At 28.3% G+C, this 62599-nt stretch overlaps 1 protein-coding gene and 2 long non-coding RNA genes across 4 annotated transcripts; all 3 read right to left on the bottom strand.

Annotated features, from left to right (window-relative positions):
* Positions 1-1899: 1899 nt before the first annotated feature.
* On the bottom strand, positions 1900-4686 carry LOC125774338 (uncharacterized; the record flags this gene model as incomplete). Its single annotated transcript, XM_049444597.1, has 2 exons — positions 3010-4686; positions 1900-2055 (listed from the first exon to the last, which is right to left on the bottom strand). Coding segments are annotated over exons 1-2 (1833 nt in total), but the record flags the coding sequence as incomplete, so codon positions are not given.
* Positions 4687-7036: 2350 nt separating this feature from the next.
* Positions 7037-45806, bottom strand: LOC125774340 (uncharacterized). Of its 2 annotated transcripts, none has more exons than XR_007420814.1 (3): positions 45767-45806; positions 14246-14318; positions 7037-7048 (listed from the first exon to the last, which is right to left on the bottom strand). It is a non-coding gene; the product is annotated as an uncharacterized LOC125774340 (long non-coding RNA). The 2 variants fall into 2 exon arrangements; XR_007420815.1 differs by lacking the exon at positions 45767-45806 and adding an exon at positions 22763-22802.
* Positions 30205-38151, bottom strand: LOC125774339 (uncharacterized). The gene is made up of 3 exons (XR_007420813.1): positions 38091-38151; positions 31799-31833; positions 30205-30233 (listed from the first exon to the last, which is right to left on the bottom strand). It is a non-coding gene; the product is annotated as an uncharacterized LOC125774339 (long non-coding RNA).
* Positions 45807-62599: the final 16793 nt, after the last annotated feature.

The raw sequence follows: 62599 nt of genomic DNA, 5'->3' as shown, positions 1-62599 counted from the left end.
CTGCTTTACCGACTTAACCGCGGCCTCCCACAGACCGCCAAAGTGTGGAGCTCGGGGTGGAATAAACTTCCACACTATTTCATTGATCGCGCACCAACCAAAGATCAGTTCTCGTGATTTCTCGTCAGTTTTCAGCTGCTGGTATAAGTGATGCAACTGATTCGCTGCTCCCTTGAAGGCAGTTCCGTTGTCTGAATGCAGCTCCTTGACCCTTCCTCGCCGCGCAACAAATCGTTGTAGGGCTGCGATAAATGCAGCTGTTGTCAGGTCTGTTACCACCTCGATGTGCGCTGCGCGCGTTGAGAAGCAAACGAATATCGCTATATAGACCTTGCGGGGTGTTGCACGTCGAGCTCCGAATTTGACGAAAAAAGGGCCGCAATAATCAACTCCGGAGACCGAAAAAGGACGGGTTGGTGTTACTCGAGCAGCAGGCAAATCAGCTACCACTTGTTCAATAAAAGCTGGATTTCTCTTAAAGCACGTGACGCAACGATGGTAGATTGCTCGAATTAGCTTCCGAGCACCTAGAATCCAAAAACGTTGCCTTAAAGACGCAAGCATCAGTTCTGGTCCAGCGTGTAGGAGTTTTTTATGATACTCTTCAACCAACATGATGGTTAGCTGATGCTTGCTGGAGAGCACGATCGGATGTTTAAACGACGCTGGAACACTAGCATTAAGGAGTCGTCCTCCTACACGGATGAGACCATCGTCGGTGAGTTTTGGATTTACCCATCGTAAACCAGATGACCGGGGAATAGGTCGACCTTTCTGCAACGCATGTAACTCGTCTGAGAACATCTGCTTCTGTTGCAGTGCACACAGTGCAACTTCTGCTTTCTGTAGCTCGTCGGATGTCAACCACGGATTCCAATTCTCAGGGATAACTTTATCAGCAGGCTTATGAGGATGGTGTCGAACTTTGGAGATAAATCGAATACAATAGGCTACAACGCGTTGAAGCCTGGTATACGATGAGTACTTCGACACTAACTCATCACAGAACGTTGTTGCGACAGTAGCCATAAATGTGACTGTAGGGTTTCGCGACTCTTCTTTAGTTGTTGTCCCTTCGTCGATTGAAAATAAGCTAGTAGGCCATGCTTCGGACGTATCAGATAGCCATTTTGGACCAAACCACCACCTTGATGAGTAGATGATATCAGCTGGATCCATACCTCTGGAAATGTCATATGCTGGATTGGCGTCTCCTGCGATGTGACGCCATTGACTGATGTTAGTAGTGTGGAGGATTTGAGATGTGCGATTGGCCACGAACGTCTTCCAGCGAGATGGTGATGAATTCAGCCAATGCAATACAGTGGTAGAATCGCTCCAAAATGTTACCGAAGCAGGAGCAAAACGTAGTGCTGCGATGATCTTCTGGAATAGTTGAACATTTAACAAAGCGGCACATAATTCTAATTTTGCTATGGTGAAATGTGACTTGATGGGAGCCAATTTGGACTTGGCGGTTAGTAGATGCGTAGCAATACCATGGCTAGACTTGATTCTTACGTAACAACATGATCCGTAGGCTCGTTCCGAAGCGTCTCCAAAAATATGCAGTTCGCAATTTTCACTATCGATTCCAAAGATGAAGCGAGGAATATGGAGTTGTTTTAGTAGATGAAGCGTTTGTTGGAATGGTTTCCACGACCCTAACAGTTTCGCCGGTAATTGCTTATCCCAATCAATCGACTTGCCCGTATCTGCATCAATGATATTCCAGGCTTGTTGCATCATTAGCTTAGCCTTGCATACAACAGGTCCAATTAACCCCAGCGGATCGAATATTTGAGCGACTGAAGATAAAAGTTGACGCTTGGTGTTTGCGATGGGCACTGGGTTATTTTTTATGTTGTAGCAGAACGTGTCATTTTGGGGCTTCCATACAAGACCAAGAGTCGTGATAGGATTGTCCTGTAGGAATTCCAGACCCTTTGGCGACGCCAGATCTTCATCCTTAATGTTCTCCAACACCCGTGAGTCGTTCGACGCCCACTTCCTCAAGCTGAACCCATACTGGTTTAGTAAGCGCGTGACATTTTGCTGTAGGAGAGTTGCGGTATGCACATCGCTCGCACCTGACAAGAAATCATCTACATAAAAGTCATTCTTTATGGCATTCGCTTCTAGTGGATGACTTTCCATTACGTCGTTTGCGATTTGGATTAATGCTCGAGTTGCTAGAAAGGGCGCACAAGCAGTACCATAGGTTACAGTCTTTAGGGCATAACCTTTAATTTCTTGCGATGCATCAGGCCGCCACACAATACACTGAAGCGCTTGATCGTCCGAATGTACCTCTATCTGTCGGTACATTTTTTCTATGTCAGCGCAAAGAGCAATGGGATTAGTTCGAAAATGAAGAATGGTTGAGAACAGCTCGTTCTGTACTATCGGTCCCACACGTAGTATGTCGTTTAGCGAATACCCTGACTCCGTTTTACAAGAAGCATCAAAAACAACTCTGACCTTCGTTGTGGTGCTAGATTCTTTCACGACAGGATGATGTGGCAAATAGCAGTGCGGTATTGAGTCATGAAGATCATCGCTTAGTACTTCCATGTGGCCTAAAGTTTCGTACTCCTTCAGAAATTGTTTATACTGCTCATACATCTTCGGGTTTCTTTGCAGTCGACGTTCAATATTAGCAAATCTTTTTAATGCTATCCCCTTTGATGCACCAAGGATAACAGTCGGGTTGTCTATCTTGGGTAATCTTACTACAAATTTGCCTTCAGCATTTCGAACAGTTGTGGTTGAAAATAGTTGTTCACACGGATTATCATCTTGCTGATCAACATTTGATGGTGATACATTGTCTATTTCCCAAAATCTTTGAAGAGTTGCCTCCAATGTTTTAGATCCAATCGCTAGATTACTCGAAAAGGGATGACCTTGGCCTTCTATTGCTACTGATCCGACAACCGTCCATCCAAACTTCGTTTTGATTAAAGAAGGTTTATCTGAACCGATGCAAATTCTTTCTTTCGATTGTACCTTCCAGAATGTGTCACCTCCGATGACAATATCGATAGGACCGGGTGTGTTGAACATTGGATCTGCTAGTACAAGTTCTTCGATTTTCCAATCTCGAATATCAACGTCGATGGTGGGCAAGCAGGAAGTAGGAGAGTCTAGCACTAAAAAGTTGAGCCTTGTTCTGAAGTTTTCAGCGTGCGATGAGATGGTTGCATTAACAGAATGACGTATAAGACTTTCGCTTTTCCCAATGCCTATGATCGATACATTTTCGTTCTGAATCTTGTTGGATAGTCGCTTCGCTAATGCTGTGGACATAAAGTTCGACATCGAACCTGAGTCCAGTAATGCTCTCGCCTTGAAAACATTGCCGTCGTCGTCTATAACACAAACCATCGCCGTCTGCAGCAGCACCGTGAGATTAGTGTTACATGCGGTGGTTGCCACTATCAGGTTATCGGGGGTTGATACTTCTGGCATAGCCTGATGAATGTGGAGCAGGGTATGATGCCGTTGTTGGCACTTATGGCACCTAAACTTCGACTGACAGCCTTTTGCCACATGTCCGGTCCGGAAACAGTTTCGACATAACTTGTGCGATGCGATAAGGCTATCCTTTTGAGATAATGACATTTCCTTAAATTTGATGCATTGATGAAGATAATGCGAATCATCACAGGCATAGCACTTAGTGCTCGATGAAGGCACAACACTAGCATTAGCAAGTCTAGTGATGGGTTTAGTGCCGGCTACCTTGCTGGTACTCGGCCTTTGTACGTCATGCGTGGAGTGGTTCGTTGCAACGAGAATTCTTAATCGCTTCTGAAGAAACTCTTGTAGTTTCTTATATGAGTCCTCTGGTTCATTGCACGAAAATTCTTCCCACGCTAACAGAGTTTTTGCATCTAGTTTGTAGAACAGCAAGTTGCATAACGGTGTGTTCCATAGCGCGATCGGCTCGTCGAGTGCACTTAGACCTTGCGTAAGGCGATGGAATTCGTCTGTTACTCGACGAAGCTCTTCGATGGATTCTCCCTTCATTGGAGGAATAGAAGTTAGAGCCCTAAAATATTCCCGTTTTAGAGCACGCACATTGTCGTATCTGTCCAGGAGAGCCTGCCATGTGGTATCGTAGTTATCGGCAATCAACGTAACTTGCTGGAATCGTTTGGCAACGTCACCTTTCAGCACCGATAACAAATACTGTAGCTTCATAACTGGGGTTAGATCGGGGGATGCATCGATCATTGACATGAATCGATCCTTGAAGCTCAGCCACTCGGTGGTATTCCCGTCGAAGGTTGGTAGATCCAACTTTGGCAAGCGTAGCTTCGACAAGGATGAAACAGACACATCTGCTGCGTTCACTGTTACCGATGTAGTCGATTCTTGTGGAACCTTTGAGGTTAGGAAACCTTTCGCCTTGCAGTACCGCTCAAACAACATATTTCGCTCTTTAAACAAAATCACTAGGGCAGCTTCCTCCTCTTCTAGCGTCTCCAGCTTTAGATTGGCAGCTTCAAAGGAGGTCCACGATGCTTCCAGGTGGGATAATCGAACGTTTACCTGAAGCAAATCATCATCCGTGTACCGGTTTATAAAGTCTTCGAGTGCTTCGATCTGAGAACGTGATCGCATCGTGGCAACTCGTGCTAGCACCTTCTTCGTGTCGGTTTTCCTTCCATCGGTAGCCATCCTTCACAACTTTTCCTTCTTTGCCAAAATCCAGCTAAAAAACGTAGAGTAGGGTTAGCTAGGAGTAGTTACAACGCTTGCACGTGGCGTGATCCGTATGATACGGTGGGATATAACCAATAATCCGATTTGGATAGTCCACAAATCCGGTTCGAAGGACCAAATGTTAATCGATAAACTGTGTGTTCGGATTTTGTGGGGTTTCAACACTTTCGTGAAATCAGAATTTTTGGTTTTACACGTTTGCTTTAATTGTAACTTTCCTCGTGGTACTGTTGTTGATGTTGTAATAATTTGTAACGTGTTTTTTGACTGACAGTTACACACACTGACAGCACGCACTGACAGCACTAAGCTGCCTTCGATCTTGCAGCACAACTGCACATTGGGCAAATATCAGGACTTAGGCGGTAACACCTAACTTATACCAAAATTAACTTTTTCTTAAAAACCTAACTTTTTCTAAAAAACCTAACTTATACCAAAACTAACTTTTTCGAAAAAACCTAACTTATACCAAAACTAACTTTTTCTTAAAAACCTAACTTATACCAAAACTAACTTTTTCGAAAAAACCTAACTTATACCAAAACTAACTTTTTCTAAAAAACCTTACTTTTTCGAAAAAACCTAACTTTTACCAAAACTAACTTTTTCGAAAAAACCTAACTTTTTCATAAAAACCTAACTTATACCAAAACTAACTTTTTCTTAAAAACCTAACTTTTACCAAAACTAACTTTTTCGAAAAAACCTAACTTTTTCATAAAAACCTAACTTATACCAAAACTAACTTTTTCTAAAAAACCTAACTTATACCAAAACTAACTTTTTCTAAAAAACCTAACTTATAAAAAAACTAACTTTTTCGAAAAAACCTAACTTATACCAAAACTCACTTTTTCTAAAAAACCTAACTTATACCAAAACTAACTTTTTCGAAAAAACCTAACTTATACCAAAACTAACTTTTTCGAAAAAACCTAACTTATACCAAAACTAACTTTTTCGAAAAAACCTAACTTATACCAAAACTAACTTTTTCTAAAAAACCTTACTTTTTCGAAAAAACCTAACTTTTACCAAAACTAACTTTTTCGAAAAAACCTAACTTTTTCATAAAAACCTAACTTATACCAAAACTCACTTTTTCTAAAAAACCTAACTTATACCAAAACTAACTTTTTCTAAAAAACCTTACTTATACCAAAACTAACTTTTTCGAAAAAACCTAACTTACACCAAAACTAACTTTTTCGAAAAAACCTAACTTTTACCAAAACTAACTTATTCTAAAAAACCTAACTTTTTCTCAAAAACCTAACTTATACCAAAATTAACTTTTTCTTAAAAACCTAACTTTTTCTAAAAAACCTAACTTATACCAAAACTAACTTTTTCTAAAAAACCTAACTTATACCAAAACTAACTTTTTCGAAAAAACCTAACTTATACCAAAACTAACTTTTTCTTAAAAACCTAACTTATACCAAAACTAACTTTTTCGAAAAAACCTAACTTATACCAAAACTAACTTTTTCTAAAAAACCTTACTTTTTCGAAAAAACCTAACTTTTACCAAAACTAACTTTTTCGAAAAAACCTAACTTTTTCATAAAAACCTAACTTATACCAAAACTAACTTTTTCTTAAAAACCTAACTTTTACCAAAACTAACTTTTTCGAAAAAACCTAACTTTTTCATAAAAACCTAACTTATACCAAAACTAACTTTTTCTTAAAAACTAACTTTTACCAAAACTAACTTTTTCGAAAAAACCTAACTTTTTCATAAAAACCTAACTTATACCAAAACTAACTTTTTCTAAAAAACCTAACTTATAACAAAACTAACTTTTTCTAAAAAACCTAACTTATACCAAAACTAACTTTTTCGAAAAAACCTAACTTATACCAAAACTAACTTTTTCTAAAAAACCTAACTTATACCAAAACTAACTTTTTCATAAAAACCTAACTCATACCAAAACTAACTTTTTCGAAAAAACCTAACTTATACCAAAACTAACTTTTTCTAAAAAACCTAACTTATACCAAAACTAACTTTTTCTAAAAAACCTAACTTATACCAAAACTCACTTTTTCTAAAAAACCTAACTTATACCAAAACTAACTTTTTCGAAAAAACCTAACTTATACCAAAACTAACTTTTTCTTAAAAACCTAACTTATACCAAAACTAACTTATTCTAAAAAACCTAGCTTTTTCTCAAAAACCTAACTTATACCAAAATTAACTTTTTCTTAAAAACCTAACTTTTTCTAAAAAACCTAACTTATACCAAAACTAACTTTTTCGAAAAAACCTAACTTTTACCAAAACTAACTTTTTCTTAAAACCCTAACTTATACCAAAACTAACTTTTTCGAAAAAACCTAACTTATACCAAAACTAACTTTTTCTAAAAAACCTTACTTTTTCGAAAAAACCTAACTTTTACCAAAACTAACTTTTTCGAAAAAACCTAACTTATACCAAAACTAACTTTTTCTAAAAAACCTAACTTTTACCAAAACTAACTTTTTCGAAAAAACCTAACTTTTTCATAAAAACCTAACTTATACCAAAACTAACTTTTTCTAAAAAACCTAACTTATACCAAAACTAACTTTTTCGAAAAAACCTAACTTATACCAAAACTAACTTTTTCTAAAAAACCTAACTTATACCAAAACTAACTTTTTCGAAAAAACCTAACTTATACCAAAACTAACTTTTTCTAAAAAACCTAACTTATACCAAAACTAACTTTTTCGAAAAAACCTAACTTATGCCAAAACTAACTTTTTCGAAAAAACCTAACTTATACCAAAACTAACTTTTTCGAAAAAACCTAACTTATACCAAAACTAACTTTTTCTTAAAAACCTAACTTATACCAAAACTAACTTTTAAGAAAAAACCCAACTTATACCAAAACTAACTTTTTCGAAAAAACCTAACTTATACCAAAACTAACTTTTTCGAAAAAACCTAACTTATACCAAAACTAACTTTTTCTAAAAAACCTTACTTTTACCAAAACTAACTTTTTCGAAAAAACCTAACTTATACCAAAACTAACTTTTTCGAAAAAACCTAACTTATACCAAAACTAACTTTTTCTAAAAAACCTAACTTTTAACAAAACTAACTTTTTCGAAAAAACCTAACTTTTTCATAAAAACCTAACTTATACCAAAACTAACTTTTTCTAAAAAACCTAACTTATACCAAAACTAACTTTTTCGAAAAAACCTAACTTATACCAAAACTAACTTTTTCTAAAAAACCTAACTTATACCAAAACTAACTTTTTCGAAAAAACCTAACTTATACCAAAACTAACTTTTTCTAAAAAACCTAACTTATACCAAAACTAACTTTTTCGAAAAAACCTAACTTATACCAAAACTAACTTTTTCGAAAAAACCTAACTTATACCAAAACTAACTTTTTCGAAAAAACCTAACTTATACCAAAACTAACTTTTTCTTAAAAACCTAACTTATACCAAAACTAACTTTTTCTAAAAAAACCTAACTTATACCAAAACTAACTTTTTCGAAAAAACCAAATTTATACCAAAACTAACTTTTTCGAAAAAACCTAACTTATACCAAAACTAACTTTTTCGAAAAAACCTAACTTATACCAAAACTAACTTTTTCTAAAAAACCTTACTTTTACCAAAACTAACTTTTTCGAAAAAACCTAACTTATACCAAAACTAACTTTTTCGAAAAAACCTAACTTTTTCTAAAAAACCTAACTTTTACCAAAACTAACTTTTTCTATAAAACCTAACTTATACCAAAACTAACTTTTTCGAAAAAACCTAACTTATACCAAAACTAACTTTTTCTTAAAAACCTAACTTATAACAAAACTAACTTTTTCTAAAAAACCTAACTTATACCAAAACTAACTTTTTCTAAAAAACCTAACTTATACCAATACTAACTTTTTCGAAAAAACCTAACTTATACCAAAACTAACTTTTTCGAAAAAACCTAACTTATACCAAAACTAACTTTTTCGAAAAAACCTAATTTATACCAAAACTAACTTTTTCTAAAAAACCTAACTTATACCAAAACTAACTTTTTCTAAAAAACCTAACTTATACCAAAACTCACTTTTTCTAAAAAACCTAACTTATACCAAAACTAACTTTTTCGAAAAAACCTAACTTATACCAAAACTAACTTTTTCGAAAAAACCTAACTTTTACCAAAACTAACTTATTCTAAAAAACCTAGCTTTTTCTCAAAAACCTAACTTATACCAAAATTAACTTTTTCTTAAAAACCTAACTTTTTCTAAAAAACCTAACTTATACCAAAACTAACTTTTTCGAAAAAACCTAACTTATACCAAAACTAACTTTTTCTTAAAAACCTAACTTATACCAAAACTAACTTTTTCGAAAAAACCTAACTTATACCAAAACTAACTTTTTCTAAAAAACCTTACTTTTTCGAAAAAACCTAACTTATACCAAAACTAACTTTTTCTTATAAACCTAACTTATACCAAAACTAACTTTTTCGAAAAAACCTAACTTATACCAAAACTAACTTTTTCTAAAAAACCTTACTTTTTCGAAAAAACCTAACTTATACCAAAACTAACTTTTTCGAAAAAACCTAACTTATACCAAAACTAACTTTTTCTTAAAAACCTAACTTTTACCAAAACTAACTTTTTCGAAAAAACCTAACTTTTTCATAAAAACCTAACTTATACCAAAACTAACTTTTTCTAAAAAACCTAACTTATACCAAAACTAACTTTTTCGAAAAAACCTAACTTATACCAAAACTAACTTTTTCTAAAAAACCTAACTTATACCAAAACTAACTTTGTCGAAAAAACCTAACTTATACCAAAACTAACTTTTTCATAAAAACCTAACTTATACCAAAACTAACTTTTTCGAAAAAACCTAACTTTTTCATAAAAACCTAACTTATACCAAAACTAACTTTTTCGAAAAAACCTAACTTATACCAAAACTAACTTTTTCTTAAAAACCTAACTTATACCAAAACTAACTTTTTCTAAAAAAACCTAACTTATACCAAAACTAACTTTTTCGAAAAAACCTAATTTATACCAAAACTAACTTTTTCGAAAAAACCTAACTTATACCAAAACTAACTTTTTCGAAAAAACCTAACTTATACCAAAACTAACTTTTTCTTAAAAACCTAACTTATACCAAAACTAACTTTTTCGAAAAAACCTAACTTATACCAAAACTAACTTTTTCGAAAAAACTCAACTTTTTCTTAAAATCCTAACTTATACCAAAACTAACTTTTTCTCAAAAACCTAACTTATACCAAAACTAACTTTTTCGAAAAAACCTAACTTTTACCAAAACTAACTTATTCTAAAAAACCTAATATTTTCTCAAAAACCTAACTTATACCAAAATTAACTTTTTCTTAAAAACCTAACTTTTTCTTAAAAACCTTACTTATACCAAAACTAACTTTTTCGAAAAAACCTTACTTTTTCTCAAAAACCTAACTTATACCAAAACTAACTTTTTCGAAAAAACCTAACTTATACCAAAACTAACTTTTTCGAAAAAACCTAACTTATACCAAAACTAACTTTTTCGAAAAAACTCAACTTTTTCTTAAAAACCTAACTTATACCAAAACTAACTTTTTCTCAAAAACCTAACTTATACCAAAACTAACTTTTTCGAAAAAACCTAACTTTTACCAAAACTAACTTATTCTAAAAAACCTAATATTTTCTCAAAAACCTAACTTATACCAAAATTAACTTTTTCTTAAAAACCTAACTTTTTCTTAAAAACCTTACTTATACCAAAACTAACTTTTTCGAAAAAACCTTACTTTTTCGAAAAAACCTAACTTATACCAAAACTAACTTTTTCGAAAAAACCTAACTTATACCAAAACTAACTTTTTCTTAAAAACCTAACTTTTACCAAAACTAACTTTTTCGAAAAAACCTAACTTTTTCATAAAAACCTAACTTATACCAAAACTAACTTTTTCTAAAAAACCTAACTTATACCAAAACTAACTTTTTCGAAAAAACCTAACTTATACCAAAACTAACTTTTTCTAAAAAACCTAACTTATACCAAAACTAACTTTGTCGAAAAAACCTAACTTATACCAAAACTAACTTTTTCATAAAAACCTAACTTATACCAAAACTAACTTTTTCGAAAAAACCTAACTTTTTCATAAAAACCTAACTTATACCAAAACTAACTTTTTCGAAAAAACCTAACTTATACCAAAACTAACTTTTTCTTAAAAACCTAACTTATACCAAAACTAACTTTTTCTAAAAAAACCTAACTTATACCAAAACTAACTTCTTCGAAAAAACCTAATTTATACCAAAACTAACTTTTTCGAAAAAACCTAACTTATACCAAAACTAACTTTTTCGAAAAAACCTAACTTATACCAAAACTAACTTTTTCTTAAAAACCTAACTTATACCAAAACTAACTTTTTCTAAAAAAACCTAACTTATACCAAAACTAACTTTTTCGAGAAAACCTAACTTATACCAAAACTAACTTTTTCGAAAAAACCTAATTTATACCAAAACTAACTTTTTCGAAAAAACCTAACTTATAAAAAAACTAACTTTTTCTCAAAAACCTAACTTATACCAAAACTAACTTTTTCGAAAAAACCTAACTTTTTCTAAAAAACCTAACTTATACCAAAACTAACTTTTTCTAAAAAACCTAACTTTTTCTAAAAAACCTAACTTATACCAAAACTAACTTTTTCGAAAAAACCTAATTTATACCAAAACTAACTTTCTCGAAAAAACCTAACTTATACCAAAACTAACTTTTTCTCAAAAACCTAACTTATACCAAAACTAACTTTTTCGAAAAAACCTAACTTATACCAAAACTAACTTTTTCTTAAAAACCTAACTTATACCAAAACTAACTTTTTCTAAAAAACCTAACTTATACCAAAACTAACTTTTTCGAAAAAACCTAACTTATACCAAAACTAACTTTTTTGAAAAACCTAACTTATACCAAAACTAACTTTTTCGAAAAAACCTAACTTATACCAAAACTAACTTTTTCTTAAAAACCTAACTTATACCAAAACTAACTTTTTCTAAAAAACCTAACTTATACCAAAACTAACTTTTTCTAAAAAACCTTACTTTTTCGAAAAAACCTAACTTTTACCAAAACTAACTTTTTCGAAAAAACCTAACTTTTTCATAAAAACCTAACTTATACCAAAATTAACTTTTTCTTAAAAACCTAACTTATACCAAAACAAACTTTTAAGAAAAAACCCAACTTATACCAAAACTAACTTTTTCGAAAAAACCTAACTTATACCAAAAATAACTTTTTCTAAAAAAACCTAACTTATACCAAAACTAACTTTTTCTCAAAAACCTAACTTATACCAAAACTAACTTTTTCGAAAAAACCTAACTTATACCAAAACTAACTTTTTCTAAAAAACCTAACTTATACCAAAACTAACTTTTTCTTAAAAACCTTACTTTTTCTCAAAAACCTAACTTATACCAAAACTAACTTTTTCGAGAAAACCTAACTTATACCAAAACTAACTTTTTCGAAAAAACCTAATTTATACCAAAACTAACTTTTTCGAAAAAACCTAACTTTTTCGAAAAAACCTAACTTATACCAAAACTAACTTTTTCTTAAAAACCTAACTTATACCAAAACTAACTTTTTCTTAAAAACCTAACTTATACCAAAACTAACTTTTTCGAAAAAACCTAACTTATACCAAAACTAACTTTTTCATAAAAACCTAACTTATACCAAAACTAACTTTTTCGAAAAAACCTAATTTATACCAAAACTAACTTTTTCGAAAAAAACCTAACTTATACCAAAACTAACTTTTTCTTAAAAACCTTACTTTTTCTCAAAAACCTAACTTATACCAAAACTAACTTTTTCGAGAAAACCTAACTTATACCAAAACTAACTTTTTCGAAAAAACCTAATTTATACCAAAACTAACTTTTTCGAAAAAACCTAACTTTTTCGAAAAACCTAACTTATACCAAAACTAACTTTTTCTTAAAAACCTAACTTATACCAAAACTAACTTTTTCTTAAAAACCTAACTTATACCAAAACTAACTTTTTCGAAAAAACCTAACTTATACCAAAACTAACTTTTTCGAAAAAACCTAACTTATACCAAAACTAACTTTTTCTTAAAAACCTAACTTATACCAAAACTAACTTTTTCTAAAAAACCTAACTTATACCAAAACTAACTTTTTCTAAAAAACCTTACTTTTTCGAAAAAACCTAACTTTTACCAAAACTAACTTTTTCGAAAAAACCTAACTTTTTCATAAAAACCTAACTTATACCAAAATTAACTTTTTCTTAAAAACCTAACTTATACCAAAACAAACTTTTAAGAAAAAACCCAACTTATACCAAAACTAACTTTTTCGAAAAAACCTAACTTATACCAAAAATAACTTTTTCTAAAAAAACCTAACTTATACCAAAACTAACTTTTTCTCAAAAACCTAACTTATACCAAAACTAACTTTTTCGAAAAAACCTAACTTATACCAAAACTAACTTTTTCTAAAAAACCTAACTTATACCAAAACTAACTTTTTCGAAAAAACCTAACTTATACCAAAACTAACTTTTTCGAAAAAACCTAACATTTACCAAAACTAACTTTTTCTAAAAAACCTAACTTTTTCGAAAAAAACCTAACTTATACCAAAACTAACTTTTTCTTAAAAACCTAACTTATACCAAAACTAACTTTTTCTTAAAAACCTAACTTATACCAAAACTAACTTTTTCTCAAAAACCTAACTTATACCAAAACTAACTTTTTCGAAAAAACCTAACTTATACCAAAACTAACTTTTTCTAAAAAACCTAACTTATACCAAAACTAACTTTTTCGAAAAAACCTAACTTATACCAAAACTAACTTTTTCGAAAAAACCTAACTTTTACCAAAACTAACTTTTTCTAAAAAACCTAACTTTTTCGAAAAAAACCTAACTTATACCAAAACTAACTTTTTCTTAAAAACCTAACTTATACCAAAACTAACTTTTTCTAAAAAACCTAACTTATACCAAAACTAACTTTTTCGAAAAAACCTAACTTATACCAAAACTAACTTTTTTGAAAAACCTAACTTATACCAAAACTAACTTTTTCGAAAAAACCTAACTTTTTCTAAAAAACCTAACTTTTACCAAAACTAACTTTTTCTAAAAAACCTAACTTATACCAAAACTAACTTTTTCGAAAAAACCTAACTTATACCAAAACTAACTTTTTCGAAAAAACCTAACTTTTACCAAAACTAACTTTTTCTTAAAAACCTAACTTTTTCTAAAAAACCTAACTTATACCAAAACTAACTTTTTCGAAAAAACCTAATTTATACCAAAACTAACTTTTTCGAAAAAACCTAACTTATACCAAAACTAACTTTTTCTTAAAAACCTAACTTATACCAAAACTAACTTTTTCGAAAAAACCTAACTTTTTCTTAAAAATCTAACTTTTTCTTAAAAACCTAACTTATACCAAAACTAACTTTTTCTAAAAAACCTAACTTATACCAAAACTAACTTTTTCTAAAAAACCTAACTTATACCAAAACTAACTTTTTCTAAAAAACCTTACTTTTTCGAAAAAACCTAACTTTTACCAGAACTAACTTTTTCGAAAAAACCTAACTTTTTCATAAAAACCTAACTTATACCAAAATTAACTTTTTCGAAAAAACCAAACTTATACCAAAACTAACTTTTTTTTAAAAACCTAACTTATACCAAAACTAACTTTTTCTCAAAAACCTAACTTATACCAAAACTAACTTTTTCGAAAAAACCTAACTTATACCAAAACTAACTTTTTCTAAAAAACCTAACTTATACCAAAACTAACTTTTTCGAAAAAACCTAACTTATACCAAAACTAACTTTTTCGAAAAATCCTAACTTATACCAAAACTATTTTTTTCGAAAAAACCTAACTTTTACCAAAACTAACTTTTTCTAAAAAACCTTACTTTTTCGAAAAATTCTAACTTTTACCAAAACTAACTTTTTCGAAAAAACCTAACTTATACCAAAACTAACTTTTTCTAAAAAACCTAACTTTTACCAAAACTAACTTTTTCGAAAAAACCTAACTTTTTCATAAAAACCTAACTTATACCAAAACTAACTTTTTCTAAAAAACCTAACTTATACCAAAACTAACTTTTTCGAAAAAACCTAACTTATACCAAAACTAACTTTTTCTAAAAAACCTAACTTATACCAAAACTAACTTTTTCGAAAAAACCTAACTTATACCAAAACTAACTTTTTCTAAAAAACCTAACTTATACCAAAACTAACTTTTTCGAAAAAACCTAACTTATACCAAAACTAACTTTTTCGAAAAAACCTAACTTATACCAAAACTAACTTTTTCGAAAAAACCTAACTTATACCAAAACTAACTTTTTCTTAAAAACCTAACTTATACCAAAACTAACTTTTAAGAAAAAACCCAACTTATACCAAAACTAACTTTTTCGAAAAAACCTAACTTATACCAAAACTAACTTTTTCGAAAAAACCTAACTTATACCAAAACTAACTTTTTCTAAAAAACCTTACTTTTACCAAAACTAACTTTTTCGAAAAAACCTAACTTATACCAAAACTAACTTTGTCGAAAAAACCTAACTTATACCAAAACTAACTTTTTCATAAAAACCTAACTTATACCAAAACTAACTTTTTCGAAAAAACCTAACTTTTTCATAAAAACCTAACTTATACCAAAACTAACTTTTTCGAAAAAACCTAACTTATACCAAAACTAACTTTTTCTTAAAAACCTAACTTATACCAAAACTAACTTTTTCTAAAAAAACCTAACTTATACCAAAACTAACTTTTTCGAAAAAACCTAATTTATACCAAAACTAACTTTTTCGAAAAAACCTAACTTATACCAAAACTAACTTTTTCGAAAAAACCTAACTTATAACAAAACTAACTTTTTCTAAAAAACCTTACTTTTACCAAAACTAACTTTTTCGAAAAAACCTAACTTATACCAAAACTAACTTTTTCGAAAAAACCTAACTTTTTCTAAAAAACCTAACTTTTACCAAAACTAACTTTTTCTAAAAAACCTAACTTATACCAAAACTAACTTTTTCGAAAAAACCTAACTTATACCAAAACTAACTTTTTCTTAAAAACCTAACTTATAACAAAACTAACTTTTTCTAAAAAACCTAACTTATACCAAAACTAACTTTTTCTAAAAAACCTAACTTATACCAATACTAACTTTTTCGAAAAAACCTAACTTATAGCAAAACTAACTTTTTCGAAAAAACCTAACTCATACCAAAACTAACTTTTTCTTAAAAACCTAACTTATACCAAAACTAACTTTTTCTAAAAAACCTAACTTATACCAAAACTAACTTTTTCTAAAAAACCTAACTTATACCAAAACTCACTTTTTCTAAAAAACCTAACTTATACCAAAACTAACTTTTTCGAAAAAACCTAACTTATACCAAAACTAACTTTTTCGAAAAAACCTAACTTTTACCAAAACTAACTTATTCTAAAAAACCTAGCTTTTTCTCAAAAACCTAACTTATACCAAAATTAACTTTTTCTTAAAAACCTAACTTTTTCTAAAAAACCTAACTTATACCAAAACTAACTTTTTCGAAAAAACCTAACTTATACCAAAACTAACTTTTTCTTAAAAACCTAACTTATACCAAAACTAACTTTTTCGAAAAAACCTAACTTATACCAAAACTAACTTTTTCTAAAAAACCTTACTTTTTCGAAAAAACCTAACTTATACCAAAACTAACTTTTTCTTAAAAACCTAACTTATACCAAAACTAACTTTTTCGAAAAAACCTAACTTATACCAAAACTAACTTTTTCTAAAAAACCTTACTTTTTCGAAAAAACCTAACTTATACCAAAACTAACTTTTTCGAAAAAACCTAACTTATACCAAAACTAACTTTTTCTTAAAAACCTAACTTTTACCAAAACTAACTTTTTCGAAAAAACCTAACTTTTTCATAAAAACCTAACTTATACCAAAACTAACTTTTTCTAAAAAACCTAACTTATACCAAAACTAACTTTTTCGAAAAAACCTAACTTATACCAAAACTAACTTTTTCTAAAAAACCTAACTTATACCAAAACTAACTTTGTCGAAAAAACCTAACTTATACCAAAACTAACTTTTTCATAAAAACCTAACTTATACCAAAACTAACTTTTTCGAAAAAACCTAACTTTTTCTTAAAAACCTAACTTATACCAAAACTAACTTTTTCGAAAAAACCTAACTTATACCAAAACTAACTTTTTCTTAAAAACCTAACTTATACCAAAACTAACTTTTTCGAAAAAACCTAACTTATACCAAAACTAACTTTTTCTAAAAAACCTTACTTTTTCGAAAAAACCTAACTTATACCAAAACTAACTTTTTCTTAAAAACCTAACTTATACCAAAACTAACTTTTTCGAAAAAACCTAACTTATACCAAAACTAACTTTTTCTAAAAAACCTTACTTTTTCGAAAAAACCTAACTTATACCAAAACTAACTTTTTCGAAAAAACCTAACTTATACCAAAACTAACTTTTTCTTAAAAACCTAACTTTTACCAAAACTAACTTTTTCGAAAAAACCTAACTTTTTCTTAAAAACCTAACTTATACCAAAACTAACTTTTTCTAAAAAACCTAACTTATACCAAAACTAACTTTGTCGAAAAAACCTAACTTATACCAAAACTAACTTTTTCATAAAAACCTAACTTATACCAAAACTAACTTTTTCGAAAAAACCTAACTTTTTCATAAAAACCTAACTTATACCAAAACTAACTTTTTCGAAAAAACCTAACTTATACCAAAACTAACTTTTTCTTAAAAACCTAACTTATACCAAAACTAACTTTTTCTAAAAAAACCTAACTTATACCAAAACTAACTTTTTCGAAAAAACCTAATTTATACCAAAACTAACTTTTTCGAAAAAACCTAACTTATACCAAAACTAACTTTTTCGAAAAAACCTAACTTATACCAAAACTAACTTTTTCTAAAAAACCTTACTTTTACCAAAACTACCTTTTTCGAAAAAACCTAACTTATACCAAAACTAACTTTTTCAAAAAAACCTAACTTTTTCATAAAAACCTAACTTATACCAAAACTAACTTTTTCTAAAAAACCTAACTTATACCAAAACTAACTTTTTCGAAAAAACCTAACTTATACCAAAACTAACTTTTTCTAAAAAACCTAACTTATACCAAAACTAACTTTGTCGAAAAAACCTAACTTATACCAAAACTAACTTTTTCATAAAAACCTAACTTATACCAAAACTAACTTTTTCGAAAAAACCTAACTTTTTCATAAAAACCTAACTTATACCAAAACTAACTTTTTCGAAAAAACCTAACTTATACCAAAACTAACTTTTTCTTAAAAACCTAACTTATACCAAAACTAACTTTTTCTAAAAAAACCTAACTTATACCAAAACTAACTTTTTCGAAAAAACCTAATTTATACCAAAACTAACTTTTTCGAAAAAACCTAACTTATACCAAAACTAACTTTTTCGAAAAAACCTAACTTATACCAAAACTAACTTTTTCTAAAAAACCTTACTTTTACCAAAACTACCTTTTTCGAAAAAACCTAACTTATACCAAAACTAACTTTTTCAAAAAAACCTAACTTTTTCATAAAAACCTAACTTTTACCAAAACTAACTTTTTCTAAAAAACCTTACTTTTACCAAAACTAACTTTTTCGAAAAAACCTAACTTATACCAAAACTAACTTTTTCGAAAAAACCTAACTTATAACAAAACTAACTTTTTCTAAAAAACCTTACTTTTACCAAAACTAACTTTTTCGAAAAAACCTAACTTATACCAAAACTAACTTTTTCGAAAAAACCTAACTTTTTCTAAAAAACCTAACTTTTACCAAAACTAACTTTTTCTAAAAAACCTAACTTATACCAAAACTAACTTTTTCGAAAAAACCTAACTTATACCAAAACTAACTTTTTCTAAAAAACCTAACTTATACCAAAACTAACTTTTTCGAAAAAACCTAACTTATACCAAAACTAACTTTTTCTAAAAAACCTAACTTATACCAAAACTAACTTTTTCGAAAAAACCTAACTTATACCAAAACTAACTTTTTCGAAAAAACCTAACTTATACCAAAACTAACTTTTTCGAAAAAACCTAACTTATACCAAAACTAACTTTTTCTTAAAAACCTAACTTATACCAAAACTAACTTTTAAGAAAAAACCCAACTTATACCAAAACTAACTTTTTCGAAAAAACCTAACTTATACCAAAACTAACTTTTTCGAAAAAACCTAACTTATACCAAAACTAACTTTTTCTAAAAAACCTTACTTTTACCAAAACTAACTTTTTCGAAAAAACCTAACTTATACCAAAACTAACTTTGTCGAAAAAACCTAACTTATACCAAAACTAACTTTTTCATAAAAACCTAACTTATACCAAAACTAACTTTTTCGAAAAAACCTAACTTTTTCATAAAAACCTAACTTATACCAAAACTAACTTTTTCGAAAAAACCTAACTTATACCAAAACTAACTTTTTCTTAAAAACCTAACTTATACCAAAACTAACTTTTTCTAAAAAAACCTAACTTATACCAAAACTAACTTTTTCGAAAAAACCTAATTTATACCAAAACTAACTTTTTCGAAAAAACCTAACTTATACCAAAACTAACTTTTTCGAAAAAACCTAACTTATAACAAAACTAACTTTTTCTAAAAAACCTTACTTTTACCAAAACTAACTTTTTCGAAAAAACCTAACTTATACCAAAACTAACTTTTTCGAAAAAACCTAACTTTTTCTAAAAAACTTAACTTTTACCAAAACTAACTTTTTCTAAAAAACCTAACTTATACCAAAACTAACTTTTTCGAAAAAACCTAACTTATACCAAAACTAACTTTTTCTTAAAAACCTAACTTATAACAAAACTAACTTTTTCTAAAAAACCTAACTTATACCAAAACTAACTTTTTCAAAAAAACCTAACTTTTTCATAAAAACCTAACTTTTACCAAAACTAACTTTTTCTTAAAAACCTTACTTTTTCTCAAAAACCTAACTTATACCAAAACTAACTTTTTCGAAAAAACCTAACTTATACCAAAACTAACTTTTTCTTAAAAACCTAACTTATACCAAAACTAACTTTTTCGAAAAAACCTAACTTATACCAAAACTAACTTTTTCTAAAAAACCTTACTTTTTCGAAAAAACCTAACTTATACCAAAACTAACTTTTTCTTAAAAACCTAACTTATACCAAAACTAACTTTTTCGAAAAAACCTAACTTATACCAAAACTAACTTTTTCTAAAAAACCTTACTTTTTCGAAAAAACCTAACTTATACCAAAACTAACTTTTTCGAAAAAACCTAACTTATACCAAAACTAACTTTTTCTTAAAAACCTAACTTTTACCAAAACTAACTTTTTCGAAAAAACCTAACTTTTTCATAAAAACCTAACTTATACCAAAACTAACTTTTTCTAAAAAACCTAACTTATACCAAAACTAACTTTTTCGAAAAAACCTAACTTATACCAAAACTAACTTTTTCTAAAAAACCTAACTTATACCAAAACTAACTTTGTCGAAAAAACCTAACTTATACCAAAACTAACTTTTTCATAAAAACCTAACTTATACCAAAACTAACTTTTTCGAAAAAACCTAACTTTTTCATAAAAACCTAACTTATACCAAAACTAACTTTTTCGAAAAAACCTAACTTATACCAAAACTAACTTTTTCTTAAAAACCTAACTTATACCAAAACTAACTTTTTCTAAAAAAACCTAACTTATACCAAAACTAACTTTTTCGAAAAAACCTAACTTATACCAAAACTAACTTTTTCTAAAAAACCTTACTTTTACCAAAACTAACTTTTTCGAAAAAACCTAACTTATACCAAAACTAACTTTTTCGAAAAAACCTAACTTTTTCTAAAAAACCTAACTTTTACCAAAACTAACTTTTTCTAAAAAACCTAACTTATACCAAAACTAACTTTTTCGAAAAAACCTAACTTATACCAAAACTAACTTTTTCTTAAAAACCTAACTTATACCAAAACTAACTTTTTCGAAAAAACCTAACTTATACCAAAACTAACTTTTTCGAAAAAACTTAACTTTTTCTTAAAAACCTAACTTTTACCAAAACTAACTTTTTCGAAAAAACCTAACTTTTACCAAAACTAACTTATTCTAAAAAACCTAATATTTTCTCAAAAACCTAACTTATACCAAAATTAACTTTTTCTTAAAAACCTAACTTTTTCTTAAAAACCTAACTTATACCAAAACTAACTTTTTCTTAAAAACCTTACTTTTTCTCAAAAACCTAACTTATACCAAAACTAACTTTTTCGAGAAAACCTAACTTATACCAAAACTAACTTTTTCGAAAAAACCTAATTTATACCAAAACTAACTTTTTCGAAAAAACCTAACTTATAAAAAAACTAACTTTTTCTAAAAAACCTAACTTATACCAAAACTAACTTTTTCGAAAAAACCTAACTTATACCAAAACTAACTTTTTCTAAAAAACCTAACTTATACCAAAACTAACTTTTTCGAAAAAACCTAACTTATACCAAAACTAACTTTTTCTAAAAAACCTAACTTATACCAAAACTAACTTTTTCGAAAAAACCTAACTTATACCAAAACTAACTTTTTCGAAAAAACCTAACTTATACCAAAACTAACTTTTTCGAAAAAACCTAACTTATACCAAAACTAACTTTTTCTTAAAAACCTAACTTATACCAAAACTAACTTTTAAGAAAAAACCCAACTTATACCAAAACTAACTTTTTCGAAAAAACCTAACTTATACCAAAACTAACTTTTTCGAAAAAACCTAACTTATACCAAAACTAACTTTTTCTAAAAAACCTTACTTTTACCAAAACTAACTTTTTCGAAAAAACCTAACTTATACCAAAACTAACTTTGTCGAAAAAACCTAACTTATACCAAAACTAACTTTTTCATAAAAACCTAACTTATACCAAAACTAACTTTTTCGAAAAAACCTAACTTTTTCATAAAAACCTAACTTATACCAAAACTAACTTTTTCGAAAAAACCTAACTTATACCAAAACTAACTTTTTCTTAAAAACCTAACTTATACCAAAACTAACTTTTTCTAAAAAAACCTAACTTATACCAAAACTAACTTTTTCGAAAAAACCTAATTTATACCAAAACTAACTTTTTCGAAAAAACCTAACTTATACCAAAACTAACTTTTTCGAAAAAACCTAACTTATAACAAAACTAACTTTTTCTAAAAAACCTTACTTTTACCAAAACTAACTTTTTCGAAAAAACCTAACTTATACCAAAACTAACTTTTTCGAAAAAACCTAACTTTTTCTAAAAAACCTAACTTTTACCAAAACTAACTTTTTCTAAAAAACCTAACTTATACCAAAACTAACTTTTTCGAAAAAACCTAACTTATACCAAAACTAACTTTTTCTTAAAAACCTAACTTATAACAAAACTAACTTTTTCTAAAAAACCTAACTTATACCAAAACTAACTTTTTCAAAAAAACCTAACTTTTTCATAAAAACCTAACTTTTACCAAAACTAACTTTTTCTAAAAAACCTTACTTTTACCAAAACTAACTTTTTCGAAAAAACCTAACTTATACCAAAACTAACTTTTTCGAAAAAACCTAACTTATAACAAAACTAACTTTTTCTAAAAAACCTTACTTTTACCAAAACTAACTTTTTCGAAAAAACCTAACTTATACCAAAACTAACTTTTTCGAAAAAACCTAACTTTTTCTAAAAAACCTAACTTTTACCAAAACTAACTTTTTCTAAAAAACCTAACTTATACCAAAACTAACTTTTTCTTAAAAACCTAACTTATACCAAAACTAACTTTTTCTAAAAAACCTAACTTATACCAATACTAACTTTTTCGAAAAAACCTAACTTATACCAAAACTAACTTTTTCGAAAAAACCTAACTCATACCAAAACTAACTTTTTCGAAAAAACCTAACTTATACCAAAACTAACTTTTTCTAAAAAACCTAACTTATACCAAAACTAACTTTTTCTAAAAAACCTAACTTATACCAAAACTCACTTTTTCTAAAAAACCTAACTTATACCAAAACTAACTTTTTCGAAAAAACCTAACTTATACCAAAACTAACTTTTTCGAAAAAACCTAACTTTTACCAAAACTAACTTATTCTAAAAAACCTAGCTTTTTCTCAAAAACCTAACTTATATCAAAATTAACTTTTTCTTAAAAACCTAACTTTTTCTAAAAAACCTAACTTATACCAAAACTAACTTTTTCGAAAAAACCTAACTTATACCAAAACTAACTTTTTCTTAAAAACCTAACTTATACCAAAACTAACTTTTTCGAAAAAACCTAACTTATACCAAAACTAACTTTTTCTAAAAAACCTTACTTTTTCGAAAAAACCTAACTTATACCAAAACTAACTTTTTCTTAAAAACCTAACTTATACCAAAACTAACTTTTTCGAAAAAACCTAACTTATACCAAAACTAACTTTTTCTAAAAAACCTTACTTTTTCGAAAAAACCTAACTTATACCAAAACTAACTTTTTCGAAAAAAACCTAACTTATACCAAAACTAACTTTTTCTTAAAAACCTAACTTTTACCAAAACTAACTTTTTCGAAAAAACCTAACTTTTTCATAAAAACCTAACTTATACCAAAACTAACTTTTTCTAAAAAACCTAACTTATACCAAAACTAACTTTTTCGAAAAAACCTAACTTATACCAAAACTAACTTTTTCTAAAAAACCTAACTTATACCAAAACTAACTTTGTCGAAAAAACCTAACTTATACCAAAACTAACTTTTTCATAAAAACCTAACTTATACCAAAACTAACTTTTTCGAAAAAACCTAACTTTTTCATAAAAACCTAACTTATACCAAAACTAACTTTTTCGAAAAAACCTAACTTATACCAAAACTAACTTTTTCTTAAAAACCTAACTTATACCAAAACTAACTTTTTCTAAAAAAACCTAACTTATACCAAAACTAACTTTTTCGAAAAAACCTAATTTATACCAAAACTAACTTTTTCGAAAAAACCTAACTTATACCAAAACTAACTTTTTCGAAAAAACCTAACTTATACCAAAACTAACTTTTTCTAAAAAACCTTACTTTTACCAAAACTACCTTTTTCGAAAAAACCTAACTTATACCAAAACTAACTTTTTCGAAAAAACCTAACTTTTTCTAAAAAACCTAACTTTTACCAAAACTAACTTTTTCTAAAAAACCTAACTTATACCAAAACTAACTTTTTCGAAAAAACCTAACTTATACCAAAACTAACTTTTTCTTAAAAACCTAACTTATACCAAAACTAACTTTTTCGAAAAAACCTAACTTATACCAAAACTAACTTTTTCGAAAAAACTCAACTTTTTCTTAAAAACCTAACTTTTACCAAAACTAACTTTTTCGAAAAAACCTAACTTTTACCAAAACTAACTTATTCTAAAAAACCTAATATTTTCTCAAAAACCTAACTTATACCAAAATTAACTTTTTCTTAAAAACCTAACTTTTTCTTAAAAACCTAACTTATACCAAAACTAACTTTTTCTTAAAAACCTTACTTTTTCTCAAAAACCTAACTTATACCAAAACTAACTTTTTCGAGAAAACCTAACTTATACCAAAACTAACTTTTTCGAAAAAACCTAATTTATACCAAAACTAACTTTTTCGAAAAAACCTAACTTATAAAAAAACTAACTTTTTCTCAAAAACCTAACTTATACCAAAACTAACTTTTTCGAAAAAACCTAACTTTTTCTAAAAAACCTAACTTATACCAAAACTAACTTTTTCTAAAAAACCTAACTTTTTCTAAAAAACCTAACTTATACCAAAACTAACTTTTTCGAAAAAACCTAATTTATACCAAAACTAACTTTCTCGAAAAAACCTAACTTATACCAAAACTAACTTTTTCTCAAAAACCTAACTTATACCAAAACTAACCTTTTCATAAAAACCTAACTTATACCAAAACTAACTTTTTCGAAAAAACCTAATTTATACCAAAACTAACTTTTTCGAAAAAAACCTAACTTATACCAAAACTAACTTTTTCTTAAAAACCTTACTTTTTCTCAAAAACCTAACTTATACCAAAACTAACTTTTTCTTAAAAACCTAACTTATACCAAAACTAACTTTTTCTCAAAAACCTAACTTATACCAAAACTAACTTTTTCGAAAAAACCTAACTTATACCAAAACTAACTTTTTCTAAAAAACCTAACTTATACCAAAACTAACTTTTTCGAAAAAACCTAACTTATACCAAAACTAACTTTTTCGAAAAAACCTAACTTTTACCAAAACTAACTTTTTCTAAAAAACCTAACTTTTTCGAAAAAAACCTAACTTATACCAAAACTAACTTTTTCTTAAAAACCTAACTTATACCAAAACTAACTTTTTCTAAAAAACCTAACTTATACCAAAACTAACTTTTTCGAAAAAACCTAACTTATACCAAAACTAACTTTTTTGAAAAACCTAACTTATACCAAAACTAACTTTTTCGAAAAAACCTAACTTTTTCTAAAAAACCTAACTTTTACCAAAACTAACTTTTTCTAAAAAACCTAACTTATACCAAAACTAACTTTTCATAAAAACCTAACTTTTACCAAAACTAACTTTTTCGAAAAAACCTAACTTATACCAAAACTAACTTTTTCGAAAAAACCTAACTTATACCAAAACTAACTTTTTCGAAAAAACCTAACTTTTACCAAAACTAACTTTTTCTTAAAAACCTAACTTATACCAAAACTAACTTTTTCTAAAAAACCTTACTTTTTCGAAAAAACCTAACTTTTACCAAAACTAACTTTTTCGAAAAAACCTAACTTTTTCATAAAAACCTAACTTATACCAAAATTAACTTTTTCGAAAAAACCTAACTTATACCAAAACTAACTTTTTCGAAAAAACCTAACTTATACCAAAACTAACTTTTTCGAAAAAACCTAATTTATACCAAAACTAACTTTTTCGAAAAAACCTAACTTATACCAAAACTAACTTTTTTGAAAAACCTAACTTATACCAAAACTAACTTTTTTGAAAAACCTAACTTATACCAAAACTAACTTTTTCGAAAAAACCTAACTTTTACCAAAACTAACTTTTTCTAAAAAACCTAACTTTTTCGAAAAAAACCTAACTTATACCAAAACTAACTTTTTCTTAAAAACCTAACTTATACCAAAACTAACTTTTTCTTAAAAACCTAACTTTTTCTAAAAAACCTAACTTATACCAAAACTAACTTTTTCGAAAAAACCTAATTTATACCAAAACTAACTTTTTCGAAAAAACCTAACTTATACCAAAACTAACTTTTTCTTAAAAACCTAACTTATACCAAAACTAACTTTTTCTCAAAAACCTAACTTATATCAAAACTAACTTTTTCGAAAAAACCTAACTTATACCAAAACTAACTTTTTCTAAAAAACCTAACTTATACCAAAACTAACTTTTTCGAAAAAACCTAACTTATACCAAAACTAACTTTTTCTAAAAAACCTAACTTTTACCAAAACTAACTTTTTCTAAAAAACCTAACTTTTTCGAAAAAAACCTAACTTATACCAAAACTAACTTTTTCTTAAAAACCTAACTTTTTCTAAAAAACCTAACTTATACCAAAACTAACTTTTTCGAAAAAACCTAACTTATACCAAAACTAACTTTTTCATAAAAACCTAACTTATACCAAAACTAACTTTTTCTAAAAAACCTTACTTTTTCGAAAAAACCTAACTTTTACCAAAACTAACTTTTTCGAAAAAACCTAACTTTTTCATAAAAACCTAACTTATAGTAAAACTAACTTTTTCGAAAAAACCTAACTTATACCAAAACTAACTTTTTCTTAAAAACCTAACTTATACCAAAACCAACTTTTTCTAAAAAAACCTAACTTATACCAAAACTAACTTTTTCTCAAAAACCTAACTTCTACCAAAACTAACTTTTTCGAAAAAACTTAACTTATACCAAAACTAACTTTTTCTTAAAAACCTAACTTATACCAAAACTAACTTTTTCGAAAAAACCTAACTTATACCAAAACTAACTTTTTCGAAAAAACCTAACTTTTTCTTAAAAACCTAACTTATACCAAAACTAACTTTTTCATAAAAACCTAACTTATACCAAAACTAACTTTTTCTAAAAAACCTAACTTATACCAAAACTAACTTTTTCTAAAAAAACCTAACTTATACCAAAACTAACTTTTTCGAAAAAACCTAATTTAAACCAAAACTAACTTTTTCGAAAAAACCTAACTTATACCAAAACTCACTTTTTCTAAAAAACCTAACTTTTACCAAAACTAACTTATTCTAAAAAACCTAACTTTTTCTCAAAAACCTAACTTATACCAAAATTAACTTTTTCTTAAAAACCTAACTTTTTCTAAAAAACCTAACTTATACCAAAACTAACTTTTTCGAAAAAACCTAACTTTTACCAAAACTAACTTTTTCGAAAAAACCTAACTTTTACCAAAACTAACTTATTCTAAAAAACCTAACTTTTTCTCAAAAACCTAACTTATACCAAAATTAACTTTTTCTTAAAAACCTAACTTTTTCTAAAAAACCTAACTTATACCGAAACTAACTTTTTCGAAAAAACCTAACTTATACCAAAACTAACTTTTTCTTAAAAACCTAACTTATACCAAAACTAACTTTTTCTAAAAAACCTAACTTATACCAATACTAACTTTTTCTTAAAAACCTAACTTATACCAAAACTAACTTTTTCGAAAAAACCTAACTCATACCAAAACTAACTTTTTCGAAAAAACCTAACTTTTTCATAAAAACCTAACTTATACCAAAACTAACTTTTTCTTAAAAACCTAACTTTTACCAAAACTAACTTTTTCGAAAAAACCTAACTTTTACCAAAACTAACTTTTTCTAAAAAACCTAACTTTTTCGAAAAAACCTTACTTTTTCGAAAAAACCTAACTTATACCAAAACTAACTTTTTCTAAAAAACCTTACTTTTTCGAAAAAACCTAACTTTTACCAAAACTAACTTTTTCGAAAAAACCTAACTTTTTCATAAAAACCTAACTTATACCAAAACTAACTTTTTCTTAAAAACCTAACTTTTACCAAAACTAACTTTTTCGAAAAAACCTAACTTTTTCATAAAAACCTAACTTATACCAAAACTAACTTTTTCTTAAAAACCTAACTTTTACCAAAACTAACTTTTTCGAAAAAACCTAACTTTTTCATAAAAACCTAACTTATACCAAAACTAACTTTTTCTAAAAAACCTAACTTATAACAAAACTAACTTTTTCTAAAAAACCTAACTTATACCAAAACTAACTTTTTCTAAAAAACCTAACTTATACCAATACTAACTTTTTCGAAAAAACCTAACTTATACCAAAACTAACTTTTTCGAAAAAACCTAACTCATACCAAAACTAACTTTTTCGAAAAAACCTAACTTATACCAAAACTAACTTTTTCTAAAAAACCTAACTTATACCAAAACTAACTTTTTCTAAAAAACCTAACTTATACCAAAACTCACTTTTTCTAAAAAACCTAACTTATACCAAAACTAACTTTTTCGAAAAAACCTAACTTATACCAAAACTAACTTTTTCGAAAAAACCTAACTTTTACCAAAACTAACTTATTCTAAAAAACCTAGCTTTTTCTCAAAAACCTAACTTATACCAAAATTAACTTTTTCTTAAAAACCTAACTTTTTCTAAAAAACCTAACTTATACCAAAACTAACTTTTTCGAAAAAACCTAACTTATACCAAAACTAACTTTTTCTTAAAAACCTAACTTATACCAAAACTAACTTTTTCGAAAAAACCTAACTTATACCAAAACTAACTTTTTCTAAAAAACCTTACTTTTTCGAAAAAACCTAACTTATACCAAAACTAACTTTTTCTAAAAAACCTAACTTATACCAAAACTAACTTTTTCTAAAAAACCTAACTTATACCAAAACTAACTTTTTCGAAAAAACCTAACTTTTACCAAAACTAACTTATTCTAAAAAACCTTACTTTTTCGAAAAAACCTAACTTATACCAAAACTAACTTTTTCTAAAAAACCTAACTTATACCAAAACTAACTTTTTCTAAAAAACCTAACTTATACCAAAACTAACTTTTTCTAAAAAACCTAACTTATACCAATACTAACTTTTTCGAAAAAACCTAACTTATACCAAAACTAACTTTTTCGAAAAAACCTAACTTATACCAAAACTTACTTTTTCTTAAAAACCTAACTCATACCAAAACTAACTTTTTCGAAAAAACCTAACTTATACCAAAACTAACTTTTTCTAAAAAACCTAACTTATACCAAAACTAACTTTTTCTAAAAAACCTAACTTATACCAAAACTAACTTTTTCGAAAAAACCTAACTTATACCAAAACTAACTTTTTCTTAAAAACCTAACTTATACCAAAACTAACTTTTTCGAAAAAACCTAACTTATACCAAAACTAACTTTTTCTAAAAAACCTTACTTTTTCGAAAAAACCTAACTTATACCAAAACTAACTTTTTCGAAAAAACCTAACTTTTACCAAAACTAACTTTTTCTTAAAAACCTAACTTATACCAAAACTAACTTTTTCGAAAAAACCTAATTTATACCAAAACTAACTTTTTCGAAAAAACCTAACTTATACCAAAACTAACTTTTTCTCAAAAACCTAACTTATACCAAAACTAACTTTTTCGAAAAAACCTAACTTATACCAAAACTAACATTTTCGAAAAAACCTAATTTATACCAAAACTAACTTTTTCTTAAAAACCTAACTTTTTCGAAAAAACCTAATTTATACCAAAACTAACTTTTCCTAAAAAACCTAACTTATACCAAAACTAACTTTTTCTAAAAAACCTAACTTATACCAAAACTAACTTTTTCTAAAAAACCTAACTTTTTCGAAAAAACCTAACTTATACCAAAACTAACTTTTTCTAAAAAACCTAACTTATACCAAAACTAACTTTTTCTAAAAAACCTAACTTATACCAAAACTAACTTTTTCTAAAAAACCTAACTTATACCAAAACTAACTTTTTCGAAAAAACCTAATTTATACCAAAACTAACTTTTTCCAAAAAACCTAACTTATACCAAAACTAACTTTTTCGAAAAAACCTAACTTATACCAAAACTAACTTTTTCGAAGAAACCTAACTTATACCAAAACTAACTTTTTCGAAAAAACCTAACTTATACCAAAACTAACTTTTTCTAAAAAACCTAACTTATACCAAAACTAACTTTTTCGAAAAAACCTAGTTTATACCAAAACTAACTTTTTCGAAAAAACCTAACTTATACCAAAACTAACTTTTTCTTAAAAACCTAACTTTTTCGAAAAAACCTAACTTATACCAAAACTAACTTTTTCTAAAAAACCTAACTTATACCAAAACTAACTTTTTCTCAAAAACCTAACTTATACCAAAACTAACCTTTTCATAAAAACCTAACTTATACCAAAACTAACTTTTTCGAAAAAACCTAATTTATACCAAAACTAACTTTTTCGAAAAAACCTAACTTATACCAAAACTAACTTTTTCTTAAAAACCTAACTTATACCAAAACTAACTTTTTCTAAAAAACCTAACTTATACCAAAACTAACTTTTTCTAAAAAACCTAACTTATACCAAAACTAACTTTTTCTAAAAAACCTTACTTTTTCGAAAAAACCTAACTTTTACCAAAACTAACTTTTTCGAAAAAACCTAACTTATACCAAAACTAACTTTTTCTAAAAAACCTAACTTATACCAAAACTAACTTTTTCGAAAAAACCTAACTTATACCAAAACTAACTTTTTCTAAAAAACCTAACTTATACCAAAACTAACTTTTTCTTAAAAACCTAACTTATACCAAAACTAACTTTTTCTAAAAAACCTAACTTATACCAAAACTAACTTTTTCATAAAAACCTAACTTATACCAAAACTAACTTTTTCGAAAAAACCTAACTTATACCAAAACTAACTTTTTCGAAAAAACCTAATTTATACCAAAACTAACTTTTTCTTAAAAACCTAACTTTTTCGAAAAAACCTAACTTATACCAAAACTAACTTTTTCGAAAAAACCTAATTTATACCAAAACTAACTTTTTCGAAAAAACCTAACTTATACCAAAACTAACTTTTTCTTAAAAACCTAACTTTTTCGAAAAAACCTAACTTATACAAAAACTAACTTTTTCTAAAAAACCTAACTTTTACCAAAACTAACTTTTTCTCAAAAACCTAACTTATACCAAAACTAAACTTTTCATAAAAACCTAACTTATACCAAAACTAACTTTTTCGAAAAAACCTAATTTATACCAAAACTAACTTTTTCGAAAAAACCTAACTTATACCAAAACTAACTTTTTCTTAAAAACCTTACTTTTTCGAAAAATCCTAACTTATACCAAAACTAACTTTTTCTAAAAAACCTAACTTATACCAAAACTAACTTTTTCTAAAAAACCTAACTTATACCAAAACTAACTTTTTCTAAAAAACCTAACTTATACCAAAACTAACTTTTTCTAAAAAACCTAACTTATACCAAAACTAACTTTTTCGAAAAAACCTAGTTTATACCAAAACTAACTTTTTCGAAAAAACCTAACTTATACCAAAACTAACTTTTTCTAAAAAACCTAACTTATACCAAAACTAACTTTTTCGAAAAAACCTAACTTATACCAAAACTAACTTTTTCTAAAAAACCTAACTTATACCAAAACTAACTTTTTCATAAAAACCTAACTTATACCAAAACTAACTTTTTCTTAAAAACCTAACTTTTACCAAAACTAACTTTTTCGAAAAAACCTAACTTTTTCATAAAAACCTAACTTATACCAAAACTAACTTTTTCTAAAAAACCTAACTTATACCAAAACTAACTTTTTCTCAAAAACCTAACTTATACCAAAACTAACTTTTTCGAAAAAACCTAACTTATACCAAAACTAACTTTTTCATAAAAACCTAACTTATACCAAAACTAACTTTTTCGAAAAAACCTAACTTTTTCATAAAAACCTAACTTATACCAAAACTAACTTTTTCGAAAAAACCTAACTTATACCAAAACTAACTTTTTCTTAAAAACCTAACTTATACCAAAACTAACTTTTTCTAAAAAAACCTAACTTATACCAAAACTAACTTTTTCGAAAAAACCTAATTTATACCAAAACTAACTTTTTCGAAAAAACCTAACTTATACCAAAACTAACTTTTTCTTAAAAACCTAACTTATACCAAAACTAACTTTTTCTAAAAAACCTAACTTATACCAAAACTAACTTTTTCTAAAAAACCTAACTTATACCAAAACTAACTTTTTCTAAAAAACCTTACTTTTTCGAAAAAACCTAACTTTTACCAAAACTAACTTTTTCGAAAAAACCTAACTTATAACAAAACTAACATTTTCTAAAAAACCTAACTTATACCAAAACTAACTTTTTCGAAAAAACCTAACTTATACCAAAACTAACTTTTTCTCAAAAACCTAACTTATACCAAAACTAACTTTTTCTTAAAAACCTAACTTATACCAAAACTAACTTTTTCTAAAAAACCTAACTTATACCAAAACTAACTTTTTCGAAAAAACCTAACTTATACCAAAACTAACTTTTTCTAAAAAACCTTACTTTTTCGAAAAAACCAAACTTTTACCAAAACTAACTTTTTCGAAAAAACCTAACTTATACCAGAACTAACTTTTTCGAAAAAACCTAACTTATACCAAAACTAACTTTTTCGAAAAAACCTAACTTTTACCAAAACTAACTTTTTCTAAAAAACCTAACTTATACCAAAATTAACTTTTTCGAAAAAACCTAACTTATACCAAAACTAACTTTTTCTTAAAAACCTAACTTATACCAAAACTAACTTTTTCGAAAAAACCTAACTTATACCAAAACTAACTTTTTCGAAAAAACCTAACTTTTACCAAAACTAACTTTTCTAAAAAACCTAACTTTTTCGAAAAAAACCTAACTTATACCAAAACTAACTTTTTCTTAAAAACCTAACTTATACCAAAACTAACTTTTTCGAAAAAACCTAATTTATACCAAAACTAACTTTTTCGAAAAAACCTAACTTATACCAAAACTAACTTTTTCTCAAAAACCTAACTTATACCAAAACTAACTTTTTCGAAAAAACCTAACTTTTTCTAAAAAACCTAACTTTTACCAAAACTAACTTATTATAAAAAACCTAACTTTTTCTCAAAAACCTAACTTATACCAAAACTAACTTTTTCTTAAAAACCTAACTTTTTCTTAAAAATCTAACTTTTTCTTAAAAACCTAACTTATACCAAAACTAACTTTTTCGAAAAAACCTAACTTATACCAAAACTAACTTTTTCTTAAAAACCTAACTTATACCAAAACTAACTTTTTCGAAAAAACCTAACTTTTTCGAAAAAACCTAACTTATACCAAAACTAGTTTTTTCTAAAAAACCTAACTTATACCAACACTAACTTTTTCTTAAAAACCTAACTTATACCAAAACTAACTTTTTCGAAAAAACCTAACTTATACCAAAACTAACTTTTTCTAAAAAACCTAACTTTTTCTAAAAAACCTAACTTATACCAAAACTAACTTTTTCGAAACAACCTAACTTATAAAAAACTTACTTTTTCTTAAAAACCTAACTTATACCAAAACTAACTTTTTCTAAAAAACCTAACTTATACCAAAACTAACTTTTTCGAAAAAACCTAACTTTTTCGAAAAAACCTAACTTTTACCAAAACTAACTTTTTCGAAAAAACCTAACTTATACCAAAACTAACTTTTTCGAAAAAACCAAACTTTTACCAAAAAACCTAACTTTTTCTAAAAAACCTAACTTATACCAAAACTAACTTTTTCTAAAAAACCTAACTTATACCAAAACTAACTTTTTCGAAAAAACCTAACTTTTTCGAAAAAACCTAACTTTTACCAAAACTTACTTTTTCGAAAAAACCTAACTTATACCAAAACTAACTTTTTCTAAAAAACCTTACTTTTTCGAAAAAACCTAACTTTTACCAAAACTAACTTTTTCGAAAAAACCTAACTTTTTCATAAAAACCTAACTTTTTCTTAAAAACCTAACTTATACCAAAACTAACTTTTTCGAAAAAACCTAACTTATACCAAAACTAACCTTTTCTTAGAAACCTAACTTATACCAAAACTAACTTTTTCTTAAAAACCTAACTTATACCAAAACTAACTTTTTCGAAAAAACCTAACTTATAAAAAAACTAACTTTTTCTAAAAAACCTAACTTATACCAAAACTAACTTTTTCGAAAAAACCTAACTTTTTCTTAAAAACCTAACTTATACCAAAACTAACTTTTTCGAAAAAACCTAACTTATACCAAAACTAACTTTTTCTTAAAAACCTAACTTATACCAAAACTAACTTTTTCGAAAAAACCTAACTTTTTCTTAAAAACCTAACTTATACCAAAACTAACTTTTTCTAAAAAACCTAACTTATACCAAAACTAACTTTTTCGAAAAAACCTAACTTATACCAATACTAACTTTTTCGAAAAAACCTAACTTATACCAAAACTAACTTTTTCGAAAAAACCTAACTCATACCAAAACTAACTTTTTCGAAAAAACCTAACTTATAAAAAAACTAACTTTTTCTAAAAAACCTAACTTATACCAAAACTAACTTTTTCGAAAAAACCTAACTTTTTCGAAAAAACCTAACTTTTACCAAAACTAACTTTTTCGAAAAAACCTAACTTTTTCATAAAAACCTAACTTATACCAAAACTAACTTTTTCTTAAAAACCTAACTTTTACCAAAACTAACTTTTTCGAAAAAAACTAACTTTTTCATAAAAACCTAACTTATACCAAAACTAACTTTTTCTTAAAAACCTAACTTTTACCAAAACTAACTTTTTCGAAAAAACCTAACTTTTTCATAAAAACCTAACTTATACCAAAACTAACTTTTTCAAAAAAACTTAACTTATACCAAAACTAACTTTTTCTTAAAAACCTAACTTATACCAAAACTAACTTTTTCTTAAAAACCTAACTTATACCAAAACTAACTTTTTCGAAAAAAACCTAACTTTTTCTTAAAAACCTAACTTATACCAAAACTAACTTTTTCTAAAAAACCTAACTTATACCAAAACTAACTTTTTCTAAAAAACCTAACTTATACCAAAACTAACTTTTTCTAAAAAAAACCTAACTTATACCAATACTAACTTTTTCGAAAAAACCTAATTTAAACCAAAACTAACTTTTTCGAAAAAACCTAACTTATACCAAAACTCACTTTTTCTAAAAAACCTAACTTTTTCTCAAAAACCTAACTTATACCAAAATTAACTTTTTCTTAAAAACCTAACTTTTTCTAAAAAACCTAACTTATACCAAAACTAACTTTTTCGAAAAAACCTAACTTATACCAAAACTAACTTTTTCTTAAAAACCTAACTTATACCAAAACTAACTTTTTCGAAAAAACCTAACTTATACCAAAACTAACTTTTTCTAAAAAACCTTACTTTTTCGAAAAAACCTAACTTTTACCAAAACTAACTTTTTCGAAAAAACCTAACTTTTTCATAAAAACCTAACTTATACCAAAACTAACTTTTTCGAAAAAACCTAACTTATACCAAAACTAACTTTTTCTTAAAAACCTAACTTATACCAAAACTAACTTTTTCTTAAAAACCTAACTTTTACCAAAACTAACTTTTTCGAAAAAACCTAACTTTTTCATAAAAACCTAACTTATACCAAAACTAACTTTTTCTTAAAAACCTAACTTTTACCAAAACTAACTTTTTCGAAAAAACCTAACTTTTTCATAAAAACCTAACTTATACCAAAACTAACTTTTTCTAAAAAACCTAACTTATAACAAAACTAACTTTTTCTAAAAAACCTAACTTATACCAAAACTAACTTTTTCTAAAAAACCTAACTTATACCAATACTAACTTTTTCGAAAAAACCTAACTTATACCAAAACTAACTTTTTCGAAAAAACCTAACTCATACCAATACTAACTTTTTCGAAAAAACCTAACTTATACCAAAACTAACTTTTTCTAAAAAACCTAACTTATACCAAAACTAACTTTTTCTAAAAAACCTAACTTATACCAAAACTCACTTTTTCTAAAAAACCTAACTTATACCAAAACTAACTTTTTCGAAAAAACCTAACTTATACCAAAACTAACTTTTTCGAAAAAACCTAACTTTTACCAAAACTAACTTATTCTAAAAAACCTAGCTTTTTCTCAAAAACCTAACTTATACCAAAATTAACTTTTTCTTAAAAACCTAACTTTTTCTAAAAAACCTAACTTATACCAAAACTAACTTTTTCGAAAAAACCTAACTTATACCAAAACTAACTTTTTCTTAAAAACCTAACTTATACCAAAACTAACTTTTTCGAAAAAACCTAACTTATACCAAAACTAACTTTTTCTAAAAAACCTTACTTTTTCGAAAAAACCTAACTTTTTCATAAAAACCTAACTTATACCAAAACTAACTTTTTCGAAAAAACCTAACTTATACCAAAACTAACTTTTTCTTAAAAACCTAACTTTTACCAAAACTAACTTTTTCGAAAAAACCTAACTTTTTCATAAAAACCTAACTTATACCAAAACTAACTTTTTCTTAAAAACCTAACTTTTACCAAAACTAACTTTTTCGAAAAAACCTAACTTTTTCTAAAAACCTAACTTATACCAAAACTAACTTTTTCGAAAAAACCTAACTTATACCAAAACTAACTTTTTCTAAAAAACCTAACTTATACCAAAACTAACTTTTTCGAAAAAACCTAACTTATACCAAAACTAACTTTTTCGAAAAAACCTAACTTATACCAAAACTAACTTTTTCTCAAAAACCTAACTTATACCAAAACTAACTTTTTTGAAAAAACCTAACTTATACCAAAACTAACTTTTTCGAAAAAACCTAACTTTTTCTAAAAAACCTAACTTTTACCAAAACTAACTTATTCTAAAAAACCTAACTTTTTCGAAAAAACCTAACTTATACCAAAACTAACTTTTTCTTAAAAACCTAACTTTTTCTTAAAAATCTAACTTTTTCTTAAAAACCTAACTTATACCAAAACTAACTTTTTCGAAAAAACCTAACTTATACCAAAACTAACTTTTTCTTAAAAACCTAACTTATACCAAAACTTACTTTTTCTTAAAAACCTAACTTTTTCGAAAAAACCTAACTTTTTCGAAAAAACCTAACTTTTACCAAAACTAACTTTTTCGAAAAAACCTAACTTATACCAAAACTAACTTTTTCTAAAAAACCTAACTTTTTCTAAAAAACCTAACTTTTACCAAAACTAACTTTTTCGAAAAAACCTAACTTATACCAAAACTAACTTTTTCGAAAAAACCTAACTTATACCAAAACTAACTTTTTCGAAAAAAACCTAACTTTTTCTTAAAAACCTAACTTATACCAAAACTTACTTTTTCTCAAAAACCTAACTTATACCAAAATTAACTTTTTCGAAAAAACCTAACTTTTTCTAAAAAACCTAACTTTTACCAAAACTAACTTTTTCTAAAAAACCTAACTTATACCAAAACTAACTTTTTCGAAAAAACCTAACTTTTTCTTAAAAACCTAACTTATACCAAAACTAACTTTTTCGAAAAAACCTAACTTATACCAAAACTAACTTTTTCGAAAAAACCTAACTTATACCAAAACTAACTTTTTCGAAAAAACCTAACTTATACCAAAACTAACTTTTTCTTAAAAACCTAACTTATACCAAAACTAACTTTTTCGAAAAAACCTAACTTTTTCTAAAAAACCTAACTTTTACCAAAACTAACTTATTCTAAAAAACCTAACTTTTTCTCAAAAACCTAACTTATACCAAAACTAACTTTTTCTTAAAAACCTAACTTTTTCTTAAAAATCTAACTTTTTCTTAAAAACCTAACTTATACCAAAACTAACTTTTTCGAAAAAACCTTACTTATACCAAAACTAACTTTTTCTTAAAAACCTAACTTATACCAAAACTTACTTTTTCTTAAAAACCTAACTTTTTCGAAAAAACCTAACTTTTTCGAAAAAACCTAACTTTTACCAAAACTAACTTTTTCGAAAAAACCTAACTTATACCAAAACTAACTTTTTCTAAAAAACCTAACTTTTTCTAAAAAACCTAACTTTTACCAAAACTAACTTTTTCTAAAAAACCTAACTTATACCAAAACTTACTTTTTCCCAAAAACCTAACTTATACCAAAATTAACTTTTTCGAAAAAACCTAACTTATACCAAAACTAACTTTTTCGAAAAAACCTAACTTATACCAAAACTAACTTTTTCGAAAAAACCTAACTTTTTCTTAAAAACCTAACTTATACCAAAACTTACTTTTTCTCAAAAACCTAACTTATACCAAAATTAACTTTTTCGAAAAAACCTAACTTTTTCTAAAAAACCTAACTTTTACCAAAACTAACTTTTTCTAAAAAACCTAACTTATACCAAAACTAACTTTTTCTAAAAAACCTAACTTTTACCAAAACTAACTTTTTCGAAAAAACCTAACTTATACCAAAACTAACTTTTTCGAAAAAACCTAACTTATACCAAAACTAACTTTTTCGAAAAAACCTAACTTTTTCTTAAAAACCTAACTTATACCAAAACTTACTTTTTCTCAAAAACCTAACTTATACCAAAACTAACTTTTTCTTAAAAACCTAACTTTTTCGAAAAAACCTAACTTATACCAAAACTAACTTTTTCTAAAAAACCTAACTTTTTCTTAAAAACCTAACTTATACCAAAACTAACTTTTTCTTAAAAACCTAACTTATACCAAAACTAACTTTTTCGAAAAAACCTAACTTTTTCGAAAAAACCTAACTTTTACCAAAACTAACTTTTTCGAAAAAACCTAACTTATAAAAAAACTAACTTTTTCGAAAAAACCTAACTTATACCAAAACTCACTTTTTCTAAAAAACCTAACTTTTTCTAAAAAACCTAACTTTTACCAAAACTAACTTTTTCTAAAAAACCTAACTTATACCAAAACTAACTTTTTCGAAAAAACCTAACTTTTTCTTAAAAACCTAACTTATACCAAAACTAACTTTTTCGAAAAAACCTAACTTATACCAAAACTAACTTTTTCGAAAAAACCTAACTTATACCAAAACTAACTTTTTCGAAAAAACCTAACTTATACCAAAACTAACTTTTTCGAAAAAACCTAACTTATACCAAAACTAACTTTTTCGAAAAAACCTAACTTATACCAAAACTAACTTTTTCTAAAAAACCTAACTTATACCAAAACTAACTTTTTCTAAAAAACCTAACTTATACCAAAACTAACTTTTTCATAAAAACCTAACTTATACCAAAACTAACTTTTTCTTAAAAACCTAACTTATACCAAAACTAACTTTTTCGAAAAAACCTAACTTATACCAAAACTAACTTTTTCTAAAAAAACCTTACTTTTTCGAAAAAACCTAACTTTTACCAAAACTAACTTTCTCGAAAAAACCTAATTTTTTCATAAAAACCTAACTTATACCAAAACTAACTTTTTCGAAAAAACCTAACTTTTTCTCAAAAACCTAACTTTTTCTCAAAAACCTAACTTTTACCAAAACTAACTTTTTCGAAAAAACCTAACTTATACCAAAACTAACTTTTTCGAAAAAACCTAACTTATACCAAAACTAACTTTTTCGAAAAAACCTAACTTTTTCTAAAAAACCTAACTTATACCAAAACTAACTTTTTCTCAAAAACCTAACTTATACCAAAACTAACTTTTTCTAAAAAACCTTACTTTTTCGAAAAAACCTAACTTTTACCAAAACTAACTTTTTCGAAAAAACCTAACTTTTTCATAAAAACCTAACTTATACCAAAACTAACTTTTTCGAAAAAACCTAACTTTTTCTCAAAAACCTAACTTTTACCAAAACTAACTTTTTCTTAAAAACCTAACTTATACCAAAACTAACTTTTTCGAAAAAACCTAACTTATACCAAAACTAACTTTTTCTAAAAAACCTAACTTATACCAAAACTAACTTTTTCTAAAAAACCTAACTTATACCAAAACTAACTTTTTCATAAAAACCTAACTTATACCAAAACTAACTTTTTCTTAAAAACCTAACTTATACCAAAACTAACTTTTTCGAAAAAACCTAACTTATACCAAAACTAACTTTTTCTAAAAAAACCTTACTTTTTCGAAAAAACCTAACTTTTACCAAAACTAACTTTCTCGAAAAAACCTAATTTTTTCATAAAAACCTAACTTATACCAAAACTAACTTTTTCGAAAAAACCTAACTTTTTCTCAAAAACCTAACTTTTTCTCAAAAACCTAACTTTTACCAAAACTAACTTTTTCTTAAAAACCTAACTTAAACCAAAACTAACTTTTTCGAAAAAACCTAACTTATACCAAAACTAACTTTTTCTAAAAAACCTAACTTATACCAAAACTAACTTTTTCTAAAAAACCTAACTTATACCAAAACTAACTTTTTCTAAAAAACCTAACTTATACCAAAACTAACTTTTTCGAAAAAACCTAATTTATACCAAAACTAACTTTTTCGAAAAAACCTAACTTATACCAAAACTAACTTTTTCTCAAAAACCTAACTTATACCAAAACTAACTTTTTCGAAAAAACCTAACTTATACCAAAACTAACTTTTTCTTAAAAACCTAACTTATACCAAAACTAACTTTTTCGAAAAAACCTAACTTATACCAAAACTAACTTTTTCGAAAAAACCTAACTTTTTCTCAAAAACCTAACTTATACCAAAACTAACTTTTTCTTAAAAACCTAACTTATACCAAAACTAACTTTTTCGAAAAAACCTAATTTATACCAAAACTAACTTTTTCGAAAAAACCTAACTTATACCAAAACTAACTTTTTCGAAAAAACCTAACTTATACCAAAACTAACTTTTTCGAAAAAACCTAATTTATACCAAAACTAACTTTTTCTTAAAAACCTAACTTTTTCGTAAAAACCTAACTTATACCAAAACTAACTTTTTCGAAAAAACCTAACTTATACCAAAACTAACTTTTTCTAAAAAACCTAACTAATACCAAAACTAACTTTTTCTAAAAAACCTAACTTTTTCTAAAAATCCTAACTTTTACCAAAACTAACTTTTTCTAAAAAACCTAACTTATACCAAAACTAACTTTTTCGAAAAAACCTAACTTATACCAAAACTAACTTTTTCTAAAAAACCTAACTTATACCAAAACTAACTTTTTCGAAAAAACCTAACTTATACCAAAACTAACTTTTTCGAAAAAACCTAACTTATACCAAAACTAACTTTTTCTCAAAAACCTAACTTATACCAAAACTAACCTTTTCATAAAAACCTAACTTATACCAAAACTAACTTTTTCGAAAAAACCTAACTTATGCCAAAACTAACTTTTTCGAAAAAACCTAACTTATACCAAAACTAACTTTTTCTAAAAAACCTTACTTTTTCGAAAAAACCTAACTTTTACCAAAACTAACTTTTTCGAAAAAACCTAACTTTTTCATAAAAACCTAACTTATACCAAAACTAACTTTTTCGAAAAAACCTAACTTATACCAAAACAAACTTTTTCTTAAAAACCTAACTTTTACCAAAACTAACTTTTTCGAAAAAACCTAACTTATACCAAAACTAACTTTTTCGAAAAAACCTAACTTATACCAAAACTAACTTTTTCTTAAAAACCTAACTTATACCAAAACTAACTTTTTCTTAAAAACCTAACTTATACCAAAACTAACTTTTTCGAAAAAACCTAACTTATACCAAAACTAACTTTTTCTAAAAAACCTTACTTTTACCAAAACTAACTTTTTCGAAAAAACCTAACTTATACCAAAACTAACTTTTTCGAAAAAACCTAACTTATACCAAAACTAACTTTTTCTTAAAAACCTAACTTATACCAAAACTAACTTTTTCGAAAAAACCTAACTTATACCAAAACTAACTTTTTCTAAAAAACCTAACTTATACCAAAACTAACTTTTTCGAAAAAACCTAACTTATACCAAAACTAACTTTTTCGAAAAAACCTAACTTATACCAAAACTAACTTTTTCTTAAAAACCTAACTTATACCAAAACTAACTTTTTCGAAAAAACCTAACTTATACCAAAACTAACTTTTTCGAAAAAACCTAACTTATACCAAAACTAACTTTTTCGAAAAAACCTAACTTATACCAAAACTAACTTTTTCGAAAAAACCTAACTTATACCAAAACTAACTTTTTCGAAAAAACCTAACTTATACCAAAACTAACTTTTTCTTAAAAACCTAACTTATACCAAAACTAACTTTTTCGAAAAAACCTAACTTATACCAAAACTAACTTTTTCGAAAAAACCTAACTTATACCAAAACTAACTTTTTCTAAAAAACCTTACTTTTACCAAAACTAACTTTTTCGAAAAAACCTAACTTATACCAAAACTAACTTTTTCGAAAAAACCTAACTTATACCAAAACTAACTTTTTCTCAAAAACCTAACTTATAAAAAAACTAACTTTTTCGAAAAAACCTAACTTATACCAAAACTCACTTTTTCTAAAAAACCTAACTTTTTCTAAAAAACCTAACTTTTACCAAAACTAACTTTTTCTAAAAAACCTAACTTATACCAAAACTAACTTTTTCGAAAAAACCTAACTTATACCAAAACTAACTTTTTCGAAAAAACCTAATTTATACCAAAACTAACTTTTTCGAAAAAACCTAACTTATACCAAAACTAACTTTTTCGAAAAAACCTAACTTATACCAAAATTAACTTTTTCTAAAAAACCTAACTTATACCAAAACTAACTTTTTCTCAAAAACCTAACTTATACCAAAACTAACTTTTTCGAAAAAACCTAACTTATACCAAAACTAACTTTTTCGAAAAAACCTAACTTATACCAAAACTAACTTTTTCTAAAAAACCTTACTTTTTCGAAAAAACCTAACTTTTACCAAAACTAACTTTTTCGAAAAAACCTAACTTATACCAAAACTAACTTTTTCTCAAAAACCTAACTTATACCAAAACTAACTTTTTCTTAAAAACCTAACTTATACCAAAACTAACTTTTTCGAAAAAACCTAACTTATACCAAAACTAACTTTTTCTAAAAAACCTTACTTTTTCGAAAAAACCTAACTTTTACCAAAACTAACTTTTTCGAAAAAACCTAACTTTTTCATAAAAACCTAACTTATACCAAAACTAACTTTTTCGAAAAAACCTAACTTATACCAAAACTAACTTTTTCTTAAAAACCTAACTTATACCAAAACTAACTTTTTCTAAAAAACCTAACTTATACCAAAACTAACTTTTTCGAAAAAACCTTACTTTTTCGACAAAACCTAACTTTTAAAAAAACTAATTTTTTCGAAAAAACCTAACTTTTACCAAAACTAACTTTTTCTAAAAAACCTAACTTTTTCGAAAAAACCTTACTTTTTCGAAAAAACCTAACTTTTACCAAAACTAACTTTTTCTTAAAAACCTAACTTTTTCTCAAAAACCTAACTTATACCAAAACTAACTTTTTCGAAAAAACCTAACTTATACCAAAACTAACTTTTTTGAAAAAACCTAACTTATACCAAAACTAACTTTTTCGAAAAAACCTAACTTATACCAAAACTAACTTTTTCGAAAAAACCTAACTTATACCAAAACTAACTTTTTCTAAAAAACCTTACTTTTTCGAAAAAACCTAACTTTTACCAAAACTAACTTTTTCGAAAAAACCTAACTTTTTCATAAAAACCTAACTTATACCAAAACTAACTTTTTCGAAAAAACCTAACTTATACCAAAACTAACTTTTTCTTAAAAACCTAACTTATACCAAAACTAACTTTTTCGAAAAAAACCTAACTTATACCAAAACTAACTTTTTCGAAAAAACCTTACTTTTTCGACAAAACCTAACTTTTAAAAAAACTAATTTTTTCGAAAAAACCTAACTTTTACCAAAACTAACTTTTTCTAAAAAACCTAACTTTTTCGAAAAAACCTTACTTTTTCGAAAAAACCTAACTTTTACCAAAACTAACTTTTTCTTAAAAACCTAACTTTTTCTCAAAAACCTAACTTATACCAAAACTAACTTTTTCGAAAAAACCTAACTTATACCAAAACTAACTTTTTTGAAAAAACCTAACTTATACCAAAACTAACTTTTTCGAAAAAACCTAACTTTTTCTAAAAAACCTAACTTTTACCAAAACTAACTTATTATAAAAAACCTAACTTTTTCTCAAAAACCTAACTTATACCAAAACTAACTTTTTCTTAAAAACCTAACTTTTTCTTAAAAATCTAACTTTTTCTTAAAAACCTAACTTATACCAAAACTAACTTTTTCGAAAAAACCTAACTTATACCAAAACTAACCTTTTCTTAGAAACCTAACTTATACCAAAACTAACTTTTCCTTAAAAACCTAACTTATACCAAAACTAACTTTTTCGAAAAAACCTAACTTATAAAAAAACTAACTTTTTCGAAAAAACCTAACTTATACCAAAACTAACTTTTTCGAAAAAACCTAACTTATACCAAAACTAACTTTTTCGAAAAAACCTAACTTATACCAAAACTAACTTTTTCGAAAAAACCTAACTTTTACCAAAACTAACTTATTCTAAAAAACCTAACTTTTTCTCAAAAACCTAACTTTTACCAAAACTAACTTTTTCGAAAAAACCTAACTTTTTCATAAAAACCTAACTTATACCAAAACTAACTTTTTCGAAAAAACCTAACTTATACCAAAACTAACTTTTTCTAAAAAACCTTACTTTTTCGAAAAAACCTAACTTTTACCAAAACTAACTTTTTCGAAAAAACCTAACTTTTTCATAAAAACCTAACTTATACCAAAACTAACTTTTTCGAAAAAACCTAACTTATACCAAAACTAACTTTTTCTTAAAAACCTAACTTTTACCAAAACTAACTTTTTCGAAAAAACCTAACTTTTTCATAAAAACCTAACTTATACCAAAACTAACTTTTTCTAAAAAACCAAACTTATACCAAAACTAACTTTATCGGAAAAACCTAACTTATACCAAAACTAACTTTTTCATAAAAACCTAACTTATACCAAAACTAACTTTTTCGAAAAAACCTAACTTTTTCATAAAAACCTAACTTATACCAAAACTAACTTTTTCGAAAAAACCTAACTTATACCAAAACTAACTTTTTCTTAAAAACCTAACTTATACCAAAACTAACTTTTTCGAAAAAACTTAACTTATAACAAAACTAACTTTTTCGAAAAAACCTAATTTATACCAAAACTAACTTTTTCGAAAAAACCTAACTTATATCAAAACTAACTTTTTCGAAAAAACCTAACTTATACCAAAACTAACTTTTTCTAAAAAACCTAACTTATACCAAAACTAACTTTTTCTCAAAAACCTAACTTATACCAAAACTAACTTTTTCTTAAAAACCTAACTTATACCAAAACTAACTTTTTCTTAAAAACCTAACTTATACCAAAACTAACTTTTTCTAAAAAACCTAACTTATACCAAAACTAACTTTTTCTTAAAAACCTAACTTATACCGAAACAAACTTTTTCGAAAAAACCTAACTTATACCAAAACTAACTTTTTCTAAAAAACCTTACTTTTTCGAAAAAACCTAACTTTTACCAAAACTTACTTTTTCTCAAAAACCTAACTTTTTCATAAAAACCTAACTTATACCAAAACTAACTTTTTCTTAAAAACCTAACTTATACCAAAACTAACTTTTTCGAAAAAACCTAACTTATACCAAAACTAACTTTTTCGAAAAAACCTAACTTATACCAAAACTAACTTTTTCGAAAAAACCTAACTTATACCAAAACTAACTTTTTCGAAAAAACCTAACTTATACCAAAACTAACTTTTTCGAAAAAACCTAACTTATACCAAAACTAACTTTTTCGAAAAAACCTAACTTATACCAAAACTAACTTTTTCTTAAAAACCTAACTTTTACCAAAACTAACTTTTTCGAAAAAACCTAACTTTTAAGAAAAAACCCAACTTATACCAAAACTAACTTTTTCTCAAAAACCTAACTTATACCAAAACTAACTTTTTCTTAAAAACCTAACTTATACCAAAACTAACTTTTTCGAAAAAACCTAACTTTTTCGAAAAAACCTAACTTATACCAAAACTAACTTTTTCGAAAAAACCTAACTTATACCAAAACTAACTTTATCTTAAAAACTTAACTTATACCAAAACTAACTTTTTCTTAAAAACCTAACTTATACCAAAACTAACTTTTTCGAAAAAACCTAACTTTTTGGAAAAAACTTATACCAAAACTAACTTTTTCTAAAAAACCTTACTTTTTCGAAAAAACCTAACTTTTACCAAAACTAACTTTTTCGAAAAAACCTAACTTTTTCATAAAAACCTAACTTATACCAAAACTAACTTTTTCGAAAAAACCTTACTTTTTCGAAAAAACCTTACTTTTTCGAAAAAACCTAACTTTTACCAAAACTAACTTTTTCTTAAAAACCTAACTTTTTCGAAAAAACCTTACTTTTTCGAAAAAACCTAACTTTTACCAAAACTAACTTTTTCTTAAAAACCTAACTTTTTCTCAAAAACCTAACTTATACCAAAACTAACTTTTTCGAAAAAACCTAACTTATACCAAAACTAACTTTTTTGAAAAAACCTAACTTATACCAAAACTAACTTTTTTGAAAAAACCTAACTTATACCAAAACTAACTTTTTCGAAAAAACCTAACTTTTTCTAAAAAACCTAACTTTTACCAAAACTAACTTATTATAAAAAACCTAACTTTTTCTCAAAAACCTAACTTATACCAAAACTAACTTTTTCTTAAAAACCTAACTTTTTCTTAAAAATCTAACTTTTTCTTAAAAACCTAACTTATACCAAAACTAACTTTTTCGAAAAAACCTAACTTATACCAAAACTAACTTTTTCTAAAAAACCTTACTTTTTCGAAAAAACCTAACTTATACCAAAACTAACTTTTTCGAAAAAACCTAACTTATACCAAAACTAACTTTTTCTCAAAAACCTAACTTATACCAAAACTAACTTTTTCTTAAAAACCTAACTTATACCAAAACTAACTTTTTCGAAAAAACCTAACTTATACCAAAACTAACTTTTTCTAAAAAACCTTACTTTTTCGAAAAAACCTAACTTTTACCAAAACTAACTTTTTCGAAAAAACCTAACTTTTTCATAAAAACCTAACTTATACCAAAACTAACTTTTTCTTAAAAACCTAACTTATACCAAAACTAACTTTTTCGAAAAAACCTAACTTTTTCATAAAAACCTAACTTATACCAAAACTAGCTTTTTTCGAAAAAACCTAACTTATACCAAAACTAACTTTTTCTAAAAAACCTTACTTTTTCGAAAAAACCTAACTTTTACCAAAACTAACTTATTATAAAAAACCTAACTTTTTCTCAAAAACCTAACTTATACCAAAACTAACTTTTTCTTAAAAACCTAACTTTTTCTTAAAAATCTAACTTTTTCTTAAAAACCTAACTTATACCAAAACTAACTTTTTCGAAAAAACCTAACTTATACCAAAACTAACTTTTTCTAAAAAACCTTACTTTTTCGAAAAAACCTAACTTTTACCAAAACTAACTTTTTCGAAAAAACCTAACTTTTTCATAAAAACCTAACTTATACCAAAACTAACTTTTTCGAAAAAACCTAACTTATACCAAAACTAACTTTTTCTTAAAAACCTAACTTTTTCATATAAACCTAACTTTTACCAAAACTAACTTTTTCTAAAAAACCTAACTTATACCAAAACTAACTTTTTCTAAAAAACCTTACTTTTTCGAAAAAACCTAACTTTTACCAAAACTAACTTTTTCTTAAAAACCTAACTTTTTCTCAAAAACCTAACTTATACCAAAACTAACTTTTTCGAAAAAACCTAACTTATACCAAAACTAACTTTTTTGAAAAAACCTAACTTATACCAAAACTAACTTTTTCGAAAAAACCTAACTTTTTCTAAAAAACCTAACTTTTACCAAAACTAACTTATTATAAAAAACCTAACTTTTTCTCAAAAACCTAACTTATACTAAAACTAACTTTTTCTTAAAAACCTAACTTTTTCTTAAAAATCTAACTTTTTCTTAAAAACCTAACTTTTACCAAAACTAACTTTTTCGAAAAAACCTAACTTATACCAAAACTAACTTTTTCTCAAAAACCTAACTTATACCTAAACTAACTTTTTCTTAAAAACCTAACTTATACCAAAACTAACTTTTTCGACAAAACCTAACTTTTAAAAAAACTAATTTTTTCGAAAAAACCTAACTTTTACCAAAACTAACTTTTTCTAAAAAACCAAACTTTTTCGAAAAAACCTTACTTTTTCGAAAAAACCTAACTTTTACCAAAACTAACTTTTTCTTAAAAACCTAACTTTTTCTCAAAAACCTAACTTATACCAAAACTAACTTTTTCGAAAAAACCTAACTTATACCAAAACTAACTTTTTTGAAAAAACCTAACTTATACCAAAACTAACTTTTTCGAAAAAACCTAACTTTTTCTAAAAAACCTAACTTTTACCAAAACTAACTTATTATAAAAAACCTAACTTTTTCTCAAAAACCTAACTTATACCAAAACTAACTTTTTCTAAAAAACCTAACTTTTTCTTAAAAATCTAACTTTTTCTTAAAAACCTAACTTATACCAAAACTAACTTTTTCGAAAAAAAATAACTTATACCAAAACTAACTTTTTCTCAAAAACCTAACTTATACCAAAACTAACTTTTTCTTAAAAACCTAACTTATACCAAAACTAACTTTTTCGAAAAAACCTAACTTATACCAAAACTAACTTTTTCTAAAAAACCTTACTTTTTCGAAAAAACCTAACTTTTACCAAAACTAACTTTTTCTAAAAAACCTAACTTTTTCTTAAAAACCTAACTTATACCAAAACTAACTTTTTCGAAAAAACCTTACTTTTTCGAAAAAACCTAACTTTTACCAAAACTAACTTTTTCTTAAAAACCTAACTTTTTCTCAAAAACCTAACTTATACCAAAACTAACTTTTTCGAAAAAACCTAACTTATACCAAAACTAACTTTTTTGAAAAAACCTAACTTATACCAAAACTAACTTTTTCGAAAAAACCTAACTTTTTCTAAAAAACCTAACTTTTACCAAAACTAACTTATTATAAAAAACCTAACTTTTTCTCAAAAACCTAACTTATACCAAAACTAACTTTTTCTTAAAAACCTAACTTATACCAAAACTAACTTTTAAGAAAAAACCCAACTTATACCAAAACTAACTTTTTCGAAAAAACCTAACTTGTACCAAAACTAACTTTTTCTTAAAAACCTAACTTATACCAAAACTAACTTTTTCTAAAAAAACCTAACTTATACCAAAACTAACTTTTTCTAAAAAACCTTACTTTTTCGAAAAAACCTAACTTATACCAAAACTAACTTTTTCGAAAAAACCTAACTTATACCAAAACTAACTTTTTCTTAAAAACCTAACTTATACCAAAACTAACTTTTTCTAAAAAAACCTAACTTATACCAAAACTAACTTTTTCGAAAAAACCTAATTTATACCAAAACTAACTTTTTCGAAAAAACCTAACTTTTACCAAAACTAACTTTTTCTAAAAAAAAAACTTTTTCTAAAAAACCTTACTTTTTCGAAAAAACCTAACTTTTACCAAAACTAACTTTTTCTTAAAAACCTAACTTTTTCTCAAAAACCTAACTTATACCAAAACTAACTTTTTCGAAAAAACCTAACTTATACCAAAACTAACTTTTTTGAAAAAACCTAACTTATACCAAAACTAACTTTTTCGAAAAAACCTAACTTTTTCTAAAAAACCTAACTTTTACCAAAACTAACTTATTATAAAAAACCTAACTTTTTCTCAAAAACCTAACTTATACCAAAACTAACTTTTTCTTAAAAACCTAACTTTTTCTTAAAAATCTAACTTTTTCTTAAAAACCTAACTTATACCAAAACTAACTTTTTCGAAAAAACCTAACTTATACCAAAACTCACTTTTTCTAAAAAACCTAACTTATACCAAAACTAACTTTTTCGAAAAAACCTGACTTATACCAAAACTAACTTTTTCTTAAAAACCTAACTTATACCAAAACTAACTTTTTCTTAAAAACCTGACTTATACCAAAACTAACTTTTTCTTAAAAACCTAACTTATACCAAAACTAACTTTTTCGAAAAAACCTAACTTATACCAAAACTAACTTTTTCGAAAAAACCTAACTTTTACCAAAACTAACTTATTCTAAAAAACCTAACTTTTTCTCAAAAACCTAACTTATACCAAAATTAACTTTTTCTTAAAAACCTAACTTTTTCTAAAAAATCTAACTTATACCAAAACTAACTTTTTCGAAAAAACCTAACTTATACCAAAACTAAATTTTTCTTAAAAACCTAACTTATACCAAAACTAACTTTTTCGAAAAAACCTAACTTATACCAAAACTAACTTTTTCTTAAAAACCTTACTTATACCAATACTAACTTTTTCTTAAAAACCTAACTTATACCAATACTAACTTTTTCGAAAAAACCTAACTTATAAAAAAACTAACTTTTTCGAAAAAACCTAACTTATACCAAAACTCACTTTTTCTAAAAAACCTAACTTATACCAAAACTAACTTTTTCGAAAAAACCTAACTTATACCAAAACTAACTTTTTCGAAAAAACCTAACTTTTACCAAAACTAACTTATTCTAAAAAACCTAACTTTTTCTCAAAAACCTAACTTATACCAAAATTAACTTTTTCTTAAAAACCTAACTTTTTCTAAAAAACCTAACTTATACCAAAACTAACTTTTTCGAAAAAACCTAACTTATACCAAAACTAACTTTTTCTAAAAAACCTTACTTTTTCGAAAAAACTCAACTTTTACCAAAACTAACTTTTTCGAAAAAACCTAACTTTTTCATAAAAACCTAACTTATACCAAAACTAACTTTTTCGAAAAAACCTTACTTATACCAAAACTAACTTTTTCTTAAAAACCTAACTTTTACCAAAACTAACTTTTTCGAAAAAACCTAACTTTTTCATAAAAACCTAACTTATACCAAAACTAACTTTTTCTAAAAAACCTAACTTATACCAAAACTAACTTTTTCGAAAAAACCTAACTTATACCAAAACTAACTTTTTCATAAAAACCTAACTTATACCAAAACTAACTTTTTCTAAAAAAAACCTAACTTATACCAAAGCTAACTTTTTCTTAAAAACCTAACTTATACCAAAACTAACTTTTTCGAATAAACCTAACTTATACCAAAACTAATTTTTTCGAAAAAACCTAACTTATACCAAAACTAACTTTTTCGAAAAAACCTAACTTATTTCAAAACTAACTTTTTCTAAAAAAACCTAACTTATACCAAAACTAACTTTTTCTAAAAAAACCTAACTTATACCAAAACTAACTTTTTCGAAAAAACCTAATTTATACCAAAACTAACTTTTTCGAAAAAACCTTACTTTTTCGACAAAACCTAACTTTTAAAAAAACTAATTTTTTCGAAAAAACCTAACTTTTACCAAAACTAACTTTTTCTAAAAAAAAAAAACTTTTTCTAAAAAACCTTACTTTTTCGAAAAAACCTAACTTTTACCAAAACTAACTTTTTCTTAAAAACCTAACTTTTTCTCAAAAACCTAACTTATACCAAAACTAACTTTTTCGAAAAAACCTAACTTATACCAAAACTAACTTTTTTGAAAAAACCTAACTTATACCAAAACTAACTTTTTCGAAAAAACCTAACTTTTTCTAAAAAACCTAACTTTTACCAAAACTAACTTATTATAAAAAACCTAACTTTTTCGAAAAAACCTAACTTATACCAAAACTAACTTTTTCTTAAAAACCTAACTTTTTCTTAAAAATCTAACTTTTTCTTAAAAACCTAACTTATACCAAAACTAACTTTTTCGAAAAAACCTAACTTATACCAAAACTCACTTTTTCTAAAAAACCTAACTTATACCAAAACTAACTTTTTCGAAAAAACCTAACTTATACCAAAACTAACTTTTTCGAAAAAACCTAACTTTTACCAAAACTAACTTATTCTAAAAAACCTAACTTTTTCTCAAAAACCTAACTTATACCAAAATTAACTTTTTCTTAAAAACCTAACTTTTTCTAAAAAATCTAACTTATACCAAAACTAACTTTTTCGAAAAAACCTAACTTATACCAAAACTAAATTTTTCTTAAAAACCTAACTTATACCAAAACTAACTTTTTCTCAAAAACCTAACTTATACCAAAATTAACTTTTTCTTAAAAACCTAACTTTTTCTAAAAAACCTAACTTATACCAAAACTAACTTTTTCGAAAAAACCTAACTTATACCAAAACTAACTTTTTCTAAAAAACCTTACTTTTTCGAAAAAACTCAACTTTTACCAAAACTAACTTTTTCGAAAAAACCTAACTTTTTCATAAAAACCTAACCTATACCAAAACTAACTTTTTCGAAAAAACCTTACTTATACCAAAACTAACTTTTTCTTAAAAACCTAACTTTTACCAAAACTAACTTTTTCGAAAAAACCTAACTTTTTCATAAAAACCTAACTTATACCAAAACTAACTTTTTCGAAAAAACCTAACTTATACCAAAACTAACTTTTTCATAAAAACCTAACTTATACCAAAACTAACTTTTTCTAAAAAAAACCTAACTTATACCAAAGCTAACTTTTTCTTAAAAACCTAACTTATACCAAAACTAACTTTTTCGAATAAACCTAACTTATACCAAAACTAATTTTTTCGAAAAAACCTAACTTATACCAAAACTAACTTTTTCGAAAAAACCTAACTTATTTCAAAACTAACTTTTTCTAAAAAAACCTAACTTATACCAAAACTAACTTTTTCTAAAAAAACCTAACTTATACCAAAACCTAACTTTTTCTCAAAAACCTAACCTATACCAAAACTAACTTTTTCTTAAAAACCTAACTTTTTCTTAAAAATCTAACTTTTTCTTAAAAACCTAACTTATACCAAAACTAACTTTTTCGAAAAAACCTAACTTATACCAAAACTCACTTTTTCTAAAAAACCTAACTTATACCAAAACTAACTTTTTCGAAAAAACCTAACTTATACCAAAACTAACTTTTTCGAAAAAACCTAACTTTTACCAAAACTAACTTATTCTAAAAAACCTAACTTTTTCTCAAAAACCTAACTTATACCAAAATTAACTTTTTCTTAAAAACCTAACTTTTTCTAAAAAACCTAACTTATACCAAAACTAACTTTTTCGAAAAAACCTAACTTATACCAAAACTAACTTTTTCTAAAAAACCTTACTTTTTCGAAAAAACTCAACTTTTACCAAAACTAACTTTTTCGAAAAAACCTAACTTTTTCATAAAAACCTAACTTATACCAAAACTAACTTTTTCGAAAAAACCTTACTTATACCAAAACTAACTTTTTCTTAAAAACCTAACTTTTACCAAAACTAACTTTTTCGAAAAAACCTAACTTTTTCATAAAAACCTAACTTATACCAAAACTAACTTTTTCTAAAAAACCTAACTTATACCAAAACTAACTTTTTCGAAAAAACCTAACTTATACCAAAACTAACTTTTTCATAAAAACCTAACTTATACCAAAACTAACTTTTTCTAAAAAAACCTAACTTATACCAAAGCTAACTTTTTCTTAAAAACCTAACTTATACCAAAACTAACTTTTTCGAAAAAACCTAACTTATACCAAAACTAATTTTTTCGAAAAAACCTAACTTATACCAAAACTAACTTTTTCGAAAAAACCTAACTTATTTCAAAACTAACTTTTTCTAAAAAAACCTAACTTATACCAAAACTAACTTTTTCTAAAAAAACCTAACTTATACCAAAACTAACTTTTTCGAAAAAACCTAATTTATACCAAAACTAACTTTTTCGAAAAAACCTAACTTATACCAAAACTAACTTTTTCGAAAAAACCTAACTTATACCAAAACTAATTTTTTCGAAAAAACCTAACTTATACCAAAACTAACTTTTTCTTAAAAACCTAACTTTTTCATAAAAACCTAACTTATACCAAAACTAACTTTTTCGAAAAAACCTAACTTATACCAAAACTAACTTTTTCTTAAAAACCTAACTTATACCAAAACTAACTTTTTCTAAAAAAACCTAACTTATACCAAAACTAACTTTTTCGAAAAAACCTAATTTATACCAAAACTAACTTTTTCTCAAAAACCTAACTTATACCAAAACTAACTTTTTCGAAAAAACCTAACTTATACCAAAACTAACTTTTTCTTAAAAACCTAACTTATACCAAAACTAACTTTTTCGAAAAAACCTAACTTTTTCATTAAAACCTAACTTATACCAAAACTAACTTTTTCGAAAAAACCTAACTTATACCAAAACTAACTTTTTCGAAAAAACCTAACTTATTTCAAAACTAACTTTTTCTAAAAAACCTTACTTTTTCGAAAAAACCTAACTTTTACCAAAACTAACTTTTTCGAAAAAACCTAACTTTTTCATAAAAACCTAACTTATACCAAAACTAACTTTTTCGAAAAAACCTAACTTATACCAAAACTAACTTTTTCTTAAAAACCTAACTTTTACCAAAACTAACTTTTTCGAAAAAACCTAACTTTTTCATAAAAACCTAACTTTTACCAAAACTAACTTTTTCGAAAAAACCTAACTTATACCAAAACTAACTTTTTCAAAAAAAACCTAACTTATACCAAAACTAACTTTTTCGAAAAAACCTAATTTATACCAAAACTAACTTTTTCGAAAAAACCTAACTTATACCAAAACTAACTTTTTCGAAAAAACCTAACTTATACCCAAACTAACTTTTTCTTAAAAACCTAACTTATACCAAAACTAACTTTTTCTTAAAAACCTTACTTATACCAAAACTAACTTTTTCGAAAAAACCTAACTTATACCAAAACTAACTTTTTCTTAAAAACCTAACTTATACCAAAACTAACTTTTTCGAAAAAACCTAACTTTTTCTTAAAAACCTAACTTATACCAAAACTAACTTTTTCTTAAAAACCTAACTTATACCAAAACTAACTTTTTCGAAAAAACCTAACTTATTTCAAAACTAACTTTTTCTAAAAAACCTTACTTTTTCGAAAAAACCTAACTTTTACCAAAACTAACTTTTTCGAAAAAACCTAACTTTTTCTTAAAAACCTAACTTATACCAAAACTAACTTTTTCGAAAAAACCTAACTTTTTCTTAAAAACCTAACTTATACCAAAACTAACTTTTTCTTAAAAACCTAACTTTTACCAAAACTAACTTTTTCGAAAAAACCTAACTTTTTCATAAAAACTTAACTTATACCAAAACTAACTTTTTCTAAAAAACCTAACTTATACCAAAACTAACTTTTTCGAAAAAACCTAACTTATACCAAAACTAACTTTTTCATAAAAACCTAACTTATACCAAAACTAACTTTTTCGAAAAAACCTAACTTTTTCATAAAAACCTAACTTATACCAAAACTAACTTTTTCGAAAAAACCTAACTTATACCAAAACTAACTTTTTCTTAAAAACCTAACTTATACCAAAACTAACTTTTTCTAAAAAAACCTAACTTATACCAAAACTAACTTTTTCGAAAAAACCTAATTTATACCAAAACTAACTTTTTCTTAAAAACCTAACTTATACCAAAACTAACTTTTTCGAAAAAACCTAACTTTTTCTTAAAAACCTAACTTATACCAAAACTAACTTTTTCTTAAAAACCCAACTTATGCCAAAACTAACTTTTTCGAAAAAACCTAACTTATATCAAAACTAACTTTTTCTAAAAAACCTCGTTTACCATGTTCGTTCCTCGATAACGAGATTCGTATCTTCAGCTGGTTCAGGATTACAGTTGGGCCAGTTGGATGCGGGTAGTGCTAGCCATTCCGGACCGCAACTCCACAGCTTGCTCTGCAGGAAATCTGCTGCTGACATTCCGCGTGAGACCAGATCGGCAGGGTTAGTTGAGCCGGGAACATGCCTCCACTGACGAGGATGAGTATAATGCTGCACCTCCGATACTCGGTTGCCTACGAACGTTGCCCACGTGTTAGGTGAGGCGCTGATCCACTTTAACGTGACGGTCGAATCGGACCAAAAGAATACTTCTGCTGCGTGTAGTCCCATCGCCTTCTTGACTCGATCGTAAAGATGAGCGCCTAATACTGCAGCACACAGTTCCAGTCGAGGTAGTGTGACACGCTTAAGTGGTGCCACTCGCGACTTGGATGAAAGTAAAGTGGTGCGAACTTCCCCTTGCTCACTTTCGCAACGAACATAAATGCAGGCCCCGTAAGCTGCTTCAGATGCGTCACAGAAGGTGTGTAACTGCAATTTACTACCAGGTAACAGCGCATAGCGATCGATCTTAAAACCGGATATGAGTGGCCAATCTTGCTGAATATTTTTCCATTTCTTGCAGATAGAATCAGGAACAAGATCGTCCCAACCAGCTTTCTGCAACCACAACTCCTGCATCAAGATTTTGGCTCGTACGACTATGGGAGAAATCAGGCCAAGCGGATCGAACATGCGGGCTATGTTAGATAGGATGCTTCTTTTAGTAGGACTTGCTGTGTCGGTGTCGATTGCGGACTCGAATGACAGAACATCATGTTCTGGCTCCCACGAAACTCCAAGAGTCTTTACCGTTTCGTCGGGTATAAACTGTAGCGCTGACTGTGTGCCGATCTGATCCGCAGTTAGACCGGTAAGTACCTCTAATCGGTTTGAAGTCCACTTCCGTAATTCAAAACCACCCTTTGAAAGTAATTCATCTAACTCTACTCGTAGACGCCGAGCACTTTCGATCGAATCCGCACCGCCTATGAAGTCGTCCACGTAGAAATTGCTCTTCAGAGCGGATGCGGCAACAGGATATGTGGTTCCCTCATCGTTTGCAAGCTGCTGCAAGGTTCGAGTTGCAAGGAAGGATGATGGGGACAACCCATAGGTTACGGTGTTCAGCTCGTAATACTGGATCGGTGAATGCGCATCAAACCGGAAACAAATGCGGGCATACTTCCTATCGTCTGGATGCAGTAGTATTTGGCGGTACATTTTAGCAATGTCTCCAACAACCGCCACCTTATACGTGCGGAATCGTAGAATGATGTCCAGCAAATCATCCTGCACTGCAGGGCCGACACATAGCGCTTCGTTGAGCGAGTATCCAGATGATGTTTTCGCTGATCCATCAAACACCACCCTGGTTTTTGTTGTTGTGCTCGAAGCCTTGAATACGGGATGGTGCGGCAGATAATATGCTGATTCGTCGTCAGCTGGAGCTTGTATCAGCGACATGTGCCCTAGCTCCAAATATTCATGCATGAATTCATGGTATGCCGCTTTAATATGAGGATCGCGTTCTAGGCGCCTTTCGAGCATTGTAAAACGTCGTAGAGCTGATAATTTCGAAAGACCCAGCTTTTCTTCAAAGTCAGGCTGCTTTGGTAAACGAACAATATAACGACCAGTATCGTCTCGTTGTGTTGTATCTTGGTATAATTTTTCGCAATACCTTTCTTCGGGGGAGTAACCATCTCTTATTTGTAATTCTTCCACTTTCCAGAATCGCTCGAGTGATTCCTCAAGCGTGCTCATGCAGACGACGGAAGATGCGTTGGAAGTTTCGTTGTTGTTATCACATGCTGATGCTGAGCCGGTCACGATCCAGCCGAACACACTTTCAATGAGGACAGGAAGGTTATGCGAAATTTTATATTGCGCCCCGCTCTGGAAAAATGCATGATAATGCCGGGCACCGAGGATAAGATCGAGCGGTGCCGACTTATTAAACTGGGGGTCGGCAAGCATAAAATTCGGCGGAATTTGCCACTCGGCGGTGCGCACATCATGTGCTGGCAAATCCCCAATCAAATTGTCCACAATCAAGAAATCAGCATTCAGCTGATATTGGCCCGTTCGGGAGGAAATTTTCGCACGCACCGATTTCCGCACCGGGGTGGAAGAGTGACCCGCACCGATGAGCGTTACGTTGACCGTGTCAAGTTTCAACGCTAACCTCTGAGCAAGCCTGGTGCTCATCAAATCAGGCTGCGAGGCACTATCCAATAGTGCTCGCACTGGATGCAGAGTACCATGTGAATCAGCAACGTGTACCACGGCAGTTTGCAGAAACACGTGATCATATGTTTGCTGGCTTGCGTGTGCTGCTACGTGGTGTCTTTGGGTGTTTGTGGCGTGATCGTCTTTGTTCTGTGGATGGCTTACCGGAACATTTCGCGCAGCTGGCATGGTGTTTGCAGTGGGAAGTGCTCCTTGTGCGTTGTGTACGTTGTGTAAAAGTGTATGGTGTGCTGAGTGACAGTGTCTGCATTTGTATTGCGAGGAGCAATCGCGCGCTCGGTGGTTGTCCCGCAAACAATTTAAACATAGTTTATTGGACATGACCTGTCGATATCGTTCTTCCGGACCCATAGTCATGAATCGCGGACATTTCGTGATGCTATGCTCTTGCTGGCATATTATGCACCTACGTGTTTCGTGAGAGGTAGACGGAAAACTAGCCAGCCGAGTGAGATTCGATTGTTTATGTGTGAAGTGCGTGTGATTTCCGCTAGAGGGCGCGTCGGTATTGTTTACCATTAGAGTTTCGAGCACTCGCATTCGGCGTTGCAAAAATTGCACCAAGCCTTCGTAGCTTGGATTTTCATTTGTTGATGCAAATTCCTCCCAATCGCGCAACGTTGTTGTAGGCAATTTTGTGCATAGCAAATGTTCCAATACGCTACTCCAAGCATCTGTGTTTTCACCCAAGTGGTTTAGCGTTTTCTTGTGCCGCTCGAACTCATCGACAAGATGGTGAAGGGTTGAGGCACTTTCCCGTTTCATGGTGGCCATTCCGAATAAGGCTTGCAAATGACGCTTTTTTAACAGGTACTCGTTAGAGTAACGCTCCGTCAGTATTTTCCATGCTATTTCATAGTTTGCGGCACTGATGGTGATGGATTCAATAACCTTAGCGGCTTCTCCCTTTAAGGATGCGCGCAAATAGTGGAACTTTTGGATCGGCGGTAGCTCGGGGTTATCATGTATTAAGCCCTCAAAAGTGTCCCTATACGTTAGCCACTGCATGTAGTCACCATCGTATTCGGGAAGCGCGATGGTGGGAAGATTAATGCCTACTAGGGGGCTCGTGCCAGCGTTCCACTTCGTAAGAGTGGAACGTTAACGAGGATGAACAAACTTGCGGAATTCGGATGCTGAATTTTCTTTCGAGAATAGTTACCGTACGATTGGCGGGATTTTTAAGCGAAGAAGAGGGATTTTGTTTATTTGTTTTTCCTTTTATAACCTTTTCTCTGAGTGCCCACTGAGTGCCACCGGCACTCACAATACGACAGTTGCTGAAACTTGACGAAACCAGCAAACTGTCGGTTTATACCACTATATTGTTATTCTTGTGTAAACATACTCCCCCCCATGACAGAATGTCATAACAAAGGCGAAAGGAACTAGCATGTGGTTTCACCATCCGCTAACGGCAGTAAGCAGATTTTGTTGATCGGACGAGTGATGATCCCTTTTACCGTTTGTAGTTTTACCACACGTGTGAGCTGGTCCTCTCCAGGATGAATTGCAACGATGCGTGCTAGGGGCCATCGGGTTGTTGGTAAGGATTCATCCAGTAGTATAACCAATCGGCCGGGGAGTATATCGTTGGTTCGGTGATGTCTCATGTTGTCTTTCTGCATTTCCTGCAGATACTCCGTAGCCCAATGCTTCCAGAATCGCTGAACGATTAGCTGCCACCTTTGCAGTTCATCGAGAGTGTACGCCTTCAATTTGGTATAGTCAGGAACAGGAACTGCGTGCATGGACGTACCGATGAGGAAATGCGCTGGGGTAAGTGCTGCCAGATCATTCGGGTCGTCGGACATAGGTAGCAAGGGTCGGGAGTTCATTGCCGCTTCGGTTTGTTGAAGGATAGTGCAATATCCTTCGTATGACAGCCTCGAGCTGCCTAGATGACGATAGAGGTGTCGTTTGGCTGTTTTCACCGCTGCCTCCCATAATCCACCGAAGTGTGGAGCTTTGGGTGGAGTGAAATGCCAAGTGATACCTTTGTTGGCACAATTGGTGGCAATGATGTGCTGCTGCTGTTCGTCGTTCAGCATGTTGACCAGTTCGCTGAGCTCGTGCGCAGCGCCTTCGAAATTCTTTCCGTTGTCTGAGTGTATGTGCGCCGGTAAACAGCGACGGGATGCAAATCGATGTAACGCCGCCAGAAAACCAGCTGTGGTGAGGTCTCCCACCAGCTCTAAGTGGACCGCTTTCGTTGCGAAGCATACAAATACGCACAAGTAGCTTTTAACAGCGGCAGCTCGACGATGTGCTGGTTTCAGATAGAATGGGCCAGCGTAATCCACTCCGGTTACGGAGAACGGCCGGCTGGGAATGACCCGAGGTGGTGGAAGTTGGCCGATTTGTTGCTGTTCGAGTGTAGGATCGTGACGTATGCAACGGAAACAGTTCCGCACGATTTTTTTCACCAAGCACCTTCCGTCTAGTGGCCAATATGCTTCCCTTATTTGCGACAGCAATAATCTTCCGCCGCCATGCATAAGTTGCTCGTGATAGTGGGTTGCAATTAGATGTGCGAATTTGTGCTTCTTAGGAAGTACTATGGGATGCTGGGATTGGTAGGGAAGCTGCGAAAGCTTCAATCGTCCTCCTACTCGTATTATTCCTTGCTCGTCGAGGAATGGGTTGAGTCGCCGTAGTGGTGATTGTCTTCCTATTGCTTCACCTTTTGCCAATTGCCGTAGCTCCGCTGAAAATGCGTCTTGCTGTGCTAAACGACATAGCACAGTTTTAGCAGCTTCCATGTATTCGGGAGTGATGACTAAAGGTGATGCGAAGTGTGTTGGTGTTCGTTGAGTGCGTGCCTTCTCCTTAGTGTTACGTGTGAAGCGAATGCAGTATGCAACGATGCGCAACAATCGCGTGTAGCTGGAACACAACGTAAACCAAGGGTTAGTGATGGTGTTTACATAGGCAGCACTCACCTGACGAATTTCGAGATTCGTATCTTCAGCTGGTTCAGGATTACAGTTGGGCCAGTTGGATGCGGGTAGTGCTAGCCATTCCGGACCGCAACTCCACAGCTTGCTCTGCAGGAAATCTGCTGCTGACATGCCGCGTGAGACCAGATCGGCAGGGTTAGTTGAGCCGGGAACATGCCTCCACTGACGAGGATGAGTATAATGCTGCACCTCCGATACTCGGTTGCCTACGAACGTTGCCCACGTGTTGGGTGAGGCGCTGATCCACTTTAACGTGACGGTCGAATCGGACCAAAAGAATACTTCTGCTGCGTGTAGTCCCATCGCCTTCTTGACTCGATCGTAAAGATGAGCGCCTAATACTGCAGCACACAGTTCCAGTCGAGGTAGTGTGACACGCTTAAGTGGTGCCACTCGCGACTTGGATGAAAGTAAAGTGGTGCGAACTTCCCCTTGCTCACTTTCGCAACGAACATAAATGCAGGCCCCGTAAGCTGCTTCAGATGCGTCACAGAAGGTGTGTAACTGCAATTTACTACCAGGTAACAGCGCATAGCGATCGATCTTAAAACCGGATATGAGTGGCCAATCTTGCTGAATATTTTTCCATTTCTTGCAGATAGAATCAGGAACAAGATCGTCCCAACCAGCTTTCTGCAACCACAACTCCTGCATCATGATTTTGGCTCGTACGACAATGGGAGAAATCAGGCCAAGCGGATCGAACATGCGGGCTATGTTAGAGAGGATGCTTCTTTTAGTAGGACGTGCTGTGTCGGTGTCGATTGCGGACTCGAATGACAGAACATCATGTTCTGGCTCCCACGAAACTCCAAGAGTCTTTACCGTTTCGTCGGGTATAAACTGTAGCGCTGACTGTGTGCCGATCTGATCCGCAGTTAGACCGGTAAGTACCTCTAATCGGTTTGAAGTCCACTTCCGTAATTCAAAACCACCCCTTGAAAGTAATTCATCTAACTCTACTCGTAGACGCCGAGCGCTTTCGATCGAATCCGCACCGCCTATGAAGTCGTCCACGTAGAAATTGCTCTTCAGAGCGGATGCGGCAACAGGATATGTGGTTCCCTCATCGTTTGCAAGCTGCTGCAAGGTTCGAGTTGCAAGGAAGGATGATGGGGACAACCCATAG

The sequence above is a fragment of the Anopheles funestus genome, unplaced genomic scaffold (genome assembly GCF_943734845.2).
Source record: "Anopheles funestus unplaced genomic scaffold, idAnoFuneDA-416_04 scaffold_164_ctg1, whole genome shotgun sequence".
Lineage (NCBI taxonomy): Eukaryota > Metazoa > Arthropoda > Insecta > Diptera > Culicidae > Anopheles > Anopheles funestus.
This window is presented reverse-complemented; position numbering and strand designations above follow the sequence as displayed.